Raw genomic sequence first — 66476 nt, 5'->3', positions numbered from 1 at the left:
ACTCTGGGCAAGTTACTTAACCTCTGTTTGCCTCATTTCCTTCATCTATAAAATGAGGATAATAATAGCACCTACCTCTGGGACCCATGTGAGGATCAAATGAAATAATTGTAAAGTGCTTAGCACAATGCTTGGCACATAGAAAGAGCTATATAAATGTTAGCTATTATTATTTAACCCACGTTCTCCTGATTTAAAGCCCAGTCACTATGTACCTAGAACCTAGAAGCACCTAGGTGGCCCAGTGGATGGAATGCCAGGACTGGAGTCAGGAAGACCTGAGTTCAAGTCCAGCCTCAGACACTTACTAGCTATGTGACCCTGGGCAAGTAATTTTTAATCTCTGGTTGCTTCTGGATCTTCAACTGTAAAATGGAGACAAAAATAGCACCTATATTGCAGAGTTATTATGAGGATCAAACAAGATAATATTGTAAGAGTACTTGGCACAGTACCTGCCACTTAGTGGAGCTTAATCAATGTTTGTTTCTTTCCTTTCTTTCCTTTAATCTGGGGTCTAGACCCAGATCCATTATCAACTGGGAGGTGACCTTGGGCACTAAATATTTTTAGGTCTCCTTTTGCCTTCTCTATCAAATATGAGGGCTGGATCACTTGACCTCTAAGGTAATCCTTTTGAGGGGGATGTTGGGAAAGGGACAAACCCTGTGATTTCATGAGTAGAGGGGGCTACTGGTGAGAAACTCCATCTCTGAGTAAAAATCAGCACCTCTACTGAGACATAAGTCTTAGGGAGTTGCCTGGGATGCCTTATATATTTTTTATTATAAATTTTCTTCTTTGAAATGATAAATCCAGGGGCAGCTAGGTGGCACAATGGATAGAGCACTGGCCCTGGAATCAGGAGGACCTGAGTTCAAATCCAGCCTCAGACACTTGACACTTACTAGCTGTGTGACCCTGGGCAAGTCACTTAATCCCATTGCCTAGGCACCCCCCAAAAAATGATAAATCCAGTGGTTCATTCCCTTAATCCAGCTTCTATTGTTTTTGTAAATTTTTGGTTAAAAAAAAGAGAGAGAGCAAGACAGCAACCTGGTGTCAGGCTTCAGACTTTGGAGTCAGAAGACCAAGGTTAAAATTCTGCCTATCCCATTCTGTGCCCTTGGGCAAATAACTTAACCTCTTTGGTGTCAGTTCCTTCATCTGTAAAAGGAGGAGGTTGAACCAGATGATCACTATGGACCCCTCCAGCTCTCAAAGCTCCATCTAAAGAGAACTATTTGGCCTCTACTGAACATGCTTTGGTTTTGCTCCTGCCAATTCTTTCCTCCTGAAATGTTTACTAGACTCCACCATTGTAATTTTTATTTCACCTAGCTTATCTTATTACATTCTAAGCTTGAGTGTGGACCAATTTTTTATACTCTCAATACTGCCTAACACCATATGATTTGCTTATTAAATGTTGAATTATTTTCTCCACCTGCCCATTCTACTCTTAACTTCTTAGCTTTCTCCAAAGTGGTACTCTATATCCAAAATACTTGTTGTTTTCAAGACTCTAAAGGTGTCTGTGTTGTGCAAAGAGCCCTGGGTTCAAATTGTTTCTGACCCTAGTTGTGTAATCCTGGTGTAAACCTTTTTTTCTGAAAAATGGGGATAATAATGCCTATGATACACTATACCTAACAGAGTTGTTACATACACTCGTCCAATGAGGCATTTTATGTAAATGCACTTGCAAGCCTTAGAGCGTTATGTCACCTCTTATTTTCTGAAATCTGCTTCCTACAAAGCCTCCACAGACTGATTGGAGGATTGACAAGCTTTATCCTCTTCAGTCCAGTCTGGACAAGGAACTCCCTAATCCCAATTCTAATTATGTCATGTTTAATGTATCTCAGTGATCAGCTCTGTGGTACCTTTATAGCCATATTATCAACCTGATGGTTTATTTAACTGCCCTGAGGCTTCTTGGCAAATCAATTTATAATCTGTATCTTTATCAACGTGCATTCTCCCTCCCACCCAACCATGCCCCCTTTTCCTGAGCAAATCAGAAAGTGACTAATAATTTTATCATGATCAGCTCAGAGTTAACTGAGAAAGCTGTAAAGATTGGAGCCATTAGTTAAAAGACTACATTGTGGTACTGTATTCATTCAACAAATATTAAGCATAGTATGCCGAAAGGCCAGTTTAGGCATGTGGGAAATACAAAGTATAGAGGAGACTTGAGGCCTATTATCTATCAGAAGGGGGTTACAGATTAGAAGCAACAAGATTTAGCTCTGTAGCTTTCTGGACAACCTTCTCTGAGCTGTTTTCTCTTTTCTGAAAATGAACACAAGAAAATCCATCCTGCTTACTTCAAAGCATTTTGAGTAAATGCAACCTGACATAGTATAAAGACCATTTAGTTTGGAGTCCCTGGACCTGGGTTCAAATCTTAAACTCTGAAGATTATTTCCTGTGTGCTCTTGGGCAAGTCTGTCATTCTGGGCCTAAATTTCTTCATTCATGTATAAAATGAGGGGGAGGGACTGGAACAGGACCCTGAAGAACCCCTAAGAACTCAGCATCTATTAACTTTAAAAAAAAATTTAACTATATTTTAATATAATTGGTTTCCTTTGTAAACCAATGTATTTCATTTTATGCATTTATTTTGAGATGGGTCCCATAGGCTTCACCAGAATGCCAAAGGGGTCTGTGAAAAGATTAGATGATCTCCAAGTCTCTAAGATCTAAGTAAAAGCTAGTAATGTACATGATAGAGTTTTGTAAATTGTAAAATGTTGTTCAAAAATGAGGTGAGATTGTGACCTTCCAGAGGACAGGGTAGAGGTCTATGGATCCTCTTCTGTAGGGTGCCAAGCACACCACCATAGAATTATGAGTTTGATAAGCATTGACTGGTGTTGATGATCTTACGTTCCCAAGGAGGAGTAATGTTGATAGGAGAATATATTTTCCCTCCAGCTCATACGATAGTTGTGGTGGCCTCCATTTCACCTACCTCCTTGAATAGAAATAAAACTCAAAATATGAACACATTTGTTAAAACACTTCCTACAATGGAATGTACAAAAGTCAAGGTGACCTTCATAGCTACTGTAAATAATGCTTCGAGAGCCATGGATACTGATGCCTTCTTCATTACAACAGCTGAGACCTGGGCCTTCCCATCACACCATAGCTCAGATCAGTCAATCCATTCATACCATTTTATTATGTTTATTTGACAACTTATATACATATGTACAAAATCCCTACTGTCAGGATACTTTCTTTTTTTTTCCATTTTCATTTTGATTTACAAAAAAATGGGACAGCAAAATAACTTAGGTCACTAATACTGTACAAAAATAAAACTGATTAAACAGTTGTCAAGATTGGTATTTTACAGTGTTACAGATCATTCATCTGTAGTGAAAGAAACAGTCTATCCAGAACGATGAGTACTGTGCTAAATCTATCTGCAAACTGACAACTAATCGGTTTTCTGTAATTATAAGCTACCAAGTGTAGTTCTCAAAAGAAGCATGATGTAAGCTATACCTTTAAGCCACAGCATCTTTCCACCATGAGGAAGGGCTTTTCCCCCCCTAATCAAGGAGAGGAGTTAACTCTAAAACTACTGTTTTCCCAGAATGACAACTACATACAGTATTATTAGATAAAACTTTTTTTTCTTCCTTTTTAACACCTGCAACAGTCTTTCAAAAATTCAGTTGGTTAAAAAAGTAAACAAAAATTACTATCCTGAATTTGGATTTTTAATAAGTTAAATCCATGGTCTTTTTAATATAAAAAGTAATTACTTCATAGTTTTAGTGTTCAATGAACTCTAGTAATCCTATTTGAACTATATCAAGATATAGTTATTCTAATCAGGATGCTGGTTCCTGTCTGTGAATTTTAAAACAGGATTTATCACAAAGAATAAAAAGTAGCCTTGAGTTTACCCGGTTTGTCATGGTAACAGATAAGAGAATATCAAATGTGTGTTTTACCACTTGAAAAGGTTAAGTAGCAACTTTGGGGGGATAGGGGAGGGAAGTAAATTGTGCATCTTTATTTTAACAAGTGCTGCATTTGTCCACAGAAGTGCTAGACAGAAGCCACAAGCAGACTTTTAGAAAGATCATCTCGATTTGACTTGGCTTTTTTTTTTCTTCTTTTCCCTAATTTCTTTCGGGGGGGGGAGGGGGAGGAAGATGAGGTTTTGGAAGTTAGTGAGTTGCGAGGCAACCACCAACTCCTGAGTCACCAAAGGCCACATGCAGAATGTCAGTGAGCACAATCATTCTAGGAGTTCAGCAGGAAACAGGCGACATGCCTATTTCATATGGAAGAACAAATGTCCCTAAAACTCGGTTTGGACACAGAAATGAAAGTTTGGTTTTAAAATAAGTGTTTCAAAAAGCTGAAACAGAGGTAGAAAGTGTTCATTATTTTCCTGACATGCTTTCCCTGGGGAAAATTCATTCCTTTTTTTTTTTTTTAAATTCCCTGGACTATTCCAAGTCCCAAATGTTAAAAAGCAGTTCTCCTTACAGAACTACAAAGACAACACTGGTAAGCATACCAAGCAAGCGACTTTGATGCTCCCCCTCTCTGGGAGCCTCATGTTGCTGTTGCTTCTACATAAGAAGCAAGCTTCTGTCAGGTAAAATAATGTGTTCACTATAGGCATGCACCCTATCTTACATGACAAGCTCTACAAACATGTATAAGTTAGAGTGTGTACCTTAGCTCCCTGTTTTAAAGATCTGATAACAAAATGCTCAGAAAGTTTTATTTCTGAAAAAAAAAATGTAAACATTTCCCCACTTCGCTTCTATTTTTCCTCCTTTGAGGTGTCTTTTTTAATCTGAAAAAGCAGTTAATTTTTTTTTCTGGCCACTTAACTTTAAAGGCCAAAAATGCAGTTTTTAGGTTCGTGCTCTACTGTTGACATAGTGGTTTTTAGCCTTCGTAGACACCTAAGTTCAGTACAAGGTATGTAGTGGTGAAATTTGTGCCGTAAAAAATATGGCAATATGTTTTCAGGGTGGTACAGTAATCCAATTGCTTATGCTCTCTAAAAGTGGCCGCTATGAGGGTGCTCTCTGAAATCACCTTAGCAATTTTCATCATCATCATCATCATCATCACCTGTTGAGTACATTTATCTTTCTAGATCTCAGTGCAATTTTCCCTTTTTTTTGTAACTCTTGCTCCTGTGAGTGGGGGTTTTACATGAACATGGGAAGCAGAGACCTTTAACCCACCAGCAGGTTTCAAGACGTAGCTGCTGTCAGGCACCCATTCAAACAAAACATAACAGAGGAAAAGCCCTGCCCATCCGTGGCATTATGGTACCGTAAGATGATGTGAACAGAAAGGATAGGAAACCCTGATCAAGTTAGTGAAGTTAAATTCAAATCTGAGCTGCTTGCATACCAGTGATCCCATCTTGATCATGATTTCTTAGCCTGTACTTGGCAACAAACAACATAGATCTAAATAAGCAGGTTTATAACATGATGCCGAAGGGGATCTTTGATCTCAACTTTAAAATATGTGCTTAACTCACTTGACTTTTGTAACAGCAAATAAAAGTACAGCCTGGGTTCAAAAAGAAGAATTCATATAAAGAAAGTTGTAAAGGGGTTGAACTTAGCATAACCTATGACAGAAAGGTTTGTCTTTAGCTTAGTGGAAGTTGAATGTCTGCATACCCACCGCCTAGGAGTCATCTCTGTTTTCCAGTCTTTTGAGGGGTGATCATGCTGTAGTAGATGTGATCTTGCTTCCATGAGAGAAGGCTATGTTATCCATTTTTATTTCCTAAATTAATGTGATTCAGAGAGTGGTTTTGCTAAGGAAATTTAAGCACACTCAGCGTATACATCAAAAAGGAAAACAAAAACAAAATTCTGAGAGAGATAGCAAGCAGAACGGCCCTGGCATCACTATGGGATAACCACAGGTCGACTCACCCAGTCAAACATATGTACACCAGTGTTTTGATTCCTTAAATTACTACCCCTTTCCCCTGAGCCCACCCTCTCAATCCCTCCCTCTCCCTCCCCCCTCCCCCCCAATGCATCTGCTCTCCCTCCTTAATCAGAGATGGTTTAAGACTGTTGACTCTGAAACCTCAGGTATATGTGCTTAAAAAAAATGCAAGGAGAGAAACCTCTGAATGTCGACTGTACAGCAATTGTCTTCCTGTGCTGAAAAGTGGGCCACTTCTGGGGCTTGGATTTGTTTTTTTTTTTCCCCAATTTGTCTGTTTGCCTCTGAGGGTCTTTTTTCTTTCTTTCTTTCTTTTTTTTTTTTTTTTTTTTGTCTTTTCTGCTGTCCTGACCTCCCCTGGTACATCCAGGTCTCACAAAGGATTTGCAAGGGACTTTTTAGATCGCTTGATCATACTGGGGTGGAACTCAGTGTGACGCCGGGCATGCTTGGTCAGATGGTCACTCCTCATGAAGCGCTTTTCACACAGCGGACACCGGAACTGCTTTTCACCGGTGTGGGTTCTGTAGTGGCGGGTCAGCTCGTCTGAGCGGGAGAACTTTTTAAGGCAGTCCGGCCACGTACAAGGAAAGGGTCGCTCACCTAGGAGAAGGGAATCAAGACAATATGAATTTTAAAAAATATATATTTTAAAAGTCACAGGATCATAGACCTAGAGCTGCAACAGGCCTTAGTGGTCATCTAGTCCAACCCCCTCATTTTACAGATGATAAAACTGAGGCAAACAGAGGTTAAGTGACTTGCTCAAGTCACAAAGATAGTAAGCATCAGAGATAGCATATAAATCCAAATCTTCTGTCCCCAGAATAAGTATTCTTCCTCCCATTCCATAATGCCTTCCGTAAATCCATGTGGGCTCAATACCATGGTCAATAACACTAACTTGGGAAAAGCAATGATATAATGTACCTTATATTTATATGGCATTTTACTGATTATAAAGGGCTCCCCCCCCCCGCCAAAATTATTAAGTGCTTTCAAAGAGATTCTTTCATTTGAACCTCGTAACAGCTCTGAGGCAGGGAGGGCAATTATAATCATCTCCACTTTACAGATGGGAAAACTAAGGCTCAGTACTTACTTGACTGAGGCCATGCAGCAAGTGGTAGGATTAGAACTCTAATCTAACATAGTCCTTTTTCATTTCTTCCAGCTTCCTGAAGTTTGATAAATTCTTCAGGGAATAAATACATAAATAGAACTGGTATTTGGCACTTTTCCCTGGTCACACAAAATCTTGGGAGATTAGAGGAACTCTTCTTTTTTCTTCATATTGAGTAAGGAACATATTAGTCACTAGTTTTTTGGGTTTGGTTTTTTTTTTCTTTGTTTCATTTTGTTTTATAACTAATGAAAACCTAAAATTGCAGCCCTATACCATATTTCACAGTCAGAGAATCTTAAGGTTGGAATAGACCTTATGGGTTATCTAGACCAATCTACCACCTACTGCTGGAATCCTTCCTCCAACATAATAATAGACAGCATTTATATAGTGCCTTAAGGTTTGTAAAGTACTTTACAAATATTGTATCACTTTTACTCTCACAACTACTCTGGGAAATAGGTATGATTATTATCTCCATTGTACAGATAAGAAAACTGACACAGAGGTTAAATTTCATTCCCAGGATCACAGAGTTAGGTAATATCTGAGGCTGGATCTGAATTCAGATTTTCCAGAGTCCAAATCAAGTACTCTATCTACCATACCACCAAGCTGCCCACTAGGCATGTGTCTACCAAATGGTCATCTACTCTGTGATTCAATAGTTACTAGGGATAAGGAATGCACTACTTATTGAGGCAGTCTATCCACTAGCAGTCTGTTCAACTGTTAGAAAGTTCCTTCTTATATACGCCTTGCAACTTATCCCATTGGTCCTAGTTCTGTCCCCTAAAGCAGCACAAGGAGGATCTATTTCCGCCCTTTCATGTGAAGACCCTTTTAAATATTTTCAGTTTCACGTCTCCCCTTAATTTTTCATACTTTGGGGTCGATACCCCTAGTTCCTTCAACTATTCCCTATCAAGCTTAATTTCCAGACTCTTCATTAGCTAGCTGCCTTCCTCTGGGTACGCTCTGGTTTGTCATGGTCCGTCTTAAAAATGTGCTGTCCTGAATGGAAAACAATATCCCTGATGTGATCTGATCAGCAGAGAGCTCCATGGGACTGTTAAACCCCAGCATTGGGGTAGGAATAAGAGTGAGGGCACGTGAGTACACATTTAGAAAGGCCTCATCCCCATGAAAACAAAGAGGCTAAAGGAACTTAATAAAAGGAAAATCTGCCCCCCTCCCCTTTTATGAGGATTTCTCCCCACCTGCCTGCCTACTCCTCCTGCCTTTCCAAACCATGGTCAAAAGTGCCATTGATGGGAGATTTTGCATACATAGACCCTTCTTCTCCACTGAACTTCCTAGAGGCTCCTTTGGTAGGTGCAAGGAGTGACTATTTTTCTCACTCCCATCCTCACCTTCCTGGAGCCCAGAGAGACTCACAGAGGCTGGGAGCTGTCCAGCGTGGTGCATCTGAATCATCCAAAAATTATTCATTCTTTTTCCTCAGATTCTCTAACCTGTGCCAATGAGATGCAGAAATAAGGATAATAACAATAATAAAAAAAATAATAATAAACTCTATCACCTTAGGGGCAAGCTATAATTAACTACATGCTCCCCTCTCCCATTTTTTGTTAAGAGGGACATTAATCATAAAGAACTCTACCACAGGTTTGCTCTCATCTAGCCTAAAAGACAGGCCAGGCTAGAAAGTAATAACTGAATTACTTCACCCAAGATTGGAATATCTTTTTATAGTTGCAAGCGAACCACGGAACACACTCCAAACCAAAAAGCTATGCAAGTAAAAGGTAACTATAAACCTTTGAATCCTGAGTTCTGCATATGAAGGATTAGATATTATAGTAGAAGTTGGGTGTGAACATTTAAAAGCAACGAATGAATAAATGAACAATGAATGAATGAAAAGGCATTAATTGCTTACCATATGCCAAACACTACACTAAATGCTGGAGATACAAATATAAAAACATAGACAGTTGTGGGCCCCTTGAAGTACTCATAATGGCAACAAGGTTTAAAATAGCTCATATCTTTTGCAGACTCCAGGGGATTAAACTGTACTGTATATTACTCAGTTTAGAAATGTTGCGCTCAAAGGTATTAGACTATCCAATGCATATGTGTACTCCTTGAGGGCAGAGATTAGGTCAAATATTTCTTTTTATCTCTTCCTCACCACCCCCACCCACCCCCACCCCCACCCTATAGGGTCTAGAAATGCTGAGCACGTATAAGGTGCTCAATAAATAAATACTTATTTACTCTAAACTGAATTAAACACAGTTGGTTCTGCCTATGATGCTGCCCACTCAGACGAGCAAAGGGTTGAATGATGTCCCACTACCAATCTACTCTAGAGTCAATGGACTGCTACAAAGAAATATTCTACTTGTTATTTCATCTTGAGACTAAAGATAAGAATTCTTAGCATACAGAAACAAAAGTAGTTTAACAATGCTAATCTAGAACAGTGATTTATGGAGAACATATTATTTTAAATTTCTTATGTTAGGAAGACAGCTTTATAGTAGTGATATACATTAGATATTTCCCATGAGCTGGAAACAGATATATGAAATAGTTGGATCAGAAATGTATATGCATCTCATTTAGAGGTATTTCATAAAGACTTACAGTCAATCAACCAGTTATGAAATTTTGTTAAAAATTTCAGGATTGCTCCCCTAACAGGTATAGTTTCATGTTTGTTTGTTTTTCTAAACTCAATTGCTTCTCAAACAGCCACTGTCACTGAGTCATATCCCCTATGCTCAAAGCATATGGCAGAGCAAAAACCCATAGAGCCATGAGCCATTGAAGGCCGCCAGCATCTTCTGCTAGGCTTCTTTGGAAAAGAATAACTCATAAGTTTCTTCCTCACCCTGCAGTCACAAAGCTGATTTTCAGTGCACTGGGAGAAAAAAAACCCTCAAATAAATCCCCAGAGCTATCTTAAAGAAAATGGTATTAAATGTTTATCCATCTTCTGGCATCCTCTTGAAAGGACAATTTTGAGGCACGTATCTAAACTAGCAAACATCCTCTTTCCACCTAAAGGCCAATCTCTCCATTTCTCAAATAAGAATGAGAGAAATTTGTGCATCCTATTATATAATTTACACAGCACTAAACCAACATGCTTTTAAAAAAATATGCCATATTATTACCTATAAGTGAACTTGTATTTTAGGCCTGGAAAACTAAAGAAGAGAGAAGAGAGTTAGGATGTCATGGCATCTTCATAGAATCATAGACTATTAGCACTTGGGAAGGGACCTTGAAGAACATTTAGTCCAATGCCTTCATGATACAGATGGAGAAACTGAGGCCCAGAGAAATCAAATGATTTGTCCAATGTTACAAGTCAGTTAGTGGCACAGCCAGGGACTAGAACTCCAAATCTTCTCAATCTCAGATGAGCTCAGCAGGAAAACATTCAACATTCCTAGCACTGAAAGCATCATTTTCTTTAAGACAGTCATACACCAAAGAAACTGTCCAATAGAGCAATTTACAGTCTTCCATAATACTAACGATCATTTACATCAGAATCAGAACTTTTCCTTTTGAAAAAGCTGACCACACCTATCAACAATGCTTTGTATCTATTACCAAGAAAACACACTCAGATTCTATAAATACAACAAATTCAATCTTAAAGAAAACACTTTTGGATAACCTAACAGGCATTCTAAACTTTCACTGTTTACAAGCTGCTCTCCTTCCATTTATTTCCATACTGAATTGAAACTCTCTTAACAAATACTGAGCAGAAGGAAAAAAATCATAGAGAAAATTGCTTGCTGTACCAGGTATAGGCTGGGCCTTTTTTTTTTTTTTTTTTTTGTAACAGTTATCTACTTCCCAGGGGACTCCTTTGTCTTAAATTCACAGTTGCCCTTAGTAAGTTCAGGCAAACTGGAAGACGTATTCTTTTTCTAGATAAGGATTCTCCCACTTTCCATAATTTTTTAAAGAAATTACTTTACCTGGTGACTAGCTGACTGAATTTCAAATTAAGCTGATTCTTCTTGGTCAAAGTCCTGAAATGAAATCTTGATGTTTGATTACGGGGAATGCATTAGTGATGGACAAACTCAAAGAAGAAATTAGTAGACTCTTTTCTACTTTTTTTTTTTATACTCATGTCCTCTTCAGGCTTAGCCATCTGCAATCCATCCCAGAATCAGGGAGGCCAAGACTATTTCAGGAGTGTCTCCCCATACCTTCATCACCATCTACTACCTCCCTCTTCTTTCCCTTCAATTTTCCTTCCTCCAATTCAGGTCGGAATTAACTTTGGTAAAGGTAGAGATCAGAAAACTTCTAACGCTTCTATTCCTATTCTTTAGAAGCATCCTTTCGAAAAAAATCTTAACCGTGGAGATTTTGGCACTACTTTGAATGCGAAGCAAACATCAATTTCTGTCGAGAATGATTGTTTTTGGCAGATTTGTAGGAATGAGACTTTTTTTTTAAAGACATGGTGTTTAGTGATTGCTTAAAAGCAACCACAAATGCACTGTAGAGGAGATCTTAATAGGGAGTTCTGAGATGTTTCTTAAGGTCTTCCAAACTGGGTACATGGGCCATCTGAACATATATTTTCTAAAAGATGAGTTCATCTTTTGTAGAAAAATGACTCATTTACTAAAGGCTACTAAAGAGACAGTGAGAATGGTCCTTGGAGACAGGAAGACTTCAAATCCTATCCCTGGTTTATTTGAGGTATGTTGTCCTGGGCAAGTCATTTCACGTAAGCGCCCTAGGGAAACGTCTCTAAAAGTGTAAGGTGAAGAGTAGATGCTAAGCTACATTGGCAGAGGGAGTTTTCTCACTGGGAGTTTCTTATATTAATGGAATCACATCTGTTCCCTGTCTCCAAAGCTTCTTCCATGTATTGACAGGAATGCTACTTTCTTAGAGCCTATACCAGCAGAATTCCAGCAAAGCATCCAATATGGGTACAGGAATGACCTAGGTACCAGGCTAGTTAAGTTTGCAGAGGTTTATAATCAGAAGACTGACCACAATGGTCATAGATTTACAGCTGGGAGGGTGCATGAAGGTCATTTTTAATGAGGAAACAGGCACAGAGAAATTAAGTGACAGAAGTGGGATATGAATCCATGTCCTCTGACTCCAAATCCAAGGCTCTTTCTACTTTATCATGCTGCTTAATGACTATAATGATTCTAGGGAGGCCACAAGATGGGTGGAGGAATTGAGATCTGTATTAGTGGTTATGGACCCACAACAGCAAATTCATGGATCCCTAAAGCATTGATATGTAACTGGAATACTTCCTAAGCCTTACCAATTACCATGCCATGTCTCCTTGACTGGGATCACCTTCTCTACTTCCTCTCCATTCCTGGGTTCTTTACCTCTAATAGGTCAGTATGTATTATTATTTATCATTTATCATACTGTTTGAATCTAACTTTATGTAATTAAAGATTGTTTGAATGTCAGGATGTTCCCTGACCTCAGTAACTCTCTAGGAATGCCATAGATGGTTACAAGGAATTTTGGGTTCTCTCAGTTTCTGGATCCACCCAAAACATTCTTATTCTGTGTCTCCACACTCAGGTCTTATTTTATAAAAGTCTACCCAACCTCATGTTATGGGTTCACCCAAATTTTATTGAATGTTTGCCTTTTCCGATATCCATCTCAATCTACCTTGTTTTCAAGTTGCCCTCTGGGCAAAATTGCTTAACTGTGTTCCTGTGATTCATGTGCAGGTATCCTTGTCCAAATCCTATATAATATATACCTCCTAGAGCCTAGAGGAAAGGGGAGTAACATCTCCTTTCTGGCTTGCTCCCCTCTACCAAATAACCTAATAAATTTTTTCTAAAACTATTTCAGATTTTGGGGTTTATTCTTGCAAACAACATCAGTTTTTGCTTTAGTTTGCTGGGGCCCAGGACTCTCTAAGCCCTGCTTCCATGCCACCATAAGTACCCACCTCACCCCCTTTTCTAGCTTCCCTTTATGTGCAGTCTTCCCCCACTATAATGGAAGCTTTAAGGGCAGGCGTTATCTTGCTAGCATTTGTATCCTTAGTGCTTAGCATAATGTCTGGCACATAGTAAGCACTTAATAAATGCTCACTTATTAACCCTATCTTTCTATCTTTCTCTAGCTATCTGTCTATGTATCTACCTTTCTAAGCTCTCTATTTCTGTCTTAAGGGCCCTTCCATCTTGATATGGCAGAATGGTCTTGCCTTCTAAAATTAGTTGAATTGTAAAGCAACTTTTCCTAGATTTAGTGCATCTAATTTCCTTTTCTCCTACCCATCCCCTTCCTCTTCCTTTTATTTTCTATCTGCAAAAGAAAAACCTTTCACATCCGAGCTGCCAAGACAGCAGTGCCAATGTTGTTGGCCAGGGAGAGCACTTACTAAGAAAATGAGCAAAACAGAAAGAGGAAGAAAGAGGAGCAAGTCTCAGAGAAACACACAAGCTCAAAAGTTCTTGTCTCTGGGGCTGCTCCTTTACAAATAGCTTTGGAGGTGCCACAAGCCATCAAGACAGCTTGTGGATCTGAGAATAGAGAAATACAGTGATCCATTAACAACTGGAACTCTTCGAGATGTAAAAGCAATAATTACTTGCAGATACAAAATCCAAGTAGTCATTTTTCCCTCCTAAAAGTGCAAAATATTCCAGTTCATGACCAAAAAAAAAAAAAAAGTTTGCAGGACCTTCATGAATGGAGAACACACTTACTTCTTTGCTAAAGAAATCATTTCCACTCACGCTAATTCTGAACAACTTTGGGGAAAAAAAACAAACCTGTTTTCTAGAAGAATAGATGACTAAACAGAGATGTAAAGATGAAATAGTTTGATATGCTTAAAAAAAAATAACACTGCCTGAATGCCAATAACCCATTTCATCATTCAATCTTGTGTAGTAATCTAATCCTCTCTGTGACTTAGTTTTCTTACCTGTAACACAAAGATTTAGTAGGGCAACCAGACAACCCATGAGAAGATCTTTAATGAGAATTTCAGATCCAGAGCTAGAAGGGACCCCAGATACAATCTAGTCTAACATTTTATTTTGCAGATGAGGAAAACTGAGGCCCAGTGAGGCCCTTAATTGCCCGAAGTCACATAGGTATAAGCAACAGAGGCAACAATATGAATTCAGGTCCTCTTACTCCAGAGCCAGGGCTTTTTCCAGTGTACCAAGCTGCCTCTTTCCCTTATCCCAGTCTTGGAAGTCCAGGAAGTGCGAGTACACGTGACATTCCTACTCCCTCGTTCTAGCAAGTCAATATCCTGTAACACTAACCATAACCTTAAATTTGCCTTGTGGTGCCAGACTCGGCATTTACTGGCAGTGGAGGGGGTATGTGTGTAGCAGCAGTAGTTTGTTATTTTTAAAACCACATATGACAGGTATGTATATATATGTGTATATGCCTGTATACATGTAACATATACATATGTATAATATACATGCATGTATTAATCTGGTGGCACCCATATACAAGTGTGTATATATGTGGGGACACTGCCCCTCTTCACAGTATATTTATATTTTTTCCTAATATCGAACTTGGAACCTAGAAAGCTACTTTCCTTGGAAATGGATTATGAGCCATAATGGAGTACCCTGAACATGAAATCGGCATTTACAGTAGCAAGTATTTAATTCTTTGTATCCCCAGCACCTAGCATGGTGCCTGGCACATAGTAGGCATTTATTACTTATTGAATGATGGACAGGAGGAATTGAAACAGTATCTGAACCAGGGAATTCCTGAAATAAAATGGTGGGAGAGCTACTAGCCTATGCTAAGTGATTGTATAGGATGGTAGAGCTCTCTTGGAGAGAGATCATGGTAGCCTTGTTTGCAAAGTAGAATAGGGAAGGCTAAGACATTAGTTTAAGGCCAAAGGTCAATAGTGGAAGGCATTTCATTAATAAGGAAAGATGCTTTTGGCTAGTAAATTTGCTTTTGGCAAACCAATTAGGACTAAGGATAGAGTAAAACATCATAGCTCTAGAACTGAAAGAGCATTTACAGGTCATCTAATTCAACAACTTTATCTTACAGAAGAGGAAACTGAGGCTCTGGGAAGTGAAATCCTGCCCTAGGGCCCTTAGACAGCATCGAGTATAAGCCTCTCATTTCACAAATGAGAAATCTAAAGGCCAGAGAAGTAAAGGAGTTTGTCCTACAGGTAGTAAGTAGCCACTCAGACTCAGAAGAACCAACCATCTAGAGGAACTTGTAGAAAATGAGAGTTCTCGTACGTCTAGGGCTCCCATACCCACAGCGACAATCAGCAGAAGAGAAGGTCAAGAAATCAAGCGCCTATCCCAACCAAAATCTATATCAAGAAAGGCAGGACTAGAGCACATTCTGCCTAGAGGGATATGACCAGTTGGCCCCAAGAAGATTGGGAAGAAGTTTAACCAGGGCAGAAGATCGACTAGGAAAAAGACGGGCTAAATTCTCCACATATCTGCAAATCTGACAAAGCTGAACAGTTAGTAACTTTGTAACCTCATCGTCTGATTATTATTTATACTGTTCTCTCCCCTTCCCCCCTATCTTGTTTCCCTCAAAGAAAAAAAAGCACCGAGTCACCTACTTGAGTTCCAAAGCTGACTCTTCTATTTGTTTTCTATGTGACCTTGGGAGGATCACCTAATCTCTCTGGGCCTCCATTTCTTTATCTATAAAATGGGGGAGGTTTGATTAGATGACCTCTCAGATCTCCCGATCTAGACACAGGAGCTTACTGACTGAGGGAGGGCTGTCTGGCCTCTTCAGAAAGCAAGTCTCAGAAGGAGAGGAAAGGCCTGTGTCGTCTCCTGAAGGCTGAATGGGTACAGAGGAGGAGAGATGGGCATGAGAAATCAGCAGGGGAGGAGAAAGAACCTCATCTAACAACTTGCAGAAAGAGAAACACCAGCCTCAGATATTTACTAGCTATGTGACCTTGGGCAAGTCATTTAACCTCTATTTGCCTTAATTTCCTCATCTGTAAAATGGGGATAATAACAGCACCTATCTTCTCTTAACTGGTGTGAGGATCAAATGACATAATATTTGGACATAGTAAGCACTACGTAAATGCCAGCCAGTAATCATTGTGTCATATACTTTTTAAGTTCAATTCAGCTCAATTAGTAAATTCATCAAACATCTAGACTTAGTATTTCTCATTTTCTAAAAACTGAAAGTTTAAATCTATGAACTCATGGACCTATAAAACCTATCCCAATTTATGTTACGCCCATGTGATACGATATCAACCAATTAATCTGCAAGTACTTACTATGTGCCTGCTACGGCCAGGCACCTGTATCAGGTGCTAGGGATACAATTACAACAACAGCAACAACAACAACAAAATTAAAGGACCCCTACTACAAGAAGCTAAACCTTACTTTTCAAACAAAAATACAGATTAAAGCTTCTTGGTATCATTAGATGAAAAATGACAAATTAATTCATGGTCATAAAATTCAGAGCTGGAAGGACCATAAAGACAGACTTAGAAGGGACCTCAGAGGTCATCTACTCCAATACATTCTTTTTACAGATGAAGAAACTAAGGTCAAGGTAGGCTGTGCTCCTTCCATTAGTACCATAATGCCTTCACTTTGTTCAACCCCACTCATCTTTAGAGATGAGGAAACCAAGGCCCACAGAGATTAAGTGACTTGCTCACAGTCACACAAGTATTAAGTGTCAGAGTTAGGATCTGAACTCAGGTAGGTCCCATGATTTCACATTCAGCAAGACACTCCAGCACTCTTCCTACTGAACCATGAGGTCATCTAATCCAACCCCTTCATTTTACAGATGATCTAAGAGACTTGCCCAGGAGGTCTTCAAAAGCATCTAGTAAAAGACCCTTATTTTACAGATGAGGACAATGACACAGTGTCAGAGAGATAGAAGTGATTTGCTCAACATCACACAGCTGGTGGCAATGTTGGACTTAAAAACCTAGGTCACTGGATTCCCACTTCTATATTCTTTCACTTCAGTGTCTCAGAACACAGTAAGACGCCCCCAAAGTAGTTGGTAACATTTGAACCATGTATGTGTTAAAAAACACAGAGACAATGAAACAGGGATATTACAGCTAAAAGGGCCCAGTGTTCTTAATCTTTTTTTGTGGTGGAGCCTGCTGGTAACCATTTTAGAAATTTCAGGTTTGGAAATCAGCAAATCAGAGCTTGATTTACTGTTTTGTTGATTGTCTAGACTTAAGAAAGTGATGGATAAAATGTTAATGATGCACATTAATTTAAAAGTGTGTAGGGTGCCATACACCACACCCCCACCACAAAGTTAGTTGTTAAATATTTACCAGCACATTATTGCATGGAACCCTGTAACAGTCTGGTGAAATCTATGAACTCCTTCTCAGAAAAATGTTTTTGAATGCATAAAATAAAATATATAGAGATTACAAAGTATAACATACTGAAATCACACATATCTGTATATCACATATCTAATGTGATATATATTATATTGAAAGACAATTATCGGGGGCAACTACATGGCGCAGTGGACAAAGCACCGGCTCTGGAGTCAGGAGGACCTGAGTTCAAATGTGGCCTCAGACCAAACACTTGACACTAGCTGGGTGAACTTGGGCAAGTCACTTAACCCCAACTGCCCAAAAATTTTTAAAAAAGAAATACAATTATCAAAATATTTATCAAACAAATTCACACACTTTGGTTAAGAACTCCTGATTCCAACTATGATCTCTTCTGACTTCATCAAGGGAAATACTAAGTTTTTCTCCTTTCATAATACTGGAAGCTTAAAATGATTCTTAGTCACCACCTAAGTATATAAATTGTTCTCACCGGTGACACGTATAAATGAGGTAGCTAAGTGGGACACCTAGCCAGAATGACATTTGGCAAAGAAGAAAATAATCCAGAATACTTTTCAGCTGCAAGCTGGGGTCCAAGTTGTTGGTCAGTGAATGGTCTGAAAGACCATTATTCTTAGCTGCTATGTTAAGACCTTTGGGTTTGATGGATAGATGGGTAAAGAAATGATTAAGAACTTGTTTATAAGGCTAGAATGACCCTAAAGTAATAGTTTTCCAACTTTTTTTCACTTAGGGATCCACTCTTTCCTTTCCCATAATACAGAACTTAAGCTTCTCAAGACCACCAACTAACTGACTAGGAACAGGAAGGAGGCATTTTTTTAATGTTACTATAAAGGGCATAAATTATAAAGACATCTTTGTCATGAGGATAAGATTATTTCTAAGGTCTTTGATGTCACTTACATTCTTAGTACCCCAGATAACTCTCTAAGACTTAAAAGTTACAGTTCATTGCCAACTACATTAGTCGAGAGACTCTACACCAATTCTCTATAATAAAAAGCCATAGGCCTCATGTGTATATAGAATGTATACACACATGTAAATAATACCAGCATTTGATATTAGTTTGTACCAATTAGTACAAAAATTGGTATTTGTATACCAATATTCGTTATGTATTTACCAACATATAGGTGGAGTCAATCAAGCTACACGTTACAGGAAGGCTCCAAGCCTCTCTTGGACAGTGGAGGGAAAGGAGGTGGGCCTATCCCTTTTGAACCTTCTCTAGGGCACAAGATGCCTTGCCTAAATTGTGTCATCAGCTTTCAACAAAAGGCCACGATTCATCTGTAATTCAAATGTAAAGAAAAAGCCCTGACGAAGAGAGGACCAGCTTTCACAGATTATATCCAAGACACAGTTCTAAATATAAGCTTTCCTTTACTATTTCTATTGTAACATCCCCCTACCCTGAGATATAGGGGATAAAAGTCTTTTATTTACTGCCACCCTGCACCCCAGACCCAGCATGGGTTGAGGAGATTTTTCAACTGGATAGCATCACCTTGACCATGACCACCCAATTTCTCTTTGGAGTTTTAGCTCTCCCCTTAGAACTGCAATGCCTCTTATAAACTGAGAGGACAAGATCAGGAAAATAGCCTAGGGGGTTCATAGGATCATAGTTAGAACTGGAAGGTCCAGTAGAAGTTACTGAGTCCAACCATCTCATTTCACAGATGAGGAAACTGAGGCCCAGAGAGGATAAACGACTTGCCAGAGGTCGTACAGGTAATAAGTGCCTGAGGCAGGATTCCAACACAGGTTTTCCTGACTTTAAGCCCAGGCTCTACCCATTACAACATGCCGAAAGGTCTAGGTCACCCCCATTCAAAAGCCTGGCATTAAGTACCATGACCACCAAATGGCCAAAGCTCTGGTGTGTGCATCTCTTTTGACATTCCTTCTCGTCTTTTCTCCCTTAGGTAGAAGGTAGGAAGACACTTTACCCAAGAGTGTTAACGTGGACTAAATCTCATCTGAAATGCTGAAGAACCACTCAAGGAAGCACTGCCCCACAGTGCCCTTAGCCTAGGCTGTGGTGCAATGTAAGACAAGAGAAATTACACAGAAACAGGACCCACAATCTCTGCTAATAAGAGTGATTTTCACTACACATGCATCTACAGCTAATGACAGTCAGCAAATAAGACTGGCAATAAGAGGAAAAACAAGGCTGTTCTGCAGCACATCCTTCTCCCTTCATTACTGATGTTCAAACAAACAAACAAGCAATGGTCTCAAAAACCATAAAGCCTCACAATAGTGTCAGTGTAGGGCTCTGAGCCATTTCTCTGCGTGTGTTTTTAGGAGCTATTTTTAGGTGCAGGGTTTTGGATTTTTTTTTTTTTGCCTCTTAAGATGATTATGGTGCTATGGTTGTGTACAGTGCAGTTAGCTACCTCCTAAACTCCAATATAAACTGCTAAATAAATAATTCAGTTGCATGTACTATTAAGTCTTTATTATTACATAATATGATATATTAGCATATAGGACACAAATGCTCATGTTAACATGAGATATTTTTATCCATATCTCCAGGCAATTAAAAAAAAAAAAAGAAAGAAAAAACCATCTTAAAGTCAGATCAAAAGAGTACCTAACTCAAGGCTCTTATCCATTTACTCCACTTATATCTTTGGAACTAAATTCCAGAGAACCCTTAAGTAGGGGCTCCCAAAACACAGATCTTCAAACAGCTATGGGTTACTTTTTCTACTAAAACATTGTTGCTTGATCTTAGGGCTTATGGCTCTAATCCATCCCGAATGGTAGAATGTTATGACCTTGGAAAGGACCATTGGGCTCATCGAGTCTAATACCCTCATTCAGCAGATGAGGAAATAGCCTCAGAGAGGTGACCTAACTTGTCCAGGAAGAAAGGCAGAGCATGTCAGAGCTGGGGTTCAAATGAAAATCTAGCATTCTTTCTATGTCTCCCCCTTCTAATCCCTCCTGCACATCTTCCTCCCCAAATGGGGCAGAACAAACAGCTGAGGAAAGTTCTATTTTATTCCATTCTTGGACTATACTATCTGCAGGTTTAAATGATCTACAGACACTTGGGTTATCTTTGGATGAAAGGTGTGGCTTCTGCTCTGACGCAAAGGAGGAGGCAAAACTCAGTAGATAAAGAAAAGGAAGGATAAGAGTAGGCAAGGCCTAAAGTTGCAAGATTACGCCGGCCCAAGCTTCTTCAGTCACAACCACAAGCCATGCTTAGAGAGAGCAGTAACAGAGAAATGATTGTCTGACTTTGGGATCAGGTCCAACTGGGCCTTGGGAGAGAGGGGTGGGGTCTATCCCCATTGGCAGGAAGCCCGGATAATCCAACCTGGATCCCTCTAATGTCCAGGCTCAAGACTCCTGGGAAAGACTATGGATGCTTCCATTGCTCAATGACTTACCTACAACAAGCCCCTTCCTTAGTCCAAGGTGTCTCAGGCATCCCAAGTCACACGATCGTAGATTTAGAGTGAGAAGGAAACCGGAGCCAGCTCGTCCAATCCTCTTATTTTACAGAAGAAACTGGGCCCCCTCAAAATTAAATGGGTCAAGAAATACCAAGAGGCAGAGCCAGGAAGGACCCCAAGTCCTTTTTGACTCCATATCCCTTACTCCTTTCATAATGCCAAAAGAACATTTTTCTTTCTTTTTTTTTTTTTTGGCTAGGCAATCGGGTTAAGTGACTTGCCCAGAGTCACACAGCTAGTAAATGTTATGTGTCTGAGGCTGGATTTGAACTCAGGTCCTCCTGAAATCAGGGCCAGTGCTCTATACTCTGTACCACCTAGCTGCCCCCAAAAGAACATTTTTCAAAGGCTGTTATCAGACTTGTCTGAAAGTTATGGCTGGAATATCTGAAATTTTAATCAAAATATGAGGAAAGCAAATGGTCATGGGCAGCATATGTGAATTTTAAGGAGAAAGAAGTTTTTTTCTGAGAGCCCTCCTCTACTACTACAAAGAGCCACTCATCTTGAAAAGGTGTTAGCAAGTTAGGCCAGGGCCAACTTAGACCCCTACCCCTCTTATTCAACAGTCTCTATACACTTTTTCAACATCAAATATTTAAAGGTAGAGTGAACCTTAAAAGTCACTGAGTCCAAATCTTTCATTTTATAGATGAGACAATTGAGCAATAGAGTGATTACAGGATCACACATTCAAAAGAAAGGGGTCTTAAAGGTCACCTAGCCCAACTCCCTCATTTTATAAATGTGGCCCAGAGAGGTTAAGTTACTTGCCCATTGTCACACAGCTAGTGTCTGACGTGGCATTCATTCCCGAGAAGCCAGACTTGGCAAGAGAGATCTTATGCTGAATTTCTGCATCCATTTTGGCCTTTTCTGCCTCACTGGTACACTTGGCAGGAACTCTCTCTCCCAGGGGACTGCTTGGATAAGCCAGAGGTGAAAAAGGTAGGACCTAGATTAACATTTGCTCATACTTGCCTTAACATAAAACAAGATGGTCCACATTTCAGATTTTGTTTGTCCTATAAAGCTGAAATTCCTCTCCCACAACTTTTTTTTTAAAAAGGTCATTCTTAAATTTGCTTTAGATTTTATCTATTTACTTTCTCAATCACCATAAATGTTTAATTTGGTTATTCAGAGACAGATTCCATTCCGTTGTCCAAATGTCCTGTTATTTTCAGTTTTATCCAGAAGCAGAAAGGCTGGTTATTCATGGGTAGATAGTAACCTCTTAGACTCAGCAACTGTCATATAGGTATGCCGGATACAGCGTCCAACATCTTTAGACCTCCAATCTCAGGGCCTAATTCTGAGTTCCCCTTTCCCACATGCCACATAAGATTTCCAATAGTCTTATCACTAAGCTTAGGGAAAAGGACTCCTGGTAACATGCCACATGCATACACTTGACTTGCAAATGGAAATAAGTGGCTTTCACTACTAGAAGCATGAAAAATATATGTCTCCTTTTCTTTCTCTCTCTCCTTATGAGTTCTCTCTGTGGGAAAAGCCAACTCTGAAGGTCAGAATGCACCAATTTTTCATTTGCTCCAGTGATTTGCTGGAGGGAAAGGTTGAGGCCAGCATTAAACATAAACATAAAAAAAAAAAAAGAACTGCTTAAAACGGCATCCAAATGTACTCTCCTTGCCTTCATCAGTCAAATGGCATTAAGGACATTCTGATGTAATGAAGGCCCTCAGGAAGGGCGGGGGTCAGAAAAAAAGGTGGCTGTTCATGTGAGCTTTGCTATAGGACAGCCGAGGGAGTGCCCAAATACCCAGAGATCAGGGGCCACCAGGCCCTGGGTGGCAGCCTCCAGATGAACTTCTGTAGCTCAGCCAGCTGAACCATCACCATTTCACCCAGCTGACAGGAGGTGATATAAGTCCAGGGTGTTAAACCCTGGACTGGACTGGGCTATGTCAGGCCCCAATAAAATCTTCTTCTCAGAAATGTCTTTACCAAAAGAACAAATTTCCATCTGTTTGGGTAGGCCCTTTTTTCCCTCAGAGACAGTAGTTAAGTTTCAAACAAGAAAAGGCACCAGGACTGTAGTGTGAAGCTCAGGGGGGTCAGGATGAAGCGTCCTGCTCCTTTCCCTTTTTGCCACGTTTTTGGGCTTGTGGTTCACAGCACTAGAAAATGCCCTTTCACAATGATCAACCCAGTAAGGATTTAAGGTCTCAAACTCTGTCCCAGCAGGAGTTAGAACAGAATACTCACATTTGTGCAGTTTTCTGTTGACCAGGCTTTTTACGTACATTATCTCATTTGATAGGCTTGCTAGAGAAACATTAGACAAGAGAGGGTTGGGCCTTATGAGGAGAGGGGTTGTGGCCACCGTGGGATGAAATTCAGAGAGCTTTTTTTTTTCCTTCTGGGTGGGAGTAGCTGAAGGAAAAACTGAAGAGCAGGAAGTAATGATTACTGGACATGGAGCTTATTCCATCCAGAATGCTAATAACTGTAAAGTACCAAGTAATCAAATTGGTGGGTTAGAAAACAAGCTCACTCCAGGGCCTGCCAGGTTGTTTTTAAGGACTCCTCAAAGAATAGATACAGGGAAATAATCTGGCCATATCCCCTTCCTCCCCGGCCCGGTGAAACTGCTCAGGAAGACCCTTTGGCTCACTCTTTTCCCAATACATAATGTGATTATCCATGGGAAATTCTATCTGGGAATTTCCCACAGATATTACAGAATAGTTGGTTCTTGGAATATGCCTATGGTGTTAGGGCAGGAATGTAAATCTGATGGATACTCATTTTAGGAGGCCAAAAATCTATTGTCCTCAGGTTACACTCTTCCTCTAATGTGCCTGAATTGAAATGGGTGTTATACAATAAAGACATCACCATGCTTAAATTAATTCCTATACAGGATCATGGATATAAATTTGGAAGGGACCTTAGACACAATCTGGGCACAGAATCATAGAATCTGAGAGTTGGGACATCAGTAACCATGTAGCCTAACTATACACTAAAGGAATCCTTCCATCACACGACCTGAGAAGTTATTGTTCAGCCTACCTGTGCTCAAAGAGCTCAAAGGAGGGGGGACCCACCAATGCTTGAAGCCACCCATTCTCCATTTTTCAAAAAGTCCAATCCCCTCATTTTATAGATGAAGAACTGAAGACAAGTCCAAGATTACACTGGTAGTGACAAAGCTGAGATACAAACAGGGCTGGTGACTTGAAATTTGGTGGTCTTTCCACTATAGCACATTATCACTTTAATAACTACCTCTCACCCCCCGCTTCTCAAGTCCCCCAACAGCTGTACTTTCCCTCTTTCTACATATATTTTGAGAAAACAATCAAGGAAAATGGCTTCACTGAATAATTTAGGTAGCACTCGCTTTGTCCTTGCCATGGCAGGCAGAGGGTTAAGTGAAAGTCGTAGCCAGCTGCCTGCCACTGACCATCAGGTCTAGGCAGCAGTCACTCCTCCTGCTCAGAACTTCCACTCCAAGCCATCCTTCCTTCTTCCCCCCCTCCCCCACCCCATTCTGGCCTTCCTGCTCTGACCTCCTGGAGCAGAGCAGCCAAGTCCTCCGCGGCCCCCCCCCCCCCCAGGGTGCACCTTCCACCTCCCTGGGGACAGAGCAGCCAGCCCAGAGCTTCAGATGTGGCAGATGCTGGTCCTTTCCGTTTTTTCTGGTCATCTGTTTTTTGCATGTGGGGCTCAGCACCAAACCCTGCCCTTGTATAAATCACCAGGCCCTTAGTTATGCTCTGCAAGGCTGGTTACACAATCCATTGTACTTATGCTCCAAACCTAACGCTTGGAAGGGAAAGCAAAAATTCTCCAGGTGAAAGTTACCTTGCAGTCACTGGCCAATCATTTTTTCCCTCTGTATCCTCATGCCTGCCTGAAGTCTCTTGCTCTATTTCACTAATGTAAACTTTTACTATTTTTTTCTAAAAGAATTCAGGGAGTTGTAAAACTCCCTGAATTTTACATATTTACATAACAATGCAAAGGTTAGGAATTACCTGGCAGCTAGGTGGTTCAGTGGATAGAGCTATGTTTGGAGTCAGGAAGACCCGAGTTCAAATCCAGCCTCAGACACTTACTAGCTGTGTGACCCTGAGCAAGTCACTTAACCTCTGTTTGCCTAATGCACTGCAGCAGGAAATGGCAAACCACTCTGGTATCTTTGCCAAGAAAACCCCTTCTAGGGTCAGAGTCAGACATGACTAAAAACAACTGAACAACAAAGCCTCTGTTCAGCGCCAGTTATTTCCCCAAGACATAACAAGGCTACTGAGATAAAGCCACAGTAATGGGATACTGACTTGCTCCATTTCTGAGGGCTAGCATAAGAGACACAGTTCAGAGTCAAAGAATTATAGATCAAGAGCTAGCATATGGAGCTCAGGGAAAGTAAGTGACTTCTCAAGGTCATACACGCAGTAAGCTTTGGAGGTGAGATTTAAACCCAGATCTTCTGACAGCCCCTCAAGCAGCTGTCTGGATGGCAAGAAGGAAGACAGCAATTGGAGCCAGCATTTATTGTGCACCTGCTGTATACAAGGCCCTATGTGGTCATCCTCAGAGAGGTTGAGGTTACTTTTGTTATGAATGAAGGGCCCCTTGGCACACATTGATTCTTGAGGGCCTTCTTTAAAGTGAATGCCCAAAATCTGGGGCCCAGGATTGAAGAAAGACCTATGCTCTAAGGGTTTTGACTCCTGGTTAAAGCAATAGGTCCAGTGCTATCCAAATGGCTCTCTTCAGGCCTTGATCAGTAACATTCAATCAGATAGCTACAGTATTTTTCATGGAACAAGTAGGTAAAAAAGGAATCCCTGGCCTCCTTAAGGATATAGCTTAGGTGCTACTTCCATCCTACCTGAGGCCTTTCCAAATCCCCATAAACATTTACCTTCTCCCCATCTTGAAATTACTCTGTATTATTTTTGTTTTCACCTATTTGTGTAAACAAAATATTTGTTGTAAAGATTCCCTAGTAGAATGGAAGCTTCTTGAGGGTAAATGCTATTTTTGTTTTGGTCCCTGCATTCTCAGTGCCTCAGCACATAGAAAGTTGTTAATCAATGTCTGTTGACTTGAAGGTGGTGGGAAGAGAGAGAAGAGGAAGAGAAAGAAACAGATAATTGAAGTAACATTCTCAAGGAACTGTGAACTCAAGCAGAATCAAGGTTACACACTTTTTTTATGTGTCTAGCCAAACTGCCTTCTACAAACCTTGTGGAGCGCACTAGTAATGATAAAAGGAGATAATCATAAAAAAAGGGGGGGGGAGTAGAAGCCACCCTTAAGAATTCAAGTACCCTTCTGGCTGAAGGCCAGCCTGATGGGTCATTTTTTTTTTTTACTTCAAATTGGGATCTAAGTATCTCCTCGAGTCATAAATTTAGAACTAGAACCCTAGAGGTGATCTAGTCCAACTCCTTTATTTTACAGATGAAGAAACTGAGGCTGAGAGAGGTTAAGTCATTTGTCCAAAGTCACACTGGTAATGAAGGACAGAGTTAGGGTTCAAACTAACGTCTTTGATTTCAAACTCAATGGTCTATGCTACTCTACACACACACACACACACACACACACACACCGGTGTGTGTGTGTGTGTGTGTGTATGTATGTATGTGCATGGATAACCTCTGTGACCTTGGGTAAGTCATGTTCCTCCTTTAGGCATTCAGAGGTCTGAACCTCTCTCAGCCTCAGTTCCTTCATCTGTAAAATGAAGCTGGACTAGATGGTGTCTAAGGACATGCCTAGATCTAAATCTATGATCCTATGTTAAGATATATACATATGTGTGTATATACATGAATATGGGATACATATTCATACTCTCATTTACTTGTATAGGAAACCATGTGCAGGTATAGGCTTATATAATTGTGTCTATATACATATTATACATATATATCTACACACTGCACAATATGTGTATAGACACATAATTATATGTGTACAGATACACATATATTTTCCTACACAAACATTATACATAGGAGTACTAATAACAGAATGCACATATCACATATATGTACTACATAATATACACATAGGGGGCAGCAAGGTGGTGAAGCATATAAAGGGCCAGACCTGGAGTCAGGAAGACTCATCTTTCTGAGCCTGAGACACTTACTAGCCGTGTGACCCTGGCCAAGTCACTTAACCCTGTTTGCCTCAGTTTCCTCATCTGTCAAATGAGCTGGAGAAGGAAATGGCAAACCACTCTAGTATCTCTGCCAAGAAAACCCCAAATGGGGTCATGAAGAGTTAGATATAACTGAAACAACTGAACAACAACATACACATATACATACCTTCACATAGAAATATCATTTCTTACATATATATATATATATATATATATATCCTAATCATAGGATTATAGACTTAGAAGTGTAGAAGTGGAAGGGACCTTTGATATTATCTAATCTAACCTCATTTAAGATAAAGAACATGAGGCCTAGAGGGGTGACCCAAGGTCACAAAGGTTGGAAGTAGGCAACCTGGGATTCAAAGCCGGGTCCTCTTACCCAAAATCTAATGTGTGTGTGTGTGTGTGTAAAATAAACTCTGTGCCCTTTTATACAAATGACACTAGAGAGATGAACTGTGTTAAACGTATCACCTTCCTGAGCCACTAGCAGTGCAGTTGGACCAGCCTGGGTATTTGGGGTGCAACACAGTTTGTGAAATATGGGTGCTGGGTAGAGCTTCGGACATAGCTCTTACATAGAACTTGCAGAGAGAGGGAAGAATTTCTGAGTGAGGCCTCTGTAAAGAGTCTTGTAATTTGTAGACCATTATTATGTAATTAATTTCTCTTCTTCAGAATCTAGCAATAAAAACCACAATTCTTAGATAATCTATCTGTGGAGAAGAGAGATCAAGACTGAGGAATTTAACAGCTAATCTTACCTTAAAACTGCATTTAAAGCTTTGGGGGGGTGTGCCACCAAAAATTCCTTTGGCCACTACAAAGACCCTTACTTATGGTATCTTTAAATCTGCTTCCTGCAGTGGGAGCTCGGTCCACATTCCATTTACATGGGCCAATGGCCCTATTCAATGACTGCATTAGGATTACAGGCTTGCAGATTATAAACAAGACACCTGCAATCACCATATTCATAGTTTTTAAAGGCTGCCTGGAGAATTTTAAATGGCTGTCAGCAGATTTATTTTTTTAAACATACTGGGGTTAACATTTTCACACTTTTCACTGGGCAAAACCACCTACAGAGGTAGTTTGAGGTATGGTCTCATGGCTAATTGAACAGCTGCACACAGACATAGGGAGTAACCATTTCTGAAGAAACAGTATTTGGGAAAACCATTCCACCAACAGTCCCAGAGATGGAAATTCTTGTGCTCTCTTTCTAAGTCCTAGGAAGCAACAAGAGAAGCTTCTTCTCACCCTCCCACTTGACCTAATAGGGGTATCCAGAAGGGGAATTTCAACCTTTGGGCCCATTCTATCTCCAGCCCCTTAGTTAAAGGTGGCAGTCAGCAACGATGTGGACTCCTGCCTACCAGGGAACAGGCCTGAGCCTGCAAGGCTCACAAAACAGCTGCGGGATGATAATCACCTCTGGCCAGTACAGTGCTGTGATGCAGTGATCAAAACTAAAGTTAACCCAGTCATTTAAACTAAGAAAAACCAGTTTTAAACCTTAGGTAACAAGCTCTAACATGGAGGAGGGTGGGGGGTGGGGAGAAGCCTTATCATGAAAATATGGGGAGTAGTTACCTGGCTGTTCTTTGAAAACAAATTCTTAAAAAAAAAACACAAAACCAAAAATAAAACGAACCCCAATCTATTCCCATTCTAAAATTGAAGAGTGAAAGCATTACCTTCACAGTTTCCATTTACTGCCTCAAAAAAGCTCTATTAAATGCTTTCTTCCACAACACAGGTAAGTCTTCTAAGCATGGTGTCACCATAATAGTGACTAACAAAGGTGATTTCACAGTAGCCAGGACCAGGGCAGTTTTATCAGAACATCAGGTGTAACTGGGCCCTCTAAAGATGGTGGATTAAAGTCTCACAGTATTAAGGTCTTACAACTTTTCCCTGGTGTGTCTGTCTAACACAGCCAGATTTGGCTCATTAAGGGACTTGTAAGTCTCCCAAGGAGGATTTTATACTGCGGATGTCTGTCTTCTCACTGTCAATGATTCAGTTCTTTACTCCATTTACTATTTTTCATTTTGCTTTACCTAGGAGTGTCAGCTCGACATTGTTTCTAATAAGAGCCTCCTAACATTCATTACCAAGCCAGGACCTCTGAAATGAACCACGCCCTGAGTTTCACTGCTAGGCTTATGGGTGGGAGTGACACACATAACTGAATAAGGAGAATTAACTCAGATATCTGATTTGGTAAGGAGCTAACCAGCAATGTAGTTGGCCTGTTGTCCATCATTTGGTCAAAATGCTCTGCTGCCCTAAGCAGTATTATTTTAAACCTCTCCAGGGAGTCTTGGCCAAATTTAAAGCCATCTTGGCAAGCCCAGAAAAGTAGCCAGTATAAGGCTAAATGAGAGACGCATCCCTAAAAGGCTGTCTATAAAACCTTCGATTTTGTCTGATTTACTCCAGTTCCACAAGGGGAAAGGTGAGGAGAACAAGATAGATGCTATTTGACTGCCTTTTTGAATTTACCTACCCAGGCAGGATATTCCAATTGTAGGGATGTGGGGAGCCTTGGGAGTAAGAGAGGAGAGAGGAAATGAAGGGAAAACGAGGGGAGGAGAAGAGGGGGGGAGGGAAAGAAAGTGGAAATGGGGGTGGGTCAAACAATCTGCTCACCTCGAATGCCACCTCACAAGCCTTTTTAACGCCCTTGGCACTCAATACACAACCTGCGCATGAGGTTTTAATAATGTGCCATACTTTCAAAAGGTGGGCTCTCATTAAAGAGGTTCATTTTAGGATTTTTCAGCAGGGTGAAAATACAGTAAAAAAAAAACTGAAAGCAGGGAGGAGAAAAGTTTAAAAAGCAAACACTTAAATTATTTTAAAGAGTTCAAAATAGCACAAACCATCTTATCCAATTTGTTTCTCTCTCTCTCTCTCTTTCTCTCTCTCTTTTTCCTCTCCAAAATTTGCAACCTTTAGGAAAAGTGCAGCGTCTTTAACTACCACCAATGTTGCACACGGCCAGAGGCTGGCACGCAAACAGTTAACCCCAACAGCACCTTCGGTTAAGTGAGAGACCACGGCTAACCTGTATGCACTCTGTAATGGGCTTTTAGATGGGAGGATTTTCCATAGACTTTGCCACATCCACTGTATGGACACTTGTGTCTCTTTTCAGAGGCTAGTTTCCCCTTTGCAGACACTCCTGGGTGGAGGAGGGAGAGAGAGCCGGGCATCCCACCAGAATCCTGTCTCTCCTCGGGGCTGTGGGAAGGGCTCGACCCAGATTCGGTGGTCACGTCGCTGTCGGATCCCAGGTCGTCATCGGGGCTTTCAATACTGTCACTGCAGAGGGAAGGGGTCGCCAAGGGTCGGTATTTGTTCAGGTCCAACAAGCTTTTGGCGATGGTGACCAGAGTGCAGTAGTCCTTCCACGTATCCCCGGGGTCACCGTGCTCCTTCGTCCCTTCTCGCTCGGGCATCCTCAGCCTCTCCGCCTCGGCGGCCCCGTGCTCCGGCTCCGCAGCGCGGTTGGAAATAGAAACCAGGCACTGAGCAGCCACGAAGTCCATGTAGGCGGCTGCGGACATGGTGTGGGCCAGAGGGCGCAGGGAGGAGCAGGAGGTACCCAAGTCCAGCGGCACCAACTTTCCACCCCCCTCCTGTCGTACCTCCTGGAGTTTGCTGGCTGTTTTATTATGATGATTATTATTTGCTTTATTATTTTCCCCCTCTTTTTCCCCTACGATCAATCAGCTCGTCCTCTCTCCCCCGACGAGCGAGATCGTGGAGCCAAGGGGGCGGGGAGGAGAGAGCCGTGCGCTTTGGAATCCGCGCAAGAAGTCGACCTCAACCCCTCATCTTTACGTAACAACCAGTGACTCCAAACGCAGCATCCACAACCCGGGGCTACCGTGGGGGGCTTTCTCACTCTCCCAAAGCCCTCCCTTACCTGGGACTAGCGGGCCCCTCCAGCTTTCCAATCAATCCCAACAGACAAGCGCAACGGACTCTCTAATAATAAGGCTGTCTTGGAAAGATGCCACACGTGGCGATTTCAAGTTATGATTTCTATTGGAAAAAAAAAAAAACCCAAGGCGTTCCGGGAGGGGTGACAGCTTAAAAAAAAATGCAGAAGGGGGCTCCGCAATTCCCAGATGCCCAATTTTCTTCGTTAGATTTCTCAACGCATTCACCCAAACCAAGCAAAAAAAACGTTTGGAGACAGCAGAAAAAAATCTAGGTCTAAGAGATACTTTTGCCCCCGTGCACAGCCCGATCCACTCCCCCCTCTCCTGCCGGTCCTCACTGTTCCGGCATTCTCTTGCTCAGTAACAATTTCGCAGAATCCCATCACGTCACAATCCGAACCCCCTCCAATTGGCCGGCCAGAAGGGTGATTCAACTCTGTTTACTTTCTCCCCCTGCCAGTCAGAATGGCCTTTTGGAGGAGAGGGTGCGTCTATAACTGAGGCGTGTGGCCAATCCGACTGTTCCGTTTCAATGCCTCGTGCTACCCCTACAGCCCTTCAGCCTGGCGCTTAAAAGGGTGATGGCCAGGGGCGGGGGTGGGTCTAGTACTCGGGCCCCGCCAGCGTGGAGTCTTTCTCTGGACCCTTTTCTCTTTGCTAGACCAGGTCCCATTCCACACGTGTGGTTTGGTGACACACCGCACGCAGTCAGCGGGCTGAGTCCCTCTAATCACAATAATTTGGATTTCCATTTCCGGTCCGTAAGCAGTTAAATGCCTTGCTGCAACTGCTACAGTCCCAGCAACGAGCCTTCCAATCAAAAGTAAGTTGGCTGATGTCACTGACATTAGCTCAGCCAATCAGAAAAGACTTTCCAAAAAGTAAGTGTTGAACACTTGTAAACCGGGTAGTTTTAGTTCATTATAGAGCTGGACAAAGTAATGTTTTGGTTTGGATGATAGTAAAATTTGGATTTGAACGAGGGAGGGGCGTTATGAATAAATGTAATCTAATTATCCAAATGCAATAAAGAGAAAAACAACACATATAACATAAAAGCAAAATTTAAAAAAAAAACAAGTATAAAAATCTTTTTTAAAAATATTTTTAACCCCCCCCCCCAAACATAATTCATTCTGGATGCCTTTCAAGGGGGAGAGCGTGTTGGTTTTGACTGACTGGGTGTTCCATATTAACTTTCTGCAGACAGGTGATAGATGTGGGAGTTATCCTTTTCGTTTATGAGTTATCTTAAGTTTATAATGTTATACCCCAATGTACAAAACCATTTTTTCCCTACAAACATCTGTAGTGGTTCTTTTTGTTTGTTTGTTTGTTTTTTAATCCCTTTTTTTGGCTGTAAAGAAGAAAGGCAAATGTTTTCTCATGGTTCCTGCTTCAGCAGCCTCTCTTAGGACACATTAAAAGGGCCTAACCTGGTGGTTTGGGGTGGGGGTGGGGGAAACAGTTCATTGACTTTCTTCATGTGCCTGACACATAAAAATGATGAAGAATGATTTGGGGGGGAAAGGGGCTTTTGAGAAAATCTTTTTTTAAAAATTTCATACAGTTAAAATATTAGTGTTATTTAGAATTTAGAATAGTTCCTGATTTTATGACCAATTTATCTCTAAAATACAGAGTAGATAAAAGTTTAATTTTAAAGTATCTTTTCATTGTCTATCTCAGAGTTTTCAACCTTCTGCATTTCATTCATTTATTTAAAATGATTACAATTTAATATGTGTACATCACTAAGTTGGCATTGTTGCAAACATGAATATGATACAGTCTCTACCCTGAAGGATCTTATATTCTATCTGAAGAAATAATTTGTGTCCAAATAACCAGAAGTCAAGGAAGGATGAACCAAGTATCATAACAGAGGGAGTTCATAGGAGGTGGGGATTAGAGGATCAGAAAGTCTTCAAAGGGCAGGCAACATTTGAGGTGGGTCTTGAGGAATGGGTATGATTTCTCAGAATAAACATTAGGAGAGACAGAGAGTCCACAAATCAAAACAACCCTCTAAGCTAAGGTCACGTGGGTAGGTATCATAAGAACTGTGTGAACAAAAGTATAGATGTGAGAAGACAAAAAAGAGTTGAATTTAGGAAATGATAACCCAGTTTTACTGGAGCTTAGGCCAAAAAGAAGGGAGTAGTAGGAGATAGGGCTTTGAAAGATGGGTTGAAGCCAGGATATGGAGGGCCTTGAATGCCAAGTGGAGGAGTTCAGGCTTTGCCAGGAAGGAGCTGATGAAAGTTTTTGAATGAGGGGGTGGTGGTGGAAAGATTGTGACCAAAGCTTTGAATTAATATGATCAGTCTGGCAATGGTATATAGGATGGGTTGAAGGGTGAAGAGAATGGAGGTAGGAAGTCTATTTGGGAGACTCTTGCAATAGTGGAAAAATGAGAACCAGTTAATGAAGCTAGTGGGAATAGAAAGGATGTGAGAGATTTTATCAATGGTTGATATGGTGACTGTTTTCTCTTCTTACTGCCATATGCCCTGAAATTAATTAAAGGGAACTAATTTTGGTTGGGGAATTTTGTGACATCCCTTGAGATACTTGGAAACATATGGAAGTGTCACCAAAAAAGAAAGAAAGAAAAAAGTTCCTAAAAATACGTCCTAAAGCATGTCATGAATAAGGCCTTATATTTTAACTTCAGCACTTTTATCACTGTTACCTCATTTTCTCTCACAACAACCTGAGAAGGCACAGAGAAGCCCCAGTCTTTATCAGTGGAGAGACCTCCCACAACGATGAGATAATGGTGCAAACAAAGCAAAACAGCCGGCTAAGGCAGGAAACACAGGAATCGTCATTATCCCAGGGGAGGAGAGTAGAAGGAATAATTGGATATTGCCTTAGAAGATGTGGTTTTGAATTCTGGCTCTATTTATGTCTGTTTGATCTTAGCAAGTTATCTACTTTCTCCTGCTGTTGTACAGCCTCTCCCTAGCCCTGGAGTGGTCCCTCTGGCCCCATCCTGTTCCCTGTGTCTGCAGATTTCTTGGTCTGTCTCTCTATGCTGACCTGGGCCAGACAAAGGACTCACTGTGAATTTTTTTTTATTCTGGATTTCTCCATTAGGATTCAGTCTGGCTCACTTTATAGATCTGTTTGGAGGAATTGTGGACTGGAGCTCATTTGCATTGATTCCTTCTACTCTGCCATCTTTGCTCTGCCCTGATGCCTCAGTTTCTAATCTGCCTATCTCTCTGATCAATCTCCTTTTCTGTGGAATAAAGAAATTGGACTCTGTGATCTCTAAGGTCAATTCTAGCTCTAAATCCTATGAACCCATTTGGTAAAAGAGGAAACTAATACATGGAAAGATTGAGTCATTTACATAGGTCACACAGCTAGTTGGTTCTATGTCTCACACTAGAACTCAGATCTCCTGATTTTCATGCTGTTTCTCTTTCCACCAGAGCAAGTGCCTCTTCAGTTAAATGAAGCAGGTATAATACCACAAAATAAAGTTGTTGTTTTTCTTTTGTTTGTTTTTTTGGAGGGGCAATCAGGGTTAAGTGACTTGCCCAGGGTCACACAGCTAATGAGTATCATGTGACTGAGGCAGGATTTGAACTCAAGTCTTCCTGACTCTACGGTCGGTGCTCTATTCACTGCACCACCTAGCTGCCCCTGAATAAAGTGTTTTTATGAAAATAAAATGTATCCAGAGACTCCTAATTCACATGGTAGAGTTGAAAAAATAACTATTCTGTGGTCTCCCTACCATATTTTGTAGTCCGGGTACCTCAGTTTGCCTTTCCTTAGAAAAACGACTGATCTGAATTTTGTGAGTTCTTTTCCATCATGACAGTTGAGAAAAGCATCTAGTGTCAGTTTATCTTGCAGGAGGCACAATGTCAGAACAATTGATTAAAAATACATTTACTTTCCTAGTTGGGTGTGAGAGTTACTTGTCTCTTCTATGTAAGGACGGCCCCAAGGGGATTCGCACATTACCTATTAGTTGTCAACCTTGGCCTCCTGTCTTTTGGGAAAGTTAACAGCCAGGCTCTAGAAAAGAATCTATTTCTGGGGCCTAATTCGTGTGTGTGTGTGTGTGTGTGTGTGTGTGTGTGTGTGTGTGTGTGCGTGCGCGCATGTGTGTGTGCACGCGCGTGCATGTATAATATATTTTAAAATTTTATTAATGTCTTTTATGTTTGTGTATATGTGTATGTGTGTATGTGTATGTATGTATATGTATATATGTATAATATATGCTTTAAGTTTTATTGATGTCTTTTGTATTTATACCACAATCAGTTTCTGACGTACAACTCTCCACTGAACCCATCCTTGTAACAAAAAGTTAAGCAGAACCAGTTGATATAGCAACAACAGCTGGTAGCATATGCAAAATTCCTTACCCACAATCTCCTATCTCTTATCCGAGAGGAAGAAAGTATGTTTCAACATCTCTCTGCTTAGACCAAGATTAGTTATTGTAATTAGTCAAAGTCCAATTGCCTTCTTATGTTTTAATTTACATTACTGTAGTTATTATATTAGGTATGAGTGTGGGTGTATATATAAACATATACAATGTATGCACATGTGTTATCTGTATATACGTATGCATGTGCATGTAGGTATACACATGCACATATACATGTATATACACATTTGTTCAATCATTTTGCAGTGATATCCGACTCTTCACTGACCCCATTTGGGGTTTTCTTGGCAAAGATACTTTTGCCATTTTCCTTCCCCAGCTCATTTTACAGATGAGGAAACTGAGGCAAATAAGGTTAAGTGACTTGGCCAACATCATACAGCTAGCAGGTGTCTGAGGCCATATTTGAAGTCAGGAAGATGAATCTTCCTGACTCCAGGCCCAGCACTCTATCCATTATGCCACCTAGCTGCCCTACATGACCATGTGTAAATGCATATGTGTGTATATGTATGTATATGTGTGTGTGTATAGACCCACATATACATATGTGTACACACACATATATATGTGTGAACTCATACACCTAGAGAGCTATAGATATATAGGTGTATGTATATATACTCATACATACAGACATATAGACTATTGCAGTCTGCTAGCCATGTGGGAGATAGAAAACTCTTAGATTAGCTGCATTTGTAGAAATGGAAACTGAGAACACCTACAAAAGATCTTAGCCAGAACTTACTCTCCCCAGAGACTGAAGTGGTATAGGAGGAGTGTGTATCTCTAGAGTATTAGGAGGAAATGTTTGTTCTTCTGTTGTCATTTTGTCTAAATATTCTTTTGTAAACATTAATTCATAATAAATGGGGTGCACCAGTCACTGTGGCTGACAGTAAGGGTAAAAACAAATAAATAACTTGAGCCAATAGCATTAAAGAAGCAATACCTCAGACCCCTCAGAGTTATACTAAGAGGTAGGTGTAGTTGATTTGGCTCTGGGAAAGTGAGTCCAGAGCATCCTTGATACAAAAAAAAAGAGAAGCTGAAAATTAGAGATCAATCATGTCAAACTCAAACAGAAATGTGGGCCACTAAACAATACATAAGGATCCCTGCAGGCTACATAGTGACTTAAGTTTTAAAATGGAATATTACCTATATTTTATTGTATTTTTATTTATTTTGTTAAATATTTCCCAATTACATTTTAATCTGGTTGAGGCTGCACTGGGGAGTGTTATGGGCCACTTTCGACTTATAGGCCATGTGTCTGACACCTCTGTGCTAGATTATAATACAGTTATGTGGCTGAGTGAAGTCAGTCCCCAAAAGTAGGCAATGAAAACTTGAAGGGAGGCCTCTAATGATGTGCCAAAGGAATGTGCTTCTGGCCTTTTTAATAACTTTATTAATAGTTTTCACTAACCCATTGACTTGCATAAAGGCCTGGATGATATGGTTATCAAATTTATAAAAGATATGAAGTTGGCTAGAATAACTACCATGTTCAATGAAAGAATTTGGATTCAGAGGAATATCGACAAGACAAAAATGTTGGACCAAAAAAAAAAAACAAGATGACATTTAATAGAAATTAATATCATAAGAAGAAAATGGTGGAGGCATGTCTAGTTAGGAGTTCATATGAAGAAGACCTGGGGATTTTGGTGTACTATAAGCTCATAATCAGTCAGTGGTGCTGTATGATAGCCAAAAAAGAGAATGTGATCTTGGGCGACATTAAGAGTGGCATAATGCTCAGAACTAGGTAGGTGATAGCCCCCTGTGCACTCTGCCCTCATCAGATTACATCTGAAGTGTTGTGTTCAGTTCTAGGTACTAGGAAGGACACTGATAAACCTTCCAGAGGAAGGTGACCAGGATGGTGAAGGGTGTTGAGATCACGCCATATAAGGATCAGTGAAAGAACTAGGAATGTTTAGTGTGGAGCGGAGAAGACCTAGAGGGAGACATAATAGCTGTCTCCAAGAATCTGAACAACTGTCATGCAGAAGAAAGATTTCACTTGTCCTTCTTGGCCCCAGAGAGCAGGTAGAATTGCAGAGACAGATTTAAACTCAACGGCTACGTCAGAAGTCAGTGAGTTCCCCTTCCCTGGTGGTCTTTGAATAAAGGTTGAATGACCCTTGTTGGGTAATCTGGTATGGTTTAGTTAAATGTGTTCTGTACTTCCTTCTAGCTTTTGAGAATCTGAGATTTCATGAGTCCTGGCTGAGTTTGAGGCCCAACTAATCTTTTATGTGATCCTGGCAAGTCACTTAAACTCTCAATTCCATCATCTCTAAAATAAGAGTGTTGGGCTAGATGACTCCTGAGGTTTCTTCCATTTATACCAATCAATGAGTATATAATAGCTAAAATTTACATGATTTCACAATTACAAAAAGACTTTTCATACATAGCCTTAGTTGATTGTCACAACAATCCTAGGGCAAATACCATTACCTCCATTTTACTGAAAAGAGAAGTGAAATGACTTGCCCAAGGTCATACAAGTCTAAGTCAATAATGTCCTTACAAATATCAACCAAGGTTTCTCATGTTTTCTTCCTTCCCCTGAAACATGGATTAGCTTTCTGTAAAGGGGAACAAAGATGTCCCTTGAACAAGACTGGCTTCTGCCTCCCTTGACAAAGTTTGGTGTTAGCCTCTGGGATCCCCTCCAACTTGGTAGATGTCTAAAGACCATTCTACCCTCTAGACCAGATAAATTTCTATATGGAGATGAAGGGTGTGTGTGTGTGTGTGTGTGTGTGTGTGTCTCCTTGTTGCATATCCTTGCTATGTTAGGACTACATAAACCTTCTTTTGTTAACTGTTTAATGACTTATGAGTAAGTACCTCATTTCATTCCAACATAGACTTCAATTAACAGGGTATTAGTGGCTGGCCTTCCCCTAACACATTTTCTGTTACAGCATATAGGCACATGGTAAAGGAAAATGTTTACCATGGAATGATGAAAGGTTAGAGCTTAAAGGAATTAAGTCCAATCCCTCATTTTACATATGGGGAAACTGAGGGCCAGAGATTTAAATTACTTGTCCAAGGTTACATAGCTAGCTAAGGATAACACTCAGATTAGAGCATAGGTCTTTTAATTCCTAGCCCAGAGTACTTTTTGCAGTACATGTTGCCATCTGTATCTTTTTCCCCCCAGAAGTAATTTAGAACTTTAAGTGCAGAGACACAACATAGCATAATGGATAGTCAGGAAGACCATGATTCAAATTCTTCCTGATTAGCTGTGTGACCCAGAGCAAGTCACTTAACCCCAATTGCCTCACCAAAAAGAAAAAAAAATCTTCTTGACATTTGCTAGTTCTGTGATCATGGATATATCACTTATCCTCTCTGAATCTCAGTTTCCTCATCTATAAAATAGGGAAAGTGTCAGTAATACCTACCTCACAAAGTTGTTGCAAGGTTCAAACAAGATAATGGGCATAAATTTTTTTGCAAAACTTATAAAGTTCTGTATAGAAAAATCAGCTATTATTATTCGCCCTGATGAAATCTTCCCTAGCCTTAATTTTTTTAAAATAATGAACAATGCTGATAAAATTATATAGTGATCATAAGGTAAAGGAAATAGTAGGGGCAAAACTTCTTTTGAATGAGTAGAACCTCTGTCCTGAATTGTGAACTGCCTATTGGACATGTCAAACTGGATGTCCTAGAGGCATCTAAAACTTGGCATGTCCAAAACAGAACTCATTATCTCTGCTCACAACCCTCCCCTCTTCCAAACTTCCCTATTTCTGTTGAAGGCACCACCATTCTTCCAGTCTCCCAGCTTCATAATTTTGGCAAATTGGGTCTGGACGGCTGCTCTGCCCTTAGAACTGGGCAAGCTGTCTGGCACTTGAACGATTTTCAGGGCACTGCATCTTTGCTAGACAGGTCTATCCACTAGACTCCTTGGGCTCAGTCTTCAGTGAGCAACTTGCAGTCTTTTTCCACTGGCTTGGCAGGGTGGTACTGTGTTCTCTTCAGCTGGGGTGTTACAGTTCTCTTTTCAGCTTTGGAGTGCTATGGAGCTCTTTCAAACTAGGGAAAAAACCTAGGCTAGATGAGTCCTCTTTGAGGCCCTCAGGGCCTTGTCTCTGAGGTTTGCCACTTCTAGGCATGAGGTAGGAGAGATCTAGTCTCTTTAGTGAGAGATTCTTCCTGGTTCAAAAGCACCCCTTGCTGGAGGGATCAGTCTTAATTGAGTCACCTTTCCATACTCCTCAAGGGAATCTTGTGCAGATGGCTAGCTAGAGATAAAGCTAAGAATGCAGTTCATGGCCTTGAAGGTCTCTTCATATGGGTTAAGTTATACAAGCATCAGAACCTTTCTAAGGCAGAGGTCTGTTTTGCTTTCTGGAGGCCTCCCTTTTTCCATTTTGATGCCTCTGACTTTTCATTCCTTACGTGTTTTGCAGATCTCACGTGGGCACTCCTTCTTATACATTGTATTTGTGCCCTCAGTACCTAACACGATGCCTGGCATCTAGTAGGAGCTTAAACAAATGCTTGTGGATGGTGTGATTGAGAGAGCAAGAAAGGAATGACGGTTGTGCCACTGTACTGGCCTCATCTAGCACTTATCAATGAGTTGATAATGGTGAGAAACTATTCAGTGTCTAGAGCACCAGACTTGGGAGTTAGGAAAAACTGAGTTCAAACCTGACTTCAAACACATACTACTTCTGTCACCCTGGGCAAGTCAATTAACTTGTCTTCCTTACCTTCCTCATCTGTAAAATGGGGATAATAATAGTATCTACCAGTCAGGGTTGTGGTGAGGATCAAATGAGATAATAATTGTCTGTCACTTAGTACACAGTGCCTGGCACATAGTAGGTGCTATATAAATGATGATGACGATGGTGGAAGCCACTCAGCTCCACAATTCTGCTTCAGAGGACTAGTTGAGCATAAAGCATTGCTACACTCCTTTATGTTTTCCATCCTAGGAACTGAAGCATATAGGTTGGACCTAGATGTTCAGTAGAGAGTAAGTACTCAAATACTTTTGCATTAACTATCAGGAGGAAGTGCCATAATCTCCCCAAAAGATCTCCCTGTGGAACTTTATATTTCAAAACTTACTCCTTTAGCTTAAGGTTAAGATGCAAAGCCCCCTGGGAATAGTAATGACTTAAGCTGTTATTGTCACTAGACAGTATTATGACCATGGGCATTCAACCTCTCTGAGCCTCAGATTCCTCATATGTAAAATGGGAATGATAACATTTGGATTAGTAGTCAATCACCTAGGATGGTTTTGAGGAAAGCATTTTATAAATCTTAAACTGCCGTTTGAATACAAATTGTTATTATTATTGTCTCCCATCCTTTCCATATAGCAGATTTTGTGGGTGCTGAGTGCCAGAGGGAAGGGAGGAGACACATGTCATGAAATAGGAGTGAAGATGAGGAAATAAGGTTACAAAATTGCAGACAGGTTGGCCAAACATCAACTTTACTGATTTCATAATGTGGCCCAGGGCCACCCTCGTCTTCCAGGCTACCATAAGCCACCTACTGCTTGTTTGATGTTATGTTTACACTGAGTGTTTGCTGGCTTCCTTAGACAAGCACAAATATTAGCAACTGCCTCAGAACTTTAGTACATTACTACTAATGAGTAATAAAATATTGTACCGCTGACAGCAAACTAGTATTCATTCCACTGACCAATATTCAAACCACACTAGGACTACAGGCTAAGATCATACACTGTACTCTGGCATGTGGTCCAATAAAAGGGACTCTAAACCATGATCCAACCTATAGATTATACCAAAAAACTCAAGGCCACTTCCTAGTATTAACATAAATCTTCCTGTTGGAACTCTGCTGTAGAACTAGGGTTTTATGGCTTGGGAATCTTTTTGACTTTTGTATTTTGGCAGTTTGCCCAACAAATTACACACACTCAAATTTCCCCTTCGAAACAGAAATGGGTATTCATTGAACATAAAATGTTAAAATATACACCATTTCCTTTGGGGAAAATTTCAGCTCAAAAACAAATAGGCCCATCCACCCAATTGCTTCTTTCAATGGGGAATTTTATTCTGATAAAATCCTTACCATTCGACCATAGGAAAAGTATACAGAGAAAGGAACTGGGAAAGAAATGTACTTTTCTAAGATTCTCTCTGGATCATTCTTGAAATTTGGGGTTCATTAATAATCTTTATACCTTTAAAGAACTAAAAGGGTAGGAGAAAGAGAGAAACCATAGAAAAAAGCTGCTAGGAGCAAGACAGATAAAGGAGATTAAAAGGAATTGTCATATTGGTCTAAATATTTGCCATGCCTGAAAAATGAAACATTTTTGAAAGAAATATACATACACACATATACTATATATAATAGCACAGTTCATATATGTGTACTGTACTGTAAATATATGCTACATACAATATATAGCACATACATGTTATATATTATGTACAGTATATGTGTTATATGTAACATATTATATATATGCATATTAAAATACAATTACATAAGCATATATAGCTATATTTTTATATGTGTGCATACATACCATAAAATAATATGACTTCAGTTTTATACAAAGCAAGATTTTTTGGAAAATAATTTATATATACCTTTCCTTTCTCTATTTGTGGTCTTGCTCTGTAATTCATACATAGATGAAACCTAGGAACTTCAGTACTTGGTACTTGAAGGGTAGCAATCAGTTTCCCTTACAAGCACTTAGACTCACAATGCTTTAAAAAAAAAAAAAGGAACAACCTGATTTAATTACACATTAAAAACACAGAAAGGACTAGCCCATGGACAATCTGCTTAGTATCATAGATCTAGAGCTGGTAGGGATTTCATGATCTAGTCCAACCCATGAGGAAACTGAGGCTCAGGGAGGTTAATCTGTCTACAGTCACAAAGGTAGCAAGCATTAGAAGCAGATTGTGGACCCAGTTTCTTTGACTCCAGAGTCAGTGTACATTTTATTGCACTATGCTGGCTCCATACTGACTCCCTTCCAATTTGGCTGTCTCCCCTAGTGGCCTATATAACCTCCATATACTTATAGTACAGTTCTGGGTGGGGTGGGGAGGGACAACAAAGGGGAGGTTAGGTTTTGCTCCTCCATGATGGAGATCTGTGTCATGTTGCTCTTTCACAGGGAACTCTCCGTTCACTACTTCCGTTCACTGTCCCACTGTTACCATTCTCTGTTCCTGAAGGTGTTGTGGGCTCTTCATGTTACCTTTATTGTGCTTGGCTCTGCTTAGCTGGTCCCTCTTCTCTGGCTGTTCTTCAGTAGATGGTACTAGTTGACTTCTCTCCAGGGTTCAGCTCTAGAGCAACTGAACAATGATTAGAGTTTTAGCAGACAGGGTTATGCCTCTTTCATAATTTCAGGAATCAGGGATTCAATGGGATTCAATTTTACATGTATTTGTTAATGTTAATATTGATAATGTTAATATTAATTATCTACCATGTGCAAGGCAATGTGGAAATGAAAAATTTCTTACCCTCAAAGATTATTTTCTTTAAACTTTCTGTTTCTTTATAACTAAGTCTTATAGCCCTACTATCTACACAATGTGGGAATGCCTGTTTTCTGGACTGTACAAATGTGTATCTGTTTTCTACTCCAGATCGGCCTGCCATTTATTTACCTTCTTCTTTTACCAGTGCTTGAACAGTGTGCCACCCACTCACGTTAGAACCTCCTACTAAATCTTTTTGGAATTTGAAAAGGTCTTCCCCTTCTTCTTCCATTTGGATTTCAGCCTCTCACTGTCTTGCAGGGCAACTGGAATGGGTTATACAAATAATCCAGGAGTCTCATGCCAGGACAGAATCCTGTGATTCAGAGGGTGAAGGGACAACCTCTCACTACCTTATTAATACTTTCCTACTGACAATGAAATAGAATCTTTCATAATACACAGATAGGCAGGTGGAATACAAGCTCCTTGAGGGCAGGGACTAGGGATTATTTATACTTATATTCTGCCATAACACTTAGCACAACTATCCTCTTTTTTAAAAAAAATTAAATATTTTATTCTAATTACATGTAAAAACAATTTTAACATTTGTTGTTTCAAATTTTGAGTTCCACATTCTCTACCTACCTACCTCTCCTCCCCTGTCATTGAGAAGGCAAGCAATTTGCTATAGGTTATACATGTGCAGTCATGCAAAACCTATTTCCATATTAGTCATATTATAAATAAAAAACAGAAAAAACCTTATATATAATATATAATACATATAACATATAACAAAAATAAAGTAAAAGATAGAATGCTTGGATCTGCATTCAGACTCAGATGGTTCTTTCTCTAGATTTGGAGAGAATTTTTCATCCCAAGTTCTTCAGAATTGTCTTGGATCTTTGTATTGCTGAGAATAGCTAAATAAGTCATTTGTAACTGATCATGGTACAATGTTGCTATTAGCGTGCACAATGTTGTCCTGGTTCTCATCACTACATTTTACATCAGTTCATGAAGATCTTTCTAGGTTTCTCTGAAAGCATCTTGCTAACTTGTTCAGCCATTCCCTGACTGATGAGTATCCTCTTAATTTCCAATTCTTTGCTACCACAAAAAGAGCTGCTATAAATATTTTTTTGTGTATATAGGTCCTCTCCACCTTTAAATGTCTTTGGGATACACACCTAGGAATAATATTGCTGGGTCAAAGAGTATGCAGAATTTTATAGCCCTTTGGGCATAGTTTCCAATGCTGTCCAGAATGGATGGATCAGTTCACAACTCCACCAACAGTACATTAGTGTCTCAATTATCCCACATCCCCTCCAACATTAATCATTTTCCTTTTCTTCATGTTAGCCAATCTGAAAGGTCTGAGGTAGTACCTCAGAGTTGTTTTAATTTGTATTTCTCTAGTCAATAATGTCTTAGACCATTTTTATATGACTATAGATAGCTTTGATTTCTTCTAAAAAGTGCCTATTCATATCCTTTGTCCATTTATCAATTGGAGAATGACATGTATTCTTATAAATTTGACTCAGTTCTCTAAATATTTGAGAAATGATGCTTTTAGCAAAAAAAGAAAAACCCTAGCCATAAATCCCCCCCCCACCCCCAGTTTTCTGCTTTCCTTTTAATCTTGACTGCACTGGTTTTGTTTATGCAAAACCTTTTTGATTTAATGTGATCAAAATTATCCATTTTACATCCTGTAATGTTCTCTATTTCATATCTGGTCATAAATTCTTCCCTTATCCATAGATCTGATAGTTAAATTATTCCATGCTCCCCTAATTTGCTTATGGTATCTTTCTTTTATGCGGCAGCTAGGTGGTGCAGTAGATAGTGTGCCTGGCCTGAAGTCAGAAAGCCTCATCTCCCTGAGTTCAAATCTGGCCTCAGACTAGCTATGTGAACCTAGACAAATCACTTAACCCTCTTTGCCTCAGTTCTTCATCTGGAAAATGAGCTGGAGAAGGAAATGGCAAGCCACTCCAGTTATCTTTGCCAAGAAAACCTCAAGTGGGGTCACAAAGAGTTGACGTGACTGAAACAACTGAACAACAACAAATTATCCTTTATGTTTAAATCATGTACCCATTTTGATCTCATTTTGCTATATAGTATGAGATGTTGAACTATACCTAGTTTCTGCCAAACTGCTGTCTAGTTTTCCCAGCAGTTTTTGTCAAATAGTGAATTTTTGTCCTTAAAGTCTGGATCTTTGGATTTATCCAACACTAAATTACTATGGTTATGTACTACTGTATATTGTGTAGCTAATCTATTTCACTGATCTACCACTCTATTTCTTAGCTAGTATCAGATTGTTCTGATGATTACTGCTTTGTAATCTAGTTTGCAATCTAGTATGACTAGGCCACCTTCATTTTTTTCATTAATTTTTCATTAATTTCTTTAATTCCCCTGATATTCTTGACCTTTTGTTCTTACAGATGAATTTTGTTATTATTTTTTTCTAGCCCTATAAAATAAATTTTGGTAGTTTGATTGGTATGGCACTGAGTAAGTAAATTAGTTTAGGTAGAATTGTCATTTTTGTTATATTGGCTCAGCCCACTCATGAGCAATTAATATTTTTCCAATTGTTTAGCTCTGACTTTATTTGTATGAAAAGTGTCTTGTAATTATGTTCATATAGATCCTGGGTTTGTCTTGGCAGGTAGACTCCCAAGTATTTTACATTATCAACAGTTATTTTAAATGATATTTCATTTTCTATCTCTTGCTGCTGGACTTAGTTGGTGATATGGAAATGCTGATGATTATGTGGATTTATTTTATATCCTGCAACTTTTTTGCTAAAGTTGTTAATTATTTCAACTACTTTTTTTAGTTGATTCTCTAGGATTCTCTAAGTATATCATTGTATCATCTGTAAAGAGTGATAGTTTTGTTTCCTCATTGCCTACTCTAATTTCTTCTATTTCTTTTTCTTCTCTTTGCTATAGTTAACATTTCTAGTATAATATCGAATAAGAGTGGTAATAATGGGCATCCTTGCTTTGCCCCTGATCTTATTGGGATGGCTTCTAGCTTATCCCCATTACAGAAAGTGCTTACTGATGGTTTTAGATAAATACTACTTAATATTTTAAGAAAAGCTCCATTTATTCCTATGTTTTTAATAGGAATGAGTGTTGTATTTTGTCAAAAGCTTTTTCTGCATCTATTGAGATAATCATATGATTTCTTTTGGTTTTGTCATGGATATGGTCAATTATGCTGATAGTTTTCCTAATATTGAACCAGTCCTGCATTCCTGGTATAAATCCTGCCTTGTCATGGTGTATGGTCTTTGTGATATATTGCTGTCATCTTCTTGCTAGAATTTTTGCATCAATATTCATTAGGGGAATCGATCCATAGTTTTCTTTCTCAGTTTTAGTTCTTCCTGGTTTAGGTATCAGCACCATATTTGTGTCATAAAAGGAATTTGGGAGGACTCCTTCTTCGCCTATTTTTCCAAATAGTTTATATAATATTGAAATTAATTGTTCTTTAAATATTTGGTAGAATTCACTTGTGAATCCATCTGGTCCTGGGGATTTTTTCTTAGGTAATTCATTGATGGCTTGTTCAATTTCTTTTTCTAAAATAGGGTTATTTAAGTACTCTAGTTCCTCTTCTGTTAATCTGAGCAATTTATAATTTTGAAAATATTCATCCATTTCACTTAGATTGTCAGATTTATTGGTATGTAATTGAGCAAAATAGCTCCTCATAATTGCTCTAATTTCCTCTTCTTTGATGGTAAATTCACCCTTTTCATTTTTGATACTGGTCATTTATTTTCCTTCTTTCTTTTTTTAAATAAAATTAACCAATGGTATATTTATTTTATTGTGTTTTCCCCCATAAAACCAGCTCCTGGTTTTATTTATTAGCTCAATGATTTTATTTTCAATTTTATTAATCTCTCCTTTGATTTCAGGATTTTCAATCTGGTGTTTAATTGGGGATTTTTAATTTGTTCTTTTTCTAGTTGTTGGTTTTTTTTTTTTAGTTGCATGCCCAATTCATCGATCTGCTCTTCCTCTATTTTATTGATGTAAGCATTTAGAGATATAAATTTTCCTCTAAGTACTGCTTTGGCTGCATCCCAAAAATTTTTGTATGTTGTCTCATTGTTGTCATTCTCTTTAATGAAATTATTGATTGTTTCTATGATTTGTTCTTTGCCTCACTCATTCTTTAGGATTAGATTATTTAGTTTCCAATTAATTTTTAATCTATCTTTCCACGGCCCTTTATTGAATGTAATTTTTATTGCATTATGATCTGAAAAGGATACATTTAATATTTCTGCCTTTCTGCACTTGGTTGTGAGATTTTTATGCCCTAATACTTGGCCAGTTTTTGTGTAAGTGCCATGCACCTCTGAAGCACAAGTATTCTCAGTAAATACTGACTGAACTTAATTGGATCAGTGAACTTGTGAAAGAAAGGGACCTTAGAAATCATCTTTTTTTGTTGTTTAGTTGTTTTTCAGTCATGTCTGACTCTTCGCGACCCCTTTTGGGGGGGTTTTCTTGCAAAGATATTGGAGTGGTTGACCATTTCCTTCTCCAGCTCCTTTTACAGATGAGGAAACTGAGTTAACAAGGTTAAGTAACTTGCTTAAGGTCACACAGCTAGCGTGTGAGGCTAGATTTGAACTCAGGAAGTTTTCTTGCCTCCAGGCCCAGCACTCTATCCACTGCTCCACCTACCTGCTCAGAGATCATCCAGACCCCTTAATTTTACAAATTATATAACTGAAGCTCAGAAAATTGAATACTTTGGCCAAGGTCACAGGTCAGTGTGGGATAGCAGAAGATAACACAGGAGTGAGTCAAAGGATCTGGGTTCAGATCCCAGCTTGCTACCTACTGACCTTGGGCAAATTATTTAACCTCTCTGGGCCTCACTTTCTTCATCTGCAAAATGGGTGTTTGGATTAGATAATCTGAGATCCTTTACAGCTAAAAATCTATTAAACAATAAGAGGCAGAAGTGGAATTCAAACCCTTATCTTTTGACTCCCAATCCACTGTTTCTTCCCACTATTCCAAGCATAACACCTACCAACAAAGAGCTGTGTGTGCTGCATAGGAAAAGAAGACTTGAGTTTGAGTCATGGCTATGCCCCTTACTAGCTAGCTGTGGGACAGTAGACAAATCACTTTGTCACTCTAGATTTCATCACCTAAAATGAATTAAATCAAAGATAATGTCCCTTTTAACTCTAAAAATTCTATGACTCCATGTATAAATTTTCAGACTGTGGAATGGAATATATGCTTGTGTCCTATGCTAATTAATTAATTGACAAGTATTTAGTGCCTACCAGTTTCAAGGTTCTTTGCTGAATCAAAATGAAAACTACCACGTCCTAGACTATAGCAGCCATAAAGCTAAATTATTAAGGTGAAAAAAAAGTAAATTCTTTTCTTCCATTTGTTTGTTTTCAAATTGATTTGAGGAATTGGAGGCTCAGTAATCTATGTCATTGTGCTGGTCTGTTGGCTAAATTTTTCCTTTCCCCTTGATCCCCTCCATGAATTATTCTTTCTTCCTAGCCCCAGGGAAACATACCTTTCAGAGGGAGGAATCTTGCTCTATAGGTTTCATTGGTTTAGACAGCTGTTGCTTTTCTTATTCGTGGGAGGAAGGAAGGGAGCAGAAAAGAATCCACAGTCTCTGGAGAGAAGTCAGAGGACGGATCCCGTGGTCAAGAAGGGTAGGGGTAAAATATATCTTGTTCCTTAAACCTGAGTGGGTCAGAGGAACTTCCCAATCTAGGCCTTGGTGACCCTAGCCCTGTTGGGTCTCAGTTATCCAATCTGGGCATATTGTACATTTAAAAATAAAATTTCTGGGTAAATTGCAGAACAACCTGAATTGATGCAAGGAAGTGATGGCACAGCGGGGCTTAATAGGACATACCCTGGAATCAGCTGACAGAGGAACTCCTCACTGTCTGCTAAAGTCACTTAATTTCTCGGAACCCCAGCTTCCTCATCTGTTAAGATTCCAGGGATAGAATGAATGATCTTTAAACTTCCTTGGAACTCTTGCCATCTATACAGTATTATCTTTTTGATGTGGAGCGGGGTGGGGTAGGGTTTGAGATACTAGGGGAAGAAGGTAATAACCTCTGAAGCACTTGAACACGTATTGCTAATGGCATTATAATGCTAACTAGTGAAAACCCCCATTGCATCCAAAAATAAAATCCAACGTAGCTGGGGTGGGGAAGGGGAGTGAGTATGAGGGGTGTTGTAAGCTTGAGAGAAGGCGCCATAATTTCTGCTAGCAGAACCACTTTCCGTCAGCCAGCAGCAGCCTTTTGAACCTCCCCTTCGCGCGCCCCCCAACCCTTTCATTTAATGCAGAGAAAGGCCACCCGTTCATGCATATGCAAGAGGTTAAGTTTAGCACGCAACACCCCACACTCAGTTCCCTGCACACAAACCCAAACCCGGGCTAGGCTCTGCGCAGAGTGAATCACTGCGGGGCGGGGGAGAGAAAGAAAGGGGGTAGGCGGGTAGCCCAGTTCCGGCTGCAGATCGACATGGATTGCAGCCGCTCGTTCGGGCGGTAGCTTTGGCATCGCCCTTTTAAAAGTATTCCGCAGGCAGCAGCAGCAGGAGGAGGGGAGTTCATCTGAGGACAGTCCCAGTTCTCAGAAATCCCTTCCCTGCTGGAACATCTAGCTCCCTTCACTGCAGTTGAACAAACTGCCCTAGATTGGGGGATGAAGAACCCGCCCCAAACTCGTGCTAGGAGCTCTGGGCGTCTGGGCCCACGTGAGCAATCCTGAAATTAGCACCTACACCTCGGAGAAAAGGGGAGGTGGGGTAGGAGTGTGGGGGCGGGGGTGGTTGCGTGCATTTTTGAGGGGTTGACAGGTCAGTCGGCCGCCAGCGTCTCGCCCCCACCTGGCCACCTTCTGTGTGTTGTGACCATCCTCCCCCCCAACTCCTTGGATCTTGAGGTTGCGTGAGGGAAGAGACCACACTTTCTCCATCTCCTCTTCACCACCCCCCCATCCCCTCCCGTCACTCCTACTCCCCTGGAGTACAATGAAAACCTTCCATCGGCTCCCCCACTAGGGCACTGCAGAGTAGGGTGTCTGGGTGACATCAGCTTCTATACATAGTCCATACTGCACCCCAACTCCGGGAGCTGGGATGAAGGGAGGGGGGAGAGGATGGGAATAGAGGTGATACTAAACCGGGCGGGGGTGAGGATGACTTTGCGGGAATCGTGCTTACGGGAGAGGATAGAGGCACAAACTCTGATGGAATGAGGGGGCTTAACAGGCCTCTCCACCAACTCCCCACCCCCGCCTCCAACACACACGCGCGTGCACGCACACGCACACGCACACACACACACACGCGAAAACCAAACTCTTCCATCTAAGGCGCTTTTATAAATAAGTAAATACATGAATAATAAACGATGCATTGGACTTAGTAACATGGTTTGGGGGTTGCTCCGCGGTTCCCACCTCCCCCGCTACCTAATCTGCGCTCCCTGGGTTAAGGCTGTGCGGGGTTCTGTGCAGCCCGTAGCCCTCCCGGTGAGTCAGATGGATGTTTCCTGTGGTTGTTGTTGAACAGTTTGTCCTTTTTACACCACCCCCCCCTCCCGTCTCCTCCCCCTTGGTAAATATAGCGCTCACGTTTCATCATCTCTTTGTCCAACTAGCGCCAGACACCCCGGCCCGCGTCCCCCCGCCTCCTCCCCTCCTCCCTCCTCCTTCTCCCAGTCACCTCATATAACCCTGAGCTGCCGGCTAATTCCCGGAGACCCGCCCCACCTTCCTTTACCTTGCTTGCGTACAGCCAGGACTAATGCAATGCGCTTCTGCTCCTCCCCCCCCCCGTCCCCTATCTACCCAGGGTCCTCGTAGGAGCTTCCTTGAGAGGCCACTTCTAAGCTAGTGCCCCCTCCCCCAATCCTATCTGTTCCCACCTTCACCTGGCACCTGCCCCATGAGCATTTCGCCTAGCTTAACCCCTGAGGGGTGGGGGTAATAAGGAGGGGGGAGGAATGAGGAGAGAGGTATGGGAGGCAGTTGTATCCGCCTGTCTTTTTTTTTGTTTTCCTTTCTTTCTCCTCTCTATCCTGGAGAAACTACAGAGCAGTAATGGGTGCTGCCCCAATCCCTTTCACTCGGGAACCCAGGGAACACGCGGCCGAGACAATTGTCTGATTCCCCGACACATAGTCTGATTCACCCACCGCTGAACCAGTCACCTATGCATGGGGGCGGGAGCTGTGTCCTACCCCGAGGAATTAAGGGGAGAGGGTGGAGGGAGGACAGGGAGAGAAGAGTAGGTGGAAGACTGTCGGTAAGCAACAGCTCTTTAATACACCCCCATACTTTTTTTTTTTCCATTTCTACACACGTAACCACCCAGCTAGGGACAGGGAGGAGACTGATGTTCCATGAAAGCAGGGAGCTGGTTCTCCCAGCGGTCCCTTCTGTTTATTTCCCTCCTCCACTTCTTCCCTCCTCCTCATCCCCATCCCTTTACCCCAACACTCCCTTAGCCCCGAACAGCTGTGAAACCAGCAGTAAAAGCACTGCAGTCATGAGACATCCTAGACCTGAGGTGTTGCCCTGCCCTATATCCTCCGTGGGAGAGTTCTTTTGTCTTGGAGAGGCTTCCGAACCACCAAATTCTGGAATGGGGAAAGGCTGGGAGAGGGCACTTGCTTTCTTGCTGCACCTGGCACCAGGAATGGTTGGTTCTATTGGGACCAGCCTGGCTGTCTGCTTGGCAAGAAGGGGGTGATAGCCTAGGTAGGAGCCACCTGTCAAAGAAAGGGCTGGAAAAGAATCGAGATTTCTAAAGAACTCATTTCTAGGTTTTTGTATGGAGTTCTGCACTAGAGTCCTTCACCTTTTGCTCTCTACAGGTCCCACTTGGTTTTATTTTCAAATTTTCAGGTGGATCAAAAACATCATGTGTTAGGGACACTCCCTCTTCCCAATCAGTCTGGCAGAGCCTCCCTTTTGTAAAGTTTCACCCTTAGCAGCACAGAATTCTGCTTCTCTCAAGTTTTTTTTAAAAATTTTTTAGAAAGGCAGAATAAACACCTTTAGAGTTTGAACCCATGTCAATTTAAAAACCACCTCTCCACTATTCATTCTTGCTCCATTGCCATGGCTACCAGTTACTTGGTCCCTCCCTTTTTCTTCAGCCACAGAAGAGTCACCCAAATAGTACCAAGCAAAATACTTCTTCAACATTTCAGTTGATCATGATGGTTGGCCCCCAGAAAGCCATCCTAGGTTATAGACAGTTTATGGGGATCAGAATCCTCTCCAAATCATAGCTCAGGAGACCCTGACTATGTGTTAACTTTTATTAGTCAGCCACAGCACACAGAGTCAACAAGCATTAAGTACTTACTATGTGATAGGAACTGTGCCAAGCACTGGGGATACAAAGAAAGGCAACTTCGCCCCAACAAAACAGTCCTTTCTCTTCCAGCGGCCTGGATTGTAAAGGAGGAGACAATGTGTAAATGACTGGGTAGGAAAATTATACATGTATATATATGCACATATATGTGTGTGTGTGTGTATATGTGTATATATATATGGAGAGAGAGACAGGGAGAGACAGAGAGAGTAGATGAAGGTAATACGATGATAGCTAACATTTTATATAGCACTTACTATGTACCATGCACTGTGCTAAGTGCTTTACAATGATTATCTTATTTGGTCCTCACAACAACTCCTGGGCAGTAGGTGCTACTACTGTCCCCATTTTATAGATGAGAAAACTGAGGCAAACAGAAGGTAAGTGAGTTGCCCAGGGTCACACAGCTAATAAGTGTCTGAAACTGTATTTGAACTCTAGGTACAGTACTCTATCCCCTGTACCATTCAGCATTAGAAACTGGGGGGACTTGGAAAGGCTTCTTACAGAAAAGGAGGGTTTTGAGCTGAGTTTTGGAGAAAGTCCAGAGGTAGAAATAAGAGGGCAAATCATTGCATGCATGAAGAACAGCTGGTACAAAGGTACAGAGATGAGAGATGGGAGTATTACATTTGAGGGTCTGCAAGTAGGCTGGTGTGGTTGAATCCCTGAGTGCATGGAGGGACATAAGGTGTAAGAAGGCTGGGAAAGGTGGGAAGGGACCAGGTTATGAAGAGTTTTAAATACCAAACAGAGGACTGTATATTTGATCCTGGACTTAATAAGGAACCACTAGAGTTTGTTGAATAGGTGACACAGTCAGACCCAAAGCTTTAGGAAAAACCCTTTGGAATTTTTCTAAATTCATCCTCCACTTAGATAGAGGATGAATTGGAATGGGGAAAGATTTGAGGCAGGGAAACCAACTGAAAGGTGTTTCAGTAGTTCAGGTAAGAGGTAATAAGGGCATTAACTACAATTGTGGCCATGTGAGTAGAGGGAAAAGGATATTTATGAAAGATGTTGGGAAGGTAGAAAAAAACCCAATATTTGGCATCAGATTGGGTATGTGGAGTGAGTGTGAATAAGGAGTCAAGGATTAGCCTGGGTGATTGAGAAAATGGTGGTACCCTTTACAGTAATAGGACGCAGGAAGAAGGAAGGGTTTGAAGGGAAAGATAATTAGTTCTGTTTTGGATATGTTGAGTTTGAAATACCTCCAGAACATCCAATTTGAGATGTCTAAGAGGCAGTTGAAGATGTGTGACTGTAACTGAGTAGAGTAACCAGGGCAGGATTTAGATACAGATATGGAGATATATATATGTATATATATATATGGATATGGATATAGAGATATCCAGGAATCATCTGGATAGAGATAATAACTGAACAATAGGAGTGGATGAGATAGTATAGATCAAAAAGAGAAAGGGGCTTAGAATGGAGCCTTGGGGGACACATACAGTTTGAGCATGGAATGAATAAGAAACAGCAAAAAAAGACCAAGGAGTTCATACTGTTCTCGCCTGACTTTACTTCTTTCCCTGAGTTGCTTCTGTGCTCTAGCTCCTCTGCAGCTATCTCCTTATCTTCAGGATCACCTGATTCTTTGTTGATGATCCCCTGAAAATGTTGTGGTTAGGAAGCCTCTTTCCTACAGGGAAAGCTACTGCTTTTATTTATTTATTTATTTATTTGTTTCCAGTTAGCTCTTTCAGTGTCATATTAGGCCTCAGCTATAAATTTCAACTAAGGCAATAACTTCTTGGCTACTTGCTTATTCTGTTTACCATCCACTGGAATATGCTGTGAGTAGTAAGTCTCCCAGGCAGGGAAGGACTATAGTTTTATTAGCAGATCTCTATTGTGCAAAATGCTTTATTATATTGTTCAGAAAACTTACATTATACTGTTTAAATCTAGGTTTATGTGACTAGATGTTGTTTGAACCCAGAATGTCACCCTGATCTCAAAAACTCTAGGCATGCCAGAGATAGTTACAAAGAATAAAACATTTATCTTTTGGGTCCACTCACCCAGGTCTTGTTTTGGGTCCACCCAAGCTTGTGTTTTGACTTTGCCCAGATTTTATTGAATGTTTGTCTTTACTGATATCCATCTTAATGTACCTTGTTTTCAAGCTGACCTGTCTGGCAATTCATGTGCAGGTGCCCTGGTCTGAATCCTGTATATAATATAAACCTCTAAGATCCTAGATGAGAGGGAGTCACACCATTTCTGAATTGTTCTCCTTTACCAAACCACTTAATATATTTCTTTCTAAAACTATTTCAGTTTTGGGGGTTTGTTCTTGTGACTGATGCTATGAACCACTTCCCCTTAGTCAGTCAACTAGCATTTATTAAAAGTGCTAACGATGTGCAAGGCACTGTGCTAAGTGCTATGGATACAAGTAAAAGCAAACAAAACAAAGCAGTCCCTGCTCTCAAGGAGCTCACAGTCTAATGCAGGAATCAACATGTAAACAACTATGATGAGGCACATACAGGACAACTTGTGGGGCAATCTTAGAGGGAAGATTAAAGAGAACTGAGACAGTCTTCTTGCAGAAAGTGGGGCTTTGGCTGAGACTTAAAGGAATGCTAGGGGGTAGAGATGAGGAAGGAGAAAGTTCCAGGCAAGGGGGACAGCCAGTAAAAATCATTTGAAGTTGAGAGATGGGGTGTCATGTGCAAGGAATAGCAAGGAGTCCAGGGTCACTAGATCCCGGAGTAGTGGAGTGTGGTAAGATATAAGAAGACTGGAAAGTTACAAAGGGGCCAGGTTATCAAGAATTTTTATATCCTCTGGTGAAGAAGATGGCAGGTATCTATTTCTGACGCTCAACGCTCTTTATAACCTGGCTCCTTCCTAATTTTCCAGTCTTATACCTTAGCCACTGTACTATTCTTCTGGTGAAGAAGATAACAGGTGCCTAAGCTGGGATCACATCTGCTTTTTGAATTCCTCTTTGTATTTCTTTTAGGCTCCTCTGACTCCTTCTCAGTTCATCTGTTGTTAACTTATGGTCAAAAACGCATTTTAATTTCCTTTTTTTTTTATGAGCTCTAGAAATACCTAGGGTTTTATTTCCTAAAATGGGAAAAGTTGCTGAGTGAAACTGTGGTATGGGAAATTGCTTTAAACTTCACCCCCACCATGTCCCTCTGATATTTACAGAATGCTAAATAGATTGATGACTTTTTTTTATTGCTTCCTTACAGTTAAAAAAAATCATAGCCTTTCTATATCATCAATGTGAGTTTCCCTGCAATGGTTCAGATTGTAATCCATTCATACCTCCTACTACTGAATGACTTGTCCACGTTCTGTCATAGTTCCTTGCCATGAGACCTACCCAACATGCTGTAGCCCTCTCTCCAAGTCTTATTTATATTTTATGGGCAACAGTGCAACATATGGGGTGTTCATCTGTTATTAGTCAACCTTGGTACCTGCCTTATGCAGCTTTCTTCCTGATTATACACATCTTGTGTAATAGCCCTTATAAGACTTGCTGTGCACTGGATTGTACCCAAAAGCATGCAAGGGCATTTTAAATATTCAAAACACAGTGTTAATATTTTGGGAGTGGGGACTAATCAATAGTGTGATAGACTCTTAAATCTAAATACTTTGGCCCGTTGTTGTTGTTCAGTCATGTCCAACTCTTCATGACCCCATTTGGGGTTTTCTTTAGCAAAGATACAAGAGTGATTTGCCAGTTCCTTCTCTAGCTCATTTTATAGAAGGAGGAAACTGATGCAAATAGGGTTAAGTGACTTGCCCAGGGTCACACCAAGAGTGTCTGAGGCCAGATTTCAATTCAGGTCTTGGTGACTCCCAAGTCCAGCGCTGTATCCACTGTGCCACCTAGCTGGTCCTAATCTTATGTTCAAAACCTCCCTACCTCCTCACCCCATATTCCCCAAATAAATTCCATATACTTTTGGCCTCCTCATTTGTAAGAAAGGAAAGAAAGAAAGAAAGAAAGAAAGAAAGAAAGAAAGAAAGAAAGAAAGGAAAGAAAGAAAAAGAAATAATTATACTGTAACTTCCTTATACCACTAAAGAGTGGAATTCAGTATAAAGTAGAGCCATTTTGGACCTCCTACCCAAGAAGGGATGATGAAGGGAAGAAGGCTCATTACCAAAGGACCTAAAACATGAAATTATAAAGTGGAACCGCATAGATATGTTATGAATACTTACAAGGGAAGTTACAGTGGAAATTTCATATGCTTGGCCCCACCACCAGAAAATGGTTCTGGTTACTATGGCTGTAGTCCTAGAGGAGACATATTTTGGCTCCATGGATTGGATGCCACCAGTGTATGGAAGGAAGAGACAGGGAAACAGGTTGTTTTGACTGTCACTACTTCCTCTATCCACTGCTGGATTTATGAATACACTGGCAATCAGCAGATGAAGAGAGTATAAAAGTAGGACAATGTACAAGAGGAGCAGGAAAAAAGGCCCCTTATTCTTACTCTTTGACAGTGGCCCATCACAGAGACATACAGAGACAAACCCTCAATTTTCAATTCCAGTGGAGGAGAGTCTGAGTATGGATAATCCCCAAAGGGGAATAATTCCAAAATTCAATTTTTGGGGTCTGGGCTTGGGGTATATTACATTTCACCAGTTTTATTCTCCTAATTCTGTTTTCTGTGTGCTAACAATTAAATTATTGTTACCAGAGCAATCTTCCTACTAGACAGGTTCCACCAGGCCACTCCCTGCTAAAACAAAACAAAACAAAACAAACAAAACAAAACAAAAAATCCTTCTGTAGCGCCGTATTGTCGATATGATACAATACTGGTTTATCCTGGCATCTAAGGCCTTCCATAATCTGTCTTTAACCTTCTCTTCTAGCCTCATTTCATATTACTCCATTTAAAAAACTCTACATTGCAATAAATTTGGCTAACCACTTGTGTGATCTCATCTTGCACCATTCTACCTCTGTGAATTCATGTAAGCTATTGTATTTCCCGTGTTTAGAATGTATTTCCTCCTCACATTGGCTTGCTGAAATCCTTCTCTAATTTTTCAAGGCCCAGCTCAGGTGCTATTCATCCACAAAGCCTTCTGTGACAGACTTTCCTTTCTCCATAGCTCTCCTCACCCCCACCTCCCCATGAAAATCTCTTTCCTCAAATTTTCCTACAGCACAGTATCTTTCCTTTATCTTTCTCAAATTCTACCAGATATAATGCCTATTTATATAATATGTGTTATACTGGGGCAGCTAGGTGACTTAAGTAAACAAGACCTAAGTTTAAATCTTGCCTCAGATATTTATTAACTGTGTGACTTTAGGCAAATCACTTAATCTCTCTCAGCCTCAGTTTCCTCAACTGTGAAGTCAAGTCAAAAAGCATTTATTAAGTGCCTTAATTGTTCCTGAGCACTGGGGTTAAAAAAAAAAAAAACAAACGATTCATGTTCTCAAAGAAGTCATGGTCTAACAGGTGAGACAACATGTAAACAAATATGTACAAAGATGTGTAAAGGAAAAATTGGAAACACTCCACAGAAGGAAAGCACTAGTATTAGGAGGGATTGGAAAAGGTTTCTTGCAGAAGGCAGGACTTAGCTGAGACTTGAAGAAATCTGTGGGAGCCAGGATGCAGAAATGAGGAGGGAGAGAGTTCCAGGAATAGAGGACAGCCAGTGAAAATTCACAGTTAGGAGATGGAGTGTCTTGTGCGAGGAACAGCAAGGAGGCCATCATCACTGGATTATAGAGTATGCGATAGGAAGGGAGGGAGCAGGGCTAGAAGAGGAAGGAGTAGGAGCCAGAAGCCAGATTTTGAAGGGCTTTGAAAAGCCAAGCAGAGGATTTTATATTTGACCTTGAAAAAACTAAGGAAACACTGAAGTTTATTGAATAGACAGGTGATATGGTTAGATTTTTTACTTTAATAACATAAGTTTGATGGCTGAGTACAGGATGGATTGAAATGAGGCAAGAATATCAGCCATCAGGGTACTGCAGTAGACCAGGTGTGAAGTGATAAGGGCCTGCACCAGGGTGGTGGCAGTGTCAGAGGAAAGAAGGGGGTATATATGAGAGACAGGATAAAGATAGAAACTACAGGGCTTGGCAACTGATTGGATATAGGGGATGAGAGAGAGTGAGCAGTTGAGGATGACAGAACACTCTGATCAGCTATACCAGACTACAGCTCTCTCTTGTCGATGTAGATCACTACCTGCTCCATGATTTATAGTACCATTGAGTTGCTTGGACTGCTGAGAGGTGGGTTAACTTGCCCAGGGTCACACAACCAGGGTGTGTCAGAGGTGAGTCTGGAGCTCAGATGTGCTAAAATCAGAGGCTGGGTCTCTAGTCATTCCCTAAGACTATAAATTGCAGAAAAGGTGTCAACCTGCATTGATAAAGGGGGTTTCCTTATTTGGCAGGTCTCTATACCAATGAACTCACAAATATAGTCTCTATCCCTTTAAAGTCCCATTTAGCTCTAAATCCATGATCCTATTATGACACCCACTCCGGACTACTGTGCTAATTTAGCCCTTGAGCTCAAGGGTTGGAATCCCAGAAGGTAGCTGTTATACTTGGGTTCTAGGGTGGCCACCCTGTGTCTTAATACTCTAGCCCATGAACCCCAACTAGTGTGCTTCCCATTAATAATCAGTCAGTAGGCAATTAGTTTTCAGCAGAAGCATTTACTAAGATGGTATAGTAAGAATAGTTGTTACAATATACTTATCCCTGCCTCCAGCTAAGACCTGAGGCAGTTTCTCATAAATAAACTATCCATGGAAAGAGTATGCTTAAATTTAGAGCACAATGGTAGTGAAGTACAGATGTAGGATTACAAAAGGTAACTCACAGCTTCTAGTACTGAATTGTATGGAAGTCCTTTCTCTTTTTGTAGAATATTCACACAGCTGTCTTTGGGCCAGTGTCTCTGCTGGGAAGGCAGAACAGTGTTTCTGCTGGACTCCCAGGTTTGGCTTCTTTCCTGAATTTATAGCTAGCACTCTTTTCCATTGCAAGGGCTTGAAGATGCTGCCTTCCTAAGGTGATTATATAATCCAGGTCTTTCCTGGCTCTGCTTCTAAATGGGCACATTGTCTTTGGTCCAGTAATTCTGATGACTTGACTGGGTTGGGGGAAACGGTATAGGGGAAAGAGTCTGCCTTTACCTTCTCCCAAGTTTGGGCTCCTTAACGGCTGAATGCCTTTATATTTTTATATAAAAGCCAACAGTCACGTCTGCTTCTCTCAGCCAGTTACAAGATGTTTCCTGTGTGGTTCCATTTGCCTTCTTCCAAATGGCCACTGTCCTATAATCCTCTCCAATAGATTAAAGACTTAATTACATATTGTTGTGATATTTTAGGAAAATTCCTTAACACTTCCTTTCACTTTGTGATTACTTGGTGAAGGAGCTCTGTGATCACGTCTTTTGAGTCGGGAAAGGAAATCCCCTTTCGTTATGGTCTTTCTAAGCCTCCATCTAATGGTTAAATTTGGGTTCTCCAAATTATCTTATGATATATATGAAGGAATAAACATGACACAAGGAAAGTACTCTTGAGCACCATTTGATGTTCTACAAGTTCAACTAATTAATTGTATGGTTTTTAAACCTGCATTTTTTTGGATGTCTTTCTTTGCAGTTTCCAGGTGGTTGGTTACTAGGTGATGATTTTTTTTTTTTTTTAGCCTTAGAGACTCATGAAGTATACCTCCTAACTCACAAAGATTTGCACTGGAGAAGGGAGTGCCAATACCTAGAAGTACTGAGTTGGCAACCTAGGACCAAACCCAGGACTGTTAAATTGAAAGGAACCATGCTTTGAAATTTCAGGTGGAGGTTTCCTAGAAGGGAGAAGAATTCCAAGATCCTATAGAATGACAAAGAAGGTATGCCCCCATTGTTTGATCAATTTTAATTAAATAAGGATTGAGATAGGCATTCTTAAGCTCATGTATGCACACTCAGCTTATGTAAAGAGGAATTTAAGATTATTTCATGGTTGTACTGCAGTTTTGTATTGAAATGCTATATCTAAATGTCAGCTCAACTTAACATGGCTGATGAGGAGGGAGCATCACCTCTTGGCTTACTTTAAAAATGTAGTGAGGTCATCACATAATATTTTTTGGTGTCACAATGTTCTATAAGAGTATCTATCACTTGCAATGAAAGTGAACTCTATTAATGTCTATTAATGGATGAAGAGACCAGTGCGTAGACATTAATTGACTTTCATCTCGCTGTATGATGTCTGAGTTATTCATAACCAGAAGTCTTTAATCCACTGTTTATCCCACAGAACAATACTGCCTCTTAGTTAAAACTCCTTAGCCCTCTTGCTGACTTACCACATTGAATGAATTCCACAAGTTCCCTGGGTGCTTGCTTTCTCATTTAAATTGTGACTAATAAATATACTTTTCTAAATATAAGGGCTTTAGAGGAAGACTGCTGGTTATGTTAGAGCATTTATGGCAAGAAATGGACAAAGAGAGGCAGCTCTGTGATGGTGGAATGAGGGCTGATCTCAGTCAGTAAGACCTGGATTTAAGGCGGGGGTATGGATGAGCTAGATGGAACAGTGGATAGAGTGCTGGGCCTAGAATTAGGAAGACTTATCTTCCTGAGTTCACATCTGGCCTCAAGGGCAGCTAGGTGGACACTTACTAGGTGTGTCACTCTGGGCAAGTCACTTAACCCCAATTGCCTTCAGAAAAAAACCAAAAACAAATCTGACCTCAGACATTTAGTAGCTATGTGACCCTGGGCAAGTCACTTCACCCTGTTTGCCTCAGTTTCCTCATCTGTAAAATGAACTGGAGGAGAAAATGGCAAACCATTCCAGTATCATTGCCAAGAAAACTCCAAATGGGGTTATGAAGAGTCAGACGTGACTGAAAAATGGCTGAACAACGACATATTAGAGCCAGCAGGCTCTTGTGAGTCAATCATTGAATTTTCAGTGCAACCGTTTACACCTCAGAAATCATCAAATGTGAAAAATGAGGGCTTGATTTATTGTTTTGTTGATTTCTAGACCTGAGAAAGTGGTGGAGAAAATGTTAATGTTAATAATATGGATTAAACTTAAAAGTTTGTCATGCTATAATTTTTTTAAGAGCTTTTTGTTAAACATTTACCCATGTACTCTTTGTTTAAGGTCATTGACACATACTCACTGAGTGACCTAGTCAAGCTGCACACCAGGTGCCAGTCTACCTTGGTAAAGGGAATTTTCTTTCCTTGGAGTTCCTACACCAATGAAAAAACAGTTTAGAAAAAAAAATGCTAAGAATGCTCAAATGAGAATGTGGATGAGCTCTAGGCTCCACTTTTGGAGAAAATGCCTATAGAAATTAGAGAACAGAGCTCGTGTGTATTTATTTGTGGTTCTGTTATTTCAGTCATGTCTGATCCTTTGTGACCCCATTTGGGATTTTTTGGCAAAGATACTAGAAAGGATTTGCCATTTCCTTCTTCAGCTCATTTTATAGATGAGGAAACTGAGGCAAACAGGATAAAGTGACTTGCCCAGGGATAGCTATTAACTTTGGAAGATTAACAGACTAGAGATATGTTTTTTTTTTAATCACAGTTAACTCACGAAGGCTATCTGCTAAGCCATGATAGGGGTAAAGAAAAGGGTGATTGGCATGAGGAAGAAAGGATAGACCCTGATGGAATCATGCAGCCTTCAAAGTACCAAAGATAATGACCATGAGTGCTAGAAACTACTTGAGGCTTAATATATATACATATATATAATATATAATATATATATATACACACACATATATATTTATCAGATTTTTCATTAAGTACTAGAATAAAACATTTTATAGCTAATGAATCAGCAAGCTTTTATTAAGTAGCTACTATGAGCGAGGCCCTGAGGTTGCAAAGACAAAATATGAAGGAATCTCTGCTCTTAGGGAACTTACGTTCTAATGGAGGAAACAACAAGGACATACAGAATAAATATATACAGAATAAATACCACTGCATGCAGGGCCATCTCCAGTCATTCTGGTCTATATCTTGCCATTGGACACAGATGGCTCCGAAGGAGAAAGTGAGGCTGGTGACTTTGCACAGCCCTGCTACATTTAAATCCAGTTCACTTGCAAGTCAAGACATCACCTTCCTGATGTCATTGGTCCTCTTCAAGAACGAAGGACAAACAACGAACTAACAAATGAATGTCTGAGACCAGATCGAACTCAGGAAGATGATTTTTCCTGACTCCAGGCCCAGAACTTCAACCACTGTGTCACGTAGCTGTTCTATGAGTCTTAATGTAAGTGGTTGATTAGGGGAGTTCCCCACTCAACTTCGTGCCTTGACCTTGAGCCTTTGTCTGGCGCTCTGAATGCACCTTCCCAAACAGAGTTTGGTCTGGCCTGTAGACATCTAGTTAAGAATGAAAATGACTGATACTTGATTAATAGTCTCAGTGAATGAGCTGCAACAAGGTGAATAGCTTGGTTCAAAATAGGGAGGACGGATATCCAAGGAGCCATGTGATAGAACATAAAAGGAATCTTCATCTTGAGATGTCTTGGAGACATCTTAAAACAAAATATGCAGAAAATTGAACATTATCTTTGTAGTCATGAAGGCTGAAAATCTCAATGTTATCCTTGACTCCTCATTCTTACCCTCCCATATCCAATCACTGGTTAAGTCTTGTTGTTTCTACTTTTTGACATCTCTCATATGTGCCTGCTTCTCTCCTCTGACACTGAAACTACCTGGTGTAGCCCCTATCATCTTATCACCTGGATTCTTACTGCAGTGGTTTGCCGTTTCCTTCTCCAGCTCATTTTACAGATGAGGAACTGAGGGTAAAGTGACTTGCCCAGGGTCGCAAAGCTAGTAAGTGTCTGAGGCCAGATTTGAACTCAGGAAGATGAGTCTTCCTGACTCTAGGCCCAGCACTCTATCTACTTCACCACCTAGCTGCCCTCTCCTTCAAGTACCTAGTTTGTCCTGTATGTATCTTGTTTGCATTTAATTGTTTGCATGTCATCTCTTGCATGTTTGCATGTGAGCTCTGTGAGTACAGGGACTGTTTTTTGCCTTCTTTCTATCTTTGGCAATTAGCACAGTATCTCAGCACTTAATAAATGTTAGTTGATTGATTTACCTTAAGTGCAACTGGTGTGAGGATTCTGTTTTAATGGATGTTTAGGGGGTAGAAGCATATGGGGAAATGCATGTGCTGATCTAACAGGAAAAGGGAATTCCTGCCCATTTTGCTTTTATTTTTCCCTTTGTGAGCATAGGTCATAGGCCTTAAAGTGTACTTCTCCAAATGAAGAGACAACAGGAACCGAGGCAGTTGTGAAGTATCCTAGAAAATGACATGGGGTTATATGTGCTTATCCTCAGATCCTATAAGGAATTCAGGGGCAGTGTTGTTCCTGGTCCCTCCCTGCTTTTTAGAGGAGGGGAAATTTGCTGAACTGTGTGATCTCAGAATCTAACCTTCCATTCAGAGAGGGAGATTTCTTAGACAGTGACAATTCCGGTGGCTGATTATGAGTAATTCAAGTTCTAAAGTTTGGGACCCCAACCTTGTATGCAAAGAAGACTTTTCTGTTCTGTGTGCTTCTTGGAGAGATGATCAGATCATGCACATAACTCTTGATTCTGGGAGGAAAGCAGCAAGGGCCTGAAGTCACAAAAAGGGGGAGCAAGAGATTGGGACCTTGCTACTCTTCCTATTTCCTCTGCCCTTTCCTACCCCATTCTCCCCCCACCCACCCCCCTGCCCCTGCAACCATTATGGTGAATTATTCAATCAGTGCAGAAATGACAGTCAAGCAGTTCCAAAGTGTGTTTTCCTTTCCAGAGGTCGACTAGCACCACAAATCTAAGGAACATTGTGGGAGAAAGGGATTCACTGTATTGGCAGAGAGGCATCTAAATTCAGTTTCTTGGGGAGGACTCTGGAATCACAGAGTGGGATTGAATATGGAGGATTTTAGGATCTTTTCAAAAAGTGACTCAGTCCCCCCCCTCCCCACACACACCCTCAATCTTACCCCCATTGGAGAGGAAAGAGAATTGTGTTGATTATGTTTGGGCCATTGAGAGTCCCTTTATGTGTGTTCTCCATTTGTTTATTGGTTCCAGTAAGGCCTTTGTGTTTTGTGCCTTTTTCTATAGGGTGAAATTAGGATCTTTCTATGCTCAATATGCATTTATTACCTTGATTGCTTGTAGAGGAGTTAGAGAATCCTGTTATTCACATTTGTTGTAACCTGGACACAAGATAGAGTCAGAGAATTCCCAGAGTAACCTCAGGGTTTGAACAATAAAGAGTGCAAAGGAATGCTCTTTTAGGGTAGCCTCAAGATTAAACTTAAATGTATATGAAATCAGGGACTGGGGACCCTGAGCCATAGGTTACATAAATATAATCAGTTGAATAGTACACCTTGGTATTCCTTAGGCAAAGGTAACTGGAGAAACAGAGATGTTCAAAATTTCTGTTCAATTCAACAAATATATATTAAGAACTGATTATGTGCAGAAGACAGTGCCAGGTGCTGGAAGAGTTACAAAGATGCAGATGACAGGGCCTCCTGCCCCAAGGAGTTTACAGTCTAGTTTCCTATGAAAATTTTCAGTGATGAGTCCTCTAAACATTTTTGGGTTCAACGATTTTAGAAGCTGGTAAAGAAATGAAAGAGAATTGAGGGATGTAACAGGAAATTGAGATTCTGAAAGTTCTTGATAGATGAAGTAATTCTACTTGGAAATATCTAAGTCTCTTTGTTGTTGTTTTTCAGTCATGTCCAGCTCTTCCTAACTAAACTGTCTGTCCATGGTTCTCTTGGCAAAGATACTGGAGAGATTTGTCATTTCCTTCTCCAGTGGATTAAGGCAAAGAGAAATTAAGTGATTTGCCCAGGGTCATATAGCTTGGTAAATGTCTGAGGTCAAATTTGAACTCAGGTCTTCCTGACTCCAGGCCCAGCAGTCCATCCATTGGGTCACTTAGCTGCCTTCTAAGCAAACAGAGGTTAAGTGACTTGCCTAGGGTCACAGCTAGCAGCTGAAGCTGGGTTTGAATTCAGGTATTCCTCCCACTGGGCCTACCGCTCTATCCACCAGGGCTAGTACTCTATCCACCAAGCCACCTAGCTGCCCCATCTAAGTCTCTTACTGTCTAACTTGTTTACCGTGTGCCAGGCTGCAATACTGCTAATTTACTAGCCTGAAAGCTCCTTCATTATAGTAAAAGATGTTGGTTTAAAAAGAGTAAAACTTCAGAGGTTCAAAGGTCTCCTTTTTGGTGTCAGCTCAATTAAAACGTGTCAAGTACATTCTCCTAGAGCCAAGCAGGTTACAGCTGTCCCTTACATTTCTAGGATACCCTGCCTCTTTCACTAGCTGTGTGACCCCAGACAAGGCACTTAATACTTTTTGACTACCTCTGTTTCTTCATCTGTAAAATGAGGATAATATTAACACTTAGCTCCCAGGATTGTTGTGAGATTCAAATGAAATGAATATATGTAAAGTCCTTTGCAATCTTCAAGCATGACATAAATGCTAATTTTTATTATTATTAATATTATTGTTGCTATTGTTATTATTATATGGCCTCTGTCATCTCTGGAGAGATTGGGCTCAGACTACACTTAGTTTCTATGCAGTATTAGTCCCACCAAATTCAATTCAATTTATAAACATTTATTAAGTGCCTACTATGTACTAGGCATTGTGCTAAGCCCTGAGATTACAGAAAGAGGCAAAAAAAGATAGTCCTTGCCCTCAAAGAATTTACAATCCAATGGAGGAGATGACAATATGCAAACAAATATATACAAAGCAAGCTATATACAGGATACATAGGAAATAATTAAAAAAGGGAAAGTATTGGAATTAAGAGGAGTTAGGGAAGGCTTCCTGTAGAAGATGAGATTTTAGTTGGGATTTAAAGGAAGCCAGGGAGCCAAAAGTCAGAGCAAAAGAGGG

The 66476-nt window shown here is 40.5% G+C and overlaps 1 protein-coding gene across 2 annotated transcripts; it reads right to left on the bottom strand.

Annotated features, from left to right (window-relative positions):
* Window positions 1-6245: 6245 nt before the first annotated feature.
* On the bottom strand, window positions 6246-48877 carry KLF9 (Kruppel like factor 9). 2 transcript variants are annotated; one of them, XR_003567072.1, is made up of 3 exons: window positions 48614-48877; window positions 42769-42868; window positions 6490-6573 (listed from the first exon to the last, which is right to left on the bottom strand). XR_003567072.1 is itself a non-coding variant. In XM_027839490.1 (2 exons), exons 1-2 carry the CDS (start codon window positions 30695-30697, stop codon window positions 6344-6346), a joined length of 732 nt encoding a protein of 243 aa, XP_027695291.1. In that variant the 5' UTR covers window positions 30698-31630; the 3' UTR covers window positions 6246-6343. The 2 variants fall into 2 exon arrangements, 1 of the variants encoding a protein (XP_027695291.1); XM_027839490.1 differs by lacking the exons at window positions 42769-42868; window positions 48614-48877 and adding an exon at window positions 30196-31630 and having other exon boundaries at window positions 6246-6573.
* Window positions 48878-66476: the final 17599 nt, after the last annotated feature.

This window comes from Vombatus ursinus, unplaced genomic scaffold, assembly GCF_900497805.2.
Source record: "Vombatus ursinus unplaced genomic scaffold, bare-nosed wombat genome assembly UNPS02014832.1, whole genome shotgun sequence".
NCBI classification, from domain to species: domain Eukaryota; kingdom Metazoa; phylum Chordata; class Mammalia; order Diprotodontia; family Vombatidae; genus Vombatus; species Vombatus ursinus.
This window is presented reverse-complemented; position numbering and strand designations above follow the sequence as displayed.

Excerpts from the sequence above, each read along its gene's own strand:
- KLF9 (XM_027839490.1), bottom strand. The coding sequence starts at position 30,697 with ATGTCCGCAGCCGCCTACATGGACTTCGTGGCTGCTCAGTGCCTGGTT. Across the intron at positions 6,574-30,195 it reads CCATTACAGAGTGCATACAG|GTGAGCGACCCTTTCCTTGT; the intron begins GTTAGCCGTGGT and ends CCCTTCTCCTAG.